At 39.1% G+C, this 72,089-nt stretch overlaps 1 protein-coding gene across 1 annotated transcript; it reads right to left on the reverse strand.

The window, feature by feature from the left end:
* Nucleotides 1–7,025: 7,025 nt before the first annotated feature.
* BPNT2 (3'(2'), 5'-bisphosphate nucleotidase 2) lies at nucleotides 7,026–44,102 on the reverse strand. Its single transcript, XM_025870614.2, has 5 exons — nucleotides 43,439–44,102; nucleotides 26,236–26,398; nucleotides 25,057–25,152; nucleotides 15,099–15,260; nucleotides 7,026–13,020 (listed from the first exon to the last, which is right to left on the reverse strand). Exons 1-5 carry the CDS (start codon nucleotides 43,826–43,828, stop codon nucleotides 12,752–12,754), a joined length of 1,080 nt encoding a protein of 359 aa, XP_025726399.1. The 5' UTR covers nucleotides 43,829–44,102; the 3' UTR covers nucleotides 7,026–12,751.
* Nucleotides 44,103–72,089: the final 27,987 nt, after the last annotated feature.

Genomic DNA, 72,089 nt, shown 5'->3' on the forward strand with positions numbered 1-72,089 from the left:
GTCCACCAAAATTCCTAATATCTCATGATGTTGACCTTATTTGGAAATAATGTCTTTGCAGATGTAATTAGTTATGATGAGGTGATATTAGAGCAGGGTGGGCCCTTAATCCAATATGGCTGGCGTCCTTATAAAAGGGAGAAATTCGGACACACACAAGGAGAATGCCATGTGAAGTTGAAGGTAGAGATCAGAGTGATGTTCTACAAGCCAAGGAATGCCAAAGATTGCTAGCAAACAGCAGAAACTAGGGGAGAGCTAGGGAACAGACTTCCGTTCACATCTCTCAGGAGGGACCAACTCTGCTGACACATTAGTTTTGGACTTTTGGCCTCCAGAACCACGAGACAGTACATTTCTGTGAAGACATCTAGTCTGTGGAACTTTGTCATGGCAACCCAAAGCAAACTAATGCAGGTGTAATTTTATTCCCTGGACCAGAAGAGTCAGGGCAAAGACTCCAGCTAATCAGGGCTGTGGGTTCAGGTTGGCATAGAACAACTGAGTTCAGAATTGAACGAAATATTTATTTCTAAGGATAAGGAGTACCTCCCTGGAATTTTTACGGTCTTAGAAATTGCTAACACAGAAGTCAAGAATATTAAATAAACAAATTTATAACCAAGTTTTTAAAAATGCCTTTTTATTTGCCCATTATAATAAAGAATTCTTAGGATGTAGGCCATTTTTAAAAAAATCACTTCTAAATGTTAGTGCTTTGAAAGCATAGAACCTTCAATGTCTTAACCCCTAAAGGACTGTTTTCTGGTTCCCTCTTAACTCTTGTGGTTGGCTCTTATCAGAAATATCATCTCTGTTCCCACAGTGCTTCACCCTGGACTCAAGTCTTCCCAAAGGAGGGCTGATGTTGACTCCAGGGCATTCCTGTCTTCGTCTGTTACCCATTTCACAGGGTTCTTTCATGCTTACTCTTTGTGTGTTAGATTAAGAATTATTAGATCTGACAAATCTGGAGTATTTCATTTTTTTACAACCTCAGTCTTTCCTAATACTTCATCTGAGTTCATCCGCCATATTGAAAGCCCACAAGAGGACTTGGGATTCACATTCTCCTCTTGCCAGAATGAGGCCAACCCTTCATGCCAACACTAGGGATAAAGCAGGAAAGATGGGGAATCCAGCCTCTGGGCACCCAGTACTCAGCACACTCAAACCTGCAGTGTTCATTGTTTTCCACTTGCATTCTGCCTGGTCCACTGATCTCCACACCGGTTTCTACATACCAGCAGGGGGCACAACTACTCAGACCAACATAGTAGTAACGACTTTTTGCCTCCACTCCAGGAAATCTACAGAAGAAGAAGGATCAGAGATCTTGAGAGGGATATAAATTCTGAGCATAAACAAAAGGGTGCAGGCCAATCTGTGTATCTTCTGTCTCTCCCCAGCCCAATCCCTCACATAAGAACGAGGTGCCAGGAAATTGGCCTGTAAGGCTTTAGGCAATAGAGGACACAGCCTGCTGCTGCAGAGATGGGGTGTTGTTAAGACCTGGGCCTCCAATCAGGAAAGAACAAGTGAGAGATCTGAGGGGACAACAGTGGTCAGCTGCTCTTCGCAGACGGGCACTGGCTGAGGATGAGTGGAGTTCCTTCACCTCATCCTCACAGATAAATCCTTGATGAGATTTTAGTAGCCACTGTTTCCTCTGTCAGATTTTCTTCCTTTTCTTAACAGACCCTGGCTTGTCCCTTGGACAGAGAGTTTAGGACGGGTGAGGGCATGTGTCCCAACCAAACCTACCACCGTCCCTTCCAGGACGTTCCTGTGAAGTTAGTATAGAAGACTTTTGCATGCACGTGGGGACTGCTGGAATAATGTAGGTCTGGGCTCCCTGACAGCCACGTTCCCCACTGTGTGGAGCAAGACAGTCTGTAGAAGTGGATGGGCACAACACACTAGCAGATAGAGAGAGCCAAGGGAGAGGGAGAGAAATGACCACATCATCTAAACGGTCCATCTTCTCATCCCTAACTTTGTCTTTCTCAGACACTTGAGCCAATAAATCACTTTCTGCTTGGGTTAATTTGAGTTAATTTTTGTTTCTAGAGAGCAAGAGAGTCTTGCCAAATAAATACAGCATGGAGCAGAAGCCTTCAGATCAGACAATCATAAAAAAAACTGAGGGGGCCAGGTGGGGGAAGTGTGTATCCTTTAGGGCTTGCATAATTATTCTCCGATTGTTCTGTATTTTACCTCATTTGCTGTTATGCCCCTTCATGTCTGACTGCCTTGCTCAAGACCCTATGAGAGCTAATGAGAGACAGAAGGGTGTTCAAATGCAGGCGCCACTGCACCAGGGTTCCGGCAGTGACCTTCCCTACTCAACGCTCTCGTCGCCGGGGGTTCCCAACTTCTGTCTCTCACGCTGCTCGATAACCCAACTGTTGCATGAAACATGGGCCACAAGTTTCGCAGATCTACCCCATCACTTTCCAGGGGTCCGGGGCTGAGGGTGACTTATCACTACCGGAAATTCAGCTCTTACTGTTAGTGCAGTGTCATTTTGTTGTCTGACATAGTTTACAATTTTAAATGTTTCCTTTTGTTGAGATATTTAATCTGCTGAGGTTTCCAGGACCTTTGGCTTGCAGTCCAAAACAACCATTTGACACACCAAAGAATGTTTTATCACTTCTCCAGAGAATAAAGTGTATTCGAGAAAGATCATTTTCCTCCTGCCCCATGACACTCCGCTGCTTACCTACTAACAGCTGTTTTGGACAAAATTACATCCACTTTTTAAAATATTTTCCATGACAATGTTCTCTTTGAAAAATTAGGTCTGGTCGGCTGCCAATTGGAGATTTGATGTAACCAAAGATCTTAATCCAGCTAGAGAACTAAATTCACTGAAAACAGAAAGAAAAACTTTCACAAATGTGCTGTTTGCATTCCTACTGTGAAATAAGATCTGACCCAGTACTTATCTGGGAAGAACTCCCACCAGAGCTGTGGAAATCTTGTTTTATGATCAGAAATCTTGTTTGGGAAAGAAACCACTCTGCTCTCTGTCCAACAAGATCGACTCCTTCGTTTCCCAATGTTCTCATGTTAATCCCCAAAGCACGATTGGCTGGTAAATAGCACTGGCTGGGAGGAAGGGATAGAAGTTCTAGAGAGTAAATGGAGACCATGTGAGGTGCTGGACTTCATCAGTGAATTCACTGTGAGTCACGTTTTTTTGTTGTTGTTTTTCCTCCATGGTCTGAGTTCCAAACTGAGCAAGACAAGTTAAAATTCTCAGAAATTGCAAAATATAAAAACCATATATAATCTCTGAAATATCAGGTGGTACTTGGCACTCATAGGGTCACTCCTCTTCTGGGAAAACTTGAATCCATGTTGAAGTGCTTTGGAAACTCTGAAATGATATTCCTAATAAGAGGCTTCCCAAAGGGGTACCTGGGTGGCTCAGTCAGTTAAGCACCTGCCTTCAGCTCAGGTCATGATCTCAGGGTCCTGGGATCTAGCCCCATTTTGGGCTCCCTGCTCAGCAGGGAGTCTGCTTTTCTCTCTCCCTCTACCCCTCCCCCACTTGTGTGCTCACTCTCTCTCAAATAAATAAATAAATAAAAAGTTAAAAAAAAAAATCCACCCAAAAGTTAAAAGGGGGAAGGAAAATAATCCTTGAAGTTATTAAAGAGCTGAGACATTTAAAAATGTTTCTGTACTAATCTCAGATTTCAAGATATACTACAAAGCTATAACAATCAAAACAGTATGGTGCTGGCACAAAAAAGAGACCCATAGATCAATGGAACAGAATAGAGAGTCCAGAAAGAAACCCACACTCTATGGTCAATTAATCTATGACAAAGGAGGCAAGAATATGCAATGGGGAAAAAACAGTCTCTTCAACAAAAGGTGCTGGGTAAAACTAGACAGCCAGATACAAAAGAATGAAACTGGACTACTTTCTTACACCATACACAAAAACAAACTCAGAATGGACAAAAGACCTAAATGTGAGACCTGAAACCATACAACTCCTAGGAGAAAACATAGGCAGTAATCTCTCAGACATTGTCTTTAATAACATTTTTCTACATATGTCTCCTCAGGCAAGGAAAACAAAAGCAAAAATAAACTATTGGGACAACATCAAACTAAAAAGCTTTTGCACAAAGAAAGAAACCAACAAAACAAAAAGGCAACCTGCTGAATGGAAGAAGATATTTGCAAATGGCATACCTAATAAGGGGTTAATATCCAAAATATATAAACAAATTATATAACTCAAAGTTGAAAAAAACAAATAATCTGATTAAAAATGGGCAGAAAACATGAGCAGACATTTCTCCAAAGAGGACATCCAGTTGGCCAACAGACACATGAAAAGATGCTCAACATCCCTTCTCATCAGGGAAATGCAAATCAAAACAATGATGCCATATCACCTCACACCTGTCAGAATGGCAAAAATAAAAAACCCAAGAAACAAGTGTTGGTGAAGATGTGGAGAAAAAGGAACCTTTTTAGCACTGGTAGTGGGAATAAAAACTAGGGTAGCCATTGTGGAAAACAGTATGGAGTGTCCTCAAAAAGTTAAAAATAGAACTATCCTAATAATAGTGCAATAATTGCACTATTGGGTATTTACCCCCAAAACACAAAAACACTAATTCAAGGGATACACACACCCCTATATTTATAGCAGCATTATTTACAATCCCCAAATTATGGAAGCAGCCCAAGTATCCATCAATAGATGAATGAATAAAGAAGTGGTATATATTTACAATGGAATATTACCCAGCCATAAAAAAAGAATGAAGTCTTGCCATTTGCAACAACATGGATGGAGCTAGAGAGTATGATGCTAAGCGAAACAAGTCAGTCAGAGAAAGACAAATGCCATGTGATTTCACTCATATGTGGAATTTAAGAAAAGACAAATAAACAACGAAAAGACACAAACCAAAAAATAGACTCTTAACTACAGAGAACAAACAGATGGTTACCAGAGGGGAGGTTGGTGGGGGGCGGGCGCTATAGGTGTTGGGGATTGAGGCGATCACTTGTGATGAGCACTGGGTGATGTATGGAAGTGTTGAATCACTATATTGTACACCTGACACTAATACAGCACTGTATGTTAACTATACAAGAATTTAAAATTAAAAAAAGGATCTTCCAGCTCTAATGTTCAGGGTTTCTTAAAAAAAAAAAATGGGCAGAGGAACTGAAAAAACATTATTACAAAGAAGACATACAGATGGCCAACAGACACATGAAAAGCTGCTCAACATCACTAATGATCAGGGAAATGCAAATCAAAACAATGAGAGACCACTTTATACCTGTCGGAATGGCTAATATCAAAAGGACAAGAAGTAACAGCTGTTTGTGAGGATATGGAGAAAAAGGAACCCTTATGCACTGTTGGTGGTAATGTAAATTGGTACAATTGTGGGAAAAGGTATGAAAATTCCCCAGAAATTTAAAAGTTGAAATACCACAAGGATGGCTGGGTGGTTCAGTCAGTTAAGTGTCTGCCTTCAGCTCAGGTCATGATCTCAGGGTTTGGGGATCGAGCCCCGCATGGGGCTCTCTGCTCAGCGGGGAGTCTGCTTCTCCCTCTCACTCTCTCTTTCTGTGCTCTTGTGCACGCTCTCTCTCTCTCAAATAAAAATCTTGAAAAAAAATTTTTTTAATTAGAAATACACATAAGCCAGTAATTCCACTACTTCGTATTTACCCAAAGAAAAAGAACACTCTAATTCAAAAAGATATATGAAGCCCTTTATTTATTGCAGGATTATTTACAATAGCCAAGATACAGAAGCAACCCGTGTCCATTGACAGATGAAGGGATAAAGAAGATGTGGTATTGTATACCATGGAATATTACTCAGCCTTAAAAATAAAGTTGCGATCTTGCCTTTTGTGACATGAATGGACCTAGAGTGTATTATCCTAACTGAAATAAGTCAGACAGCAAAAGAGAAATACCATATGATTTTACTTATATGTGGAATCTGAAAAACAAACGAACAAACAAAAAGCAGGAACAGACCCATCCCATAAATACAGAAGACAGATTGGTAATTGGGAGGGAAAGAGGTGGGAGAATGGGCAAAATAGGGAAGAGTGGGCGGCACAGGCTTCCAGTTAGGGTATGAATAAGTCACCAGGCTAAAAGGTACAGCATAGACGGTGTAGTCACTGGTATGATAGTAGCACATGGTGACGGTAGACAGTAGCTACCCTTGTGGAGAGCATAACACAATGTATAGGGTTGTAGAATCAGGGTTGCACACCTGAAACTAATGTAATATTGTGTCAACTGTACTTCAAGTTAAAGTTTCTGTGCTTTCAAAGTACTCAGACTTTAGAAACAGTTTTTAAAATAATGGTCTATATCCTAATTTCTATTAGGATGTAGAATAGAATTCTCTTTTATTTTTATGAACAAATAATATACGTCTGATGCAGAAGTCCAGGATATGAAATAATCAAATTCATAATATGGGGCTGATGACATCTTTTTATAAGACGAGGAAAACAAAAGCCTTGGAGATCTTTCTCATCATACTGTTTCTATTACTGCCTTTCTATAAATTTGTCCTTGTCTTCGCTTCTTTTGCTCTTTTTCTATCCTCCGTCTTAAACAAATCTAAAAAAGAATGCAAGATGTAATTCTGTTACAACTATTTTTGCCTTGTGCACGCCTTCTCAAACAGACGCCTTTTCTGTACATGGTGAGAGAATTTCAGAAAATTTGTTCAAAAGCAGATGCATTCATAAGAGAAAGCAGAAGAGTTCCAAGGGCTGAAGTGAAGGGGGAATGGGGAAAGACTCAATGGGTAGAGTTTGTGTTTGGGATGATGAACAGATTCTTCAAAAGCATTGTGGTGACAGTTGTCCAACATTGTGAATGTATTTAATGCCACTGAATTGTGCACTTGCAAATGGTTAAAATGGTAAATGTATGTATGTATATATTACCCTACTTAAAAAAAAAAAAAAGAGGGGAAAAAGCAGATGCAGCACACCATCTCTTTCAGACATGACGAATTTATTCAGAAAATTCAAATTTCAGTTTGGCAAAGTATATCCAGGGGCAGAGAGTTTGGGATAGTCATTTCATTGGAAGCAATCACATTTTCTAGAGCTAAATGTCCATGGGGTAGTTAAAAATAATTCAGTGTGCAGGGGGTGATAATCATAAATATTTGCAGAGTCAACAAAACAATCAGCTTACACAACCTGGGCATGAAAAACGCTTATGCTAGTAGTACTCCTTTATTCAATTTAGTGCAACATACATTAAGCCCCTAATTTATTCAAGACACTGGGCTAGCTGCTGGGGCTGAGGTGGAAATACAGAAATCACCAAGACACAATCCCTGTCCTTAAGAAGTTTACAACAGCACATATAAAAATGAGTGTGGTACAAAATAACTGCTCTAAAAACATGGAGAACTTACTTCTCAGTAGAGGTTAAAGTCAGGACCCCCTTAATTTTGTGCTGTGGGTGAGGGAAGCAGGATACAACATGCCAAGGGAAGAAAAGTCTGGTGTCCAAGTATGACTTGGCAACAGGAAGCGGACTAACTCCTCCACAGCTTTGTGTGTGTGAATAGGGCAGGAGTATTCAAAAGTATTTTTTTTATTGTAATTCCTCTCATCAATGTTAGCCCATTACAAGAAAGTGATCGACAGGAAGTGAGGTCTATTAAAAAAACAAAGTTTGAAGAGGCAGGGACATGAACAGGAAACACCATTTCATAGTTTCTTGTAAACTCAACCCCATGTGTATATACATCTAGTAGCTTAAGTAACATCATCAAATGGGGGGGAAAAATCCATCTGGAGCCACAGAGTTCATCATGGCAGAACAGTCTCTCGTTAGATTCTAAGACTAGCTTTTGCTCCTGCCAGTGGAGGACGTAATGTTATAGGGAAATTGGAAGTCCGTATTTTTACACATAAATTAAAGTCCTTAAACGTTACCTCCTCAACTCAGCATAGATGAAGAGAGCTTAGAAGAGATAATTTGGGGACAGAGATTTAAGTCTTTCTAGGCTAACTGATCTAATGATGCCTTGGCATGCTGTATTTCCTATTTAAAAAAATACAGGATGAGCAAGTCTTTCCTGAATAACAACTTACTATGTGTAGAACATACCTCAAGAGGAATTTTAACGGAACATACTACTAATCAAACATCAGTTTCTGCTTTTGTAATTTACACAAATTACCTTAATGATAATACTTTAGGGAACACTTACAAACACAATTATGTAACATTGCTTTAATATTCATCAGCCTTAACTTCTAGAAGTTTGGCTTCTATTATCTCAAAAAAAAAAAAACCCTACTTATAAATCTCGTTTTCCCACAGAATTAATTCACCATCCAATTTTAAAAATAACTTTTAAAAACAGAAACCAATCGTAAACTGGAATGCTAATACCTGCCAGGCTCTGATAAAATAAAAATAAACAACTTACATAAACAGCACCTCATAAAACCAAAACCTCCTTTTGAAATACAAAGTTCAATTCTTCTTGCCCTCTTGGTAACTGCTAATCAGAACCCCCAATTCTCCCCCTCCCCTCTTCAATCCAGGAACTGTTCTGGTTTGTTAAGTCACATAACATACAGTATTTTTTAGCATTAATAAATTATTGATATGGTACCATGAATAGTTGTTTTTAAAAACCAAAGTAACTCAGAAGACTAGTAGAACAGATATAATAGCACACTAAAATGATTTAAAAGAAAAAAAAATTTTTTAAATGTACCTTATCCTGGTCTTGTATTAATTCAAATTAAAAACCAAAGGATGAAGTATCATTTCAGACCTATATACATCAAGATGCCAGTTCTTATAAAAATGTACTTTAGTTGTAAATGCTAGGTTATGCAAAAATAAGTTTATATCAATTGTATTTTTTAATGAATTTTCCCCAACTCTAATATTAAAAATGTTAACTTAAATTTTAATGGCAAAAAGTTCCTATTTTCCCCATCTATCAAAAAAAGATTTTATTTTCCCTTATTAACATACAATGCCCTATTGTTAAGGCACAACTTTTAGGATAAAAATGAAACCATAGACTAGGTTGATTTTATACAACAGTTACAAGACAGACTTTTTGTAGGCATATACTGAAAATAATATACCTCAAATTCAACAAAGATCAAAAATGAAAAATCAGTTTCTATCCAGGACCAGTCAACACATAGCCAAGATAAATAGTTGCAGCTAGAATAACCCAAGTAGATTCTATTTTTAACCTGCCAAAGATTGTCTCCATAAGGCCATTTTCAAGGTGTTATCAAGGAGAGGCAAGCTGGATATTTTCTTTTGTGAAGAACTGCGGGTGGTGGCACCCCAGCTTTCTTTACTTATGCTTTGCTATCAGAGATCGTTGTCACCTTCAAAGGCTGGGTGAGATCCAATTTTTGAACATCTGAGACAAGGACAGAGTTCCTGATCCTAGGGCTCAAGGCAGATGTTTGCTCTGCATCCTCCCTCTGCTACCCTTCCCTGGAGCTTTCTTCCCTCCCACCCTCTTCTTAGCCACGGCCCTTCCCCTTATTTCCTCTGACCCAGTTAGCACAATATTCAAAGGGAGCACTCAGCAAACAGAATTTGCACAATTGTTACTTAAAACACATGAACCAAAACACTTGTTAGCTTAATCATACAGCCATAAACAATTCATTTGAATGTTGATTTAGATCAAGAAAAAACATTAGAGGAAAGAGGACAACTGACTACCAAACAAATACGATCCTTGTAGGCCCTTTGTAATCTCAACTGAGATAGGGACACAAGTATGAAAGCTAACAGAAAAAGCAAGTTTTCTTAAGCAGGCTTATATATCTAATTCTTGTATTTTCTGCATTTTCGTTCTATGAAGAAAGGATCTAAAGAAATGGTTTGTAAAGACAGAAACACTGGATTAGACTTGACCGTGTAAATCTTTGTGGTTTTGAAGGTGATTTTCCTTTACCTCTTGAGAACAGTCTTTTGAGAAATAACGGTCAACCAGAACTCTTGCCTGGCTTCATCTACCTGACCAGGAACTTAACTCAGTTCTACCATAAGATCTCGGCAGCCAATCTTGAGAGAAGTAGGTCTAAGAGAGAATTCAGGGGTTAAGTTTTGGGGGAAGAGTATGGTCCAGAAAGAGGGGCAGAGATAGAAGAACATCAATGGGCTGGGGAGCCAGGGAATGAGGTAGAGATGAAGGGCAGAGCAGGGGACAGCTAATAAATACTTAAGTTATCGATGCCACTACTTTTACTAAATGTGATGTGTAAAACTCAAAAGTTTAAGGGAGTATTGTGCTCTAAATGATAGCAAAGATAAAGGAAAGGGAAGACCAGGAGCTGGGGAGGTGAGGCTCGCTAAAAGTTCAACTTTATTTTGCTGCATTTTAGAAGTAATTCTGGGAGATACTACACACCTCACTTATTCATGGTGTTTTACTGGTTGTTCTGGCACAATAATGTCTCACATAAATAAATATAAATATTGTTCTTTGTACTTATATTAGTTCTGTAATGTATATTGACTTTTAGAAACAAAAAAATTAAAAATGAATTTTCTATAAAAGCACTTAAAAACCATTAGTAACTAGACTATACCCAACAGATTATAAAAATAACGCATTTAACTGTCAGCCAATATCTTAATTTTTGCACATAACACAAACCCTTCGCAAATTCATTATCTACACGCAGATTAATGGAATTAAAAATAAAACCAAAGCAATCATGCTTGCTAATATTATCTAGTTTCATCTCCATTAAATTAGAAAGTTTCCATGTAATCTTGAAAAAAAAAACACCTCCAATTAAATGTCATTTCTTAATATGCCAGTCTTCTTGCCCCATGTTTGACACATTACAATTAAAACAAACGCTTATACTACGGACTCTGGAAATAGTATATGCCTCCGCCATCTCTCCTGAGGAAAAAATATTCTCATTTCATTGAGAAGTAAAAAGATGAGGTCTCCAATATTCTGTTCTGAACCCCTAAGTCCTGTTTAAATATCAAGTGTTCCAACTACCAAAACTTTGTATGAATTTCACTGAACCTATCGAGGCCCACTACACTATCAGGTTTGTGAACAGTTGCTAGAGACTGGGAATAAACATGTGCTTTGTACTAAATTTAGTTCCCTAAGGAGGAATGAAAGGACCCTGGAGACCACGTAAAAGGCAGACCTAAAGTTGTATGCACATTCCACCAGGTGAGCATGTCCATTCTTTGGTCAACTTTACCTCCATGACAGGAAAAGAAATGGAAAGTTGTTTTGAAGAAAGAAAAGAAGAAAACAAACGAGCAATCCCCTCCCCCTCTAATCAGTATGTTATAAAATACAAGGACATCAAAGTCACATGAAATAACAGTATTGTTTACACGAAGTTTCCAGATAACACACTGAGAGAAATCTAACATCCCGATGAAAGTTCACAAAGGTTCTAATTACAGTGACACAGGGAATATGCCACTGCCTTTCTTCCAGATTTTGCCTATTGAATTAAAACAAAAATTACTCAAAAGGTAACATTAACCTTTGTTATTTTAATCTGAACGGAAACTTTAAAGTATCTTAAAAGCTACTACTTTGAGATTAGATTAGATCCATTTATTAATGGTAAAAAGCAACCATAAATCATTCTTGATAAGGAGAGAATCTCTACATACAAACCTGGCAAAGTTTTTTAAAAAGTACTAAAACAAAACCTTTGAAAACGAAAGCTAGCTCAATTTGTGTAATATCAAATGACTCAATTAACAGAATAATTTATATTCTTATAGTGCATAATTTATCCCTAAGGAGAAAATGTACCAAAATCTTAGTGCTAACCCTGAAACTTTAATCCAAACCTTACATGTTAAAGACTAAATGCTGGTTAGGAGGGAAAGGATGGGACCATGCAATGTCCACAGAACAAACAAAAATCAACAGTAAGATGGCAGAAATATTGAACCCATGGGTACAAATACACTTTTCTGTACAAAAACAAAAAGCAAAAAACAAAACAAAAACACATACACAGAAACTACTATTACAACGTAATCATCATATAGCTATATTCTCAACTAGCTGGTGAACCTGTTATTAAAATTTCAAAGAAAAAAAACAAGCTTTTTCTATTTTAATCCATTAAGAAATATTTAGTAACAACAGATAAATAGAGCATTTGTTGCATATTAATGAATGTGTGGCTTCTTGTGCTTTCCATCTGAATTAGGGGTAAAAATCCCCAATTACTTTATTTTCAATGAGATACAGTTGTAAAGTAGTATTAAATCTACACAAAATCAATCCTTTCTTCAGCCCAATTCTGTATGAAAGTACTAACAAATAGTGAAGATTCATGATGTTGTGTGAAAATGGTGACTCATAACAATGTAGACTCAGCTATAGATTTTAATTCACAAATATATATATATGTGTGTGTGTGTGTATGTATGTGTGTGTGTGTATATATATATATATATATATGCGGCCTTGTGTATGACAACTGTACGAAAATAGTCTCAAAAATAAAGACAATACTTGAGACACGAAGCAACCCACTTTCCCTGATCTTGCATCCTATTACAGGGAAAATAAGTCTCTGATGCTTCATAAATACTTTAAAAAGTTCGGGATGGCCTTAACCATGCAGTCTCCACCAATGCTTTGAAGCCCCCAGCGTTTCAGGCTGACTGTTCAACTCAGGAAGAGCTGTGACCTGTGATCACCTTTGCTTATTTATGTCCTTTCTCTAGATCTGGGAGTTTTCTGACTAGAGCCTGGTGGTTCATTCTGATGCTAGCAAGGAGGCCTCCTTCAATGCCGTCGGAACCAGTGTAACTGATTTCTTCACCACTCAGGGTAGTCATATGCCCCCCAAGGGCTTTTAAGATGGCATTGCCAGCACATATATCCCATTTTTTGATGTATGTCACATGGATATATAGATCAGCTTTTTCTTGACTCTTATCAGGCACATCCAAGAGTGCTAAAACTTTATAACCTAAAAGAGAAACACAGAATTTAGGTTACTATTCAAAAGATTTAAAGAAAGTAGCTTACTTTTTATTTCTTTTTTTTTATTAATTTTATTTTATTATGTTAGTCACCATACATCATTAGTTTTTGATGTGGTGATCCACGATCCATTGTTTTCGTATAACACCCAGTGCTCCATGCAATACGTGCCCTCCTTAATACCCATCACCGGGCTAATCCATCCCCCGACAAGTAGCTTACTTTTTATGAGTATATTGTGAAAAATAACAGCACAGGATAGGCAGGAGTTCTCTGTACTATCTTTGCAATTGCAAAATCTAAAATTATTTAAAAATAGTTTTGTTCTTTTTTCAAGGAAGTTAACAGTGCAGACATTGAACCCAAATGAGCAAAAAAATATACTGTAAAGGAACTTATGAAGCTATTCTCAAGTGTAACCAAATACACTTCTATAATCTTTTAAATTTAAATCTACTTTGTGGTTGTTTTCTATGGAATGATACAGTCACTGTGTATCCTTTCCTCTGGAATACTATACTGAAGCTATATACCCACGGGTTTCATCTGAATATCTGGGAACACTGGATTTGAAAGAAGACAAAATAACACAATCTTAAGACTTTTCTGTAATGAGGCAGAATTTTTAAAAATTAAAAAAATAATAAAACAGAAGAAACCAGGTCTAGAATCTGATTTATCCCATTCATACTGGATATTCTGAACATTACCTTCCTAACCAACATTAACAGAGGGCTTATAGGAAAATATCATATTAAGTAAGGTACATTGTTGTAATCATGTAAAGGTTTTCAAACACTTGTTTCTCACCATAATTTTTTATTTATTTGAATTAAAACACTTCTGTCATATTAAAAAGCGCTCAAAACAAGGGTGAGCAAAAGGTCTGTGAGCCAAATTCAGGCCATGCACTGTTTTTGTACAACCCTCAAGCTATGAATGGTTTTCTGTATTTTTAAAGGGTGGTGACAAACCAAAAATCCAAGAATAGTAAGCAGTAGAGTCTACACGTGGCTCATAAAGCCTAAAATGTTTACTATCTGGCCTTTTAGAAAAAGTAAGCTGACCCCTGATCAACAACAGGTAATAAAATAGTACAGAATATACAGTAAGCTGGGTGGCTACCAGACTCTGGCTCATCCCAGACATGCAAGCTGAAGAGCTCAGAGGTGTTAAAAGTGCCCAGGGATTAGCCATCCTAGTAACACTTATGAGGATTCCTGACATCTTTCTGCCATAGGAAGCATCATAATGTGCTTGATCTTCCCTTCTCTCCCTGCTATTCCTACAGTTAGGCTAAGAGCACAATTACTTTGAAAAGAGATCACATATAAAACCACTACTGATGGTACATCACTGACATGAAAATGCTTTTGTAATATTCAAAGAACAGCAGTCACTGTTGTGAGACTATTGTCCCTACTGTGAGGCTGTTTCTTTCTTTCCTTTTCTTTTCTTTTAAGATTTTATTTATTCATTTGACAGAGAGACACAGTGAGAGAGGGAACACAAGCAGGGGGAGTGGGAGACAGAGAAGCAGGCTTCCCGCTGAGCAGGGAGCCCGATGTGGGGCTGGATCCCAGGAGCCTGAGATCATGACCTGAGCTGAAGACAGATGCTCAACGACTGAGCCACCAGGTGCCCCTCTTTCTTTTCTTTCTTTTTTTTTTTTTAGAGTTTTATTTATCTATTCGAGAGAGAGAGAGAGAGCACAACCACGGGGAATGGTAGGCAGAGGGAGAGGGAGAAGCAGGTTCCCCATGGAGCAGGGAGCCCGATGCGGGGCTCGATCCCAGGACTCCAGGATCACGACCCCAGCCGAAGGCAGACGCTCACCCGACTGAGCCACCCAGGCGTCCCTGTGAAGTCATTTCTAACAAGAAGGCATGTGTGGCTGAAATCCCACCCTCGAGATAACCAAATAGGAGACCATACCTGTCTGCAAAGTACACTGTCTATTCTCACTTTTTTCCCAAGCACAGGACAACCAAATCTTTCTCCCGACATAAGCCTGACCATGCTGGGGACACTGTCCCCAGACACCACAGGGGAATAGGAACGTACCAGCACCACCAGCTGGGATAATTGTAGTCTGGTTTCCGAAAGTCTGAAGAGCAACCTGTTTGACCATTCCTGAATGCGAGCGTGACACAACGATCCTTGGGGTCTTCTCATTGTAGGAAATGCGGGCTTTCACGTTGGACCCACCGTCTACCATTGCCCAAGCTGAAAAGCAAATATGATACCCATTAACAGCACTGAAGCCTTTTGAAACGGGAACTCAAAGGACCAAGAGTTGATTGACAAAATACCTTTTTCCGCAGAATTACTTTTGTCCCCAAAACAAAAATGCTTTTTTTTCTGAGAATGAGAGTAATATTTAACATTTTTTTGCATTAAAATAGGCAAATATTAAGACAAAGCTTAAAAAGGCCACATAATCCTGCTCAACCAGAGATAATGACTTCTAAAAACTTGGTTTAAGAACTCCCAGGGCTCCAGAGCTCCCACTGAGGTGCTGAGTTCTCACTGGGATTATACTGCAACTCAACATCTCTCTATACCTAATCTGGCTTCCTTCCCTCTCTTACACAACTTTGATCCCAAGAGCACTCTTTCCTAAACACCCTACATGCTAATCTCCATCTCAAAAGTCTGGCTTCTGGGGAACTCAACCTGTGACAACCTAGGACATAAACACAACTAGCTACCCTGGATAATTCAAAATTTAAAATAGGTTTTCCTCCTACTATTTTTTCCTCCTCCTTACTATTTCTCCTCCTATCTATTTCTGATATATTCATGGTTTCAATGATAAACATAAAACAGTTAAAGAGGTGAGTTAGATTTACACATCTGCTTTATCAGAGGATATAAAAAGAAAATGCCCTAGATTTCAAAATAGAACAGAAATTTCTAAGAAGATGAGGAGACCCTAGAAATGGCTTGAAATGTTTTTCTTGGTTTGGAAGTTTTCTTCACTGACTACCAAGCTATACAAGAAAATAAACTTACTCAGAATTATCAAATTAGACTGTTGCTCTAGCAGTCACTCACTATGGGGTAAAACACAGTCCACCATGGCTAGCTAGCAACAAAAGCAGATGCATTATTACGTACTCCTGGCTGCAGGAAAAAATCAAAAAAATGAACAAAATGTCCAGGTTCTGAGCTAAGGATGGCAGTCTTTTGGACTCCTCTCACACTTCTTTCTAAAAACCACACATTGCAACAAGGAGAACAAATAACACCCTTAATCAATAGCTAAAGAATAAGAAGGAGACGAAGAATAGTCACAAACACAAATTTATGAGAAAGAAGGGAAGTAAATACTGAGACCAGTAGAAGAAGTGCCATAGCTGACCTCAGTATGGAGAATATGGCAGGAGCTTCACAGAAGTGCCAAGAGGCTGGAGGCCTCTTAGTGGTGGTAGAACTCAGGGAACAACAGCCAGGATTTCTCCCCAGAAGGAAAGGGTCCCATCTAAAATGGAAACGACTGCATGTAGGCCTGAGATGTGGCAACAGAGCAGCAACAAGAGGAGGCCTAGAGAAGACACAGAGCCAAAGTGAAGTCCTGACAACAGACCAGATGACACAGAACATCTTTCAGAAAGTCTCCCCATGAGAGACAACTGGAAGACAACAAACAGAACTGAAGAAAAAGAAGGGGTTGAAGATAGGGGCCTTACTGAAACAAGACAGGATCCAACAAGACAGAAGAAAAGTGAAAACAAAAAAGATGCCTGATAATAAAGATAATGCCTTCCTTGCCCTAACAGAAAAGAAATTTCCTGAACTGAGAACCACCCAAACTCCTCTTCTGCCACCACCTTCCCACCAACTGCATGGTGGCCGGCCCAAATGTGAGTAAGAAATATGTACAACTGCAATGTCCACTGAAAAGTATAAGAAGAAAATACAATGAATGAAGGTTAAAACATTTCAGGCTACTTGAAAATTTCTATAAAGCAGAGTAAAACTGTAACACAACATTCAAAGACGATTAATAATAAATAAGCAACAACAACAACAAAAGAACACTATGGAACAAAAAAGCAACTCAGGAAAGATAAATAGGAAGATATGAAATGGGAACTCATATAATACAGGAAAGAATGCAAACAACAAGACAAAATCACTTAAGACTTAGTTGTAGATCACAGGATACACAGAAAGACAACAGATTGGTCGAAAAGCACAGTAAGCAATGAGAAAAGCAAAAAATAAGTGAAACAAGCAAACACATAAAGGGGACCAGAGAAGAGGTAATAGATACAGAAGTCAGTAAGAGAAGAGTCAATATACATACATTAGGAGTCTCTGAAAAAGAAAAACAAAAACAATGAAATAGAACTAATCTTTAAAACTTTGATTCAAAAAAAAAGTTCCTGAAATAAAAGAGGACTTGAATATCCACACTGAGAGACATACTATGTAGGTATCTGCCCAGAATCCCAACTCTGAATCTGAGATATATCATAGTTCTATTATTAGACTTTCAAGATAAAGCTCTTTGGTGTTCCAGGCAAAAATACCGAGCTACTTACAAAGGAAAGAAAATCGGATTATCAGCTTTTCTGCCAACAAGATTCAACATGCACCCACACAGGTATTATACCAGTTCAACAGTTTCTACAAGTTAACCAAGAAAAAAAGAGTGTAGAGTGAGTGAAATAGTGTCCTACTAAAATTCCTGTCTCCTGGGAACCTTCAGAATATGACCTCATTTGGATATAGGGTCTTTGCAGATGTAGTTCAAGTTGAGGTCAAACTGGATTAGACTGGGCCCTAAATTCAATGATTGGTATCCTTATAAAAACAGGAGACAGAGAAAAACAGACCGAGAGAATGAGAATTGGAGGCACGAACTGGAATTATGTGTCTACAAACCAAGGCATGTCAATGAACGCCTGGAGCCACCAGAAGCTGGAAGAGGCAAGGAAAGATTCTTCCCTTGAGCTTTCAGAGGGAGCACGACATTGCCAACAACATGATGTTGGATTTCTGGCCCTCAGAACTGTGAGAAAATAAATTTCTGTTGTTTTAAGCCCTCTAGTTTCTGGTAATTTATTAGAGCAGCCCAAGGACAGAGGGCTAAACCAAAGAGTGTTAAGTAGCTGACAGTCTTTAAAGAATCAAGGCTACAGAAAAAGCTTTTAACATGTAAGAACTCAGGTCACATGACCTGGATGAGCTAGCTCTCCTGAGGTAATCTTTCAGAGGACAAGCTTTATCCAACCAAAGGATGACTGAAGAACTCTTAGCAAAAGCACTGTTGGTCAATACTGAATAAATTTAACTATGGATTTAAGATGAAACCAAGGATAGGAAAATAGGTGGAAGAATAAAGTGTGTAAATGTTATCTCACAGCTGACTGGTTGACAGTCAAAGGATACCATCTAATCTGAAGAGCTGAAGAGCAGAAAGACACATATCAAAAAAAGGTATGACTGACTAAAATGGGATGGTAGTCAGGGAGGCTAAAATAAGCTGATCTCACTGTTGCTCATAGGAGAGAACCAACAGACGAGACCTCCAGCACAGGACCATATAATGGCAATTAAACAAAAAGGCATATATAAAGGTGTTAGTAAAAGTGGGCAATGAAAAAAAGAGATTTAACTTGAAAAATAATACCTGTAGTTTGAATAGCACTGAATATACAAAAATCCATGAGACCTTAAGGATACCAAAAAAATAAAGGCAAAAGCCTGCTCTTCCCTGAAAAAATAACATTTCATTCCCCCTGGAGGTAGTTTTTACCCAAAGTCCGTACTTAGAAATTGGTGAAGAAAAAAAGTTAAACATGTATTTTGTCTTTCTAATAGTAACTACCTTTCAGGATAAACAAGTAACTCCAGTTGATGAAGAAACTTCTCAGTAGAAGAATTCTAGCTAATATATGTAGAAAATACAACAGAATTAGAAAATCCCATTTCACATCTTTAATAGATCTTAAAACTATTATGTGAAATGTTTATAATAGAATCCTGATCTCAAATGGTGGCAAAATATTTCTCCAGACTACTTGTTGGTAGCAAGAGAATCAAAATAATTTGTAACAGAGATCTGGTCATGACCATTTTAACCATCTTACAGCATCACTAATAATAAGACTAGATATTTATATGTCATATAAAATGATACAGCAGGAAGTACATAAAGAATATCTACAACGTGTTCTTGACAAAAATCCTTAACCTTAATCCAATCAAGGCTTCAGATCTAATTTGCACTTTATAAGAAAAAGAAGATGAAAAGTAAAGTTAAATGACACTCTGAGGAAATAATCAGAAGAGTCTCAAAAGCAGGACATTATGTAACAACTAACTTGATCTCAACAAGTCAATGGCATGGGGAAGAAGAGGGCTGGAGGGTGTTCTAGATTAAGAGAACTTAACAGAACAACCAAAAAAATGTATGTGACTTGACCGGATCTTGGTTTGAAGTAACCAGTTGTAAAATCCACTTTAGAAACAACTGGGGGAGGTGTGAATACAGGATCAATTAGGGAATAAATGTTAATTTTATTATTATATTCAAAATAATAGTATTACATTAATAGTATATTAAGAGATGCATAGTGAATTACACAGGGGTAAAATGTCATGATCCTTGCAATTGTCTTTAAAGTACGTGAAAAAAAAGAAGGAAGCAAATATACAGAAATGTTCAACTGTTAAATCCTGATGAAAGAGCACATGAAAATTCTGTACAATTTTATGTTTGCTTGAAATTATTCACAATAAAAGTTAAAAAATGACAAAAAGAAAAAAAACTCAATTCTTTTTAGAAATGATCAGAAAAAACATGGTTTCACAAAGAAGTGAATTTACAGTGCTACATCTCTAGAGGTCAGTATTGTGTAAGAGAATAAAGAGCGTATCTCGGTAGATAGTACCAGAATAATTTTAGGTAAGAATTAGTAATTTAGTATTTTAAAAATATATTTCATGTTACAGAATTTCAACAAATTCTGTCCTAACACGTACATGGACAAATTATTTCAAGCACTTTAAAAAAATTCGGTAGATGCTTAAATAAATGACTGATGATGATGAGGTAATCATGAAAAGGTAAAATAGCAGCTAAGAATGTGTTTATTCTGAGGATATGCTAAAAAAAGTCCAGTGGGTAAGAAAAAGTGGTACTTTGCTACACATTTCAGACATTATAACTTAGCTACAAATTTCCACTGCATGGATATATTACACTTACACATTTATACATTACTTTGTTAAAATACTATTTAAGTACCTGTTGCTTCTTAGAATTTCCAACTCAGTGAATTACTTCTAATTAAGTCTGATAAGAATTCTGATCAGTTTTGCTCTCCCTGATGCCAACAATACTATCTAGCTCCCATTATAGTCAAGTGTAGTTAAATTCTGGTAAGCATTTAATACCTGATGGTTGGTACTCTGCCAATATCAATATACAGTCTGGATCTGAAAATAACAGTCCAAAAAGAGAACACAAGCCAAACAAACCTTCGATCCAGGAACAGAAGGTCAACCCACACCTAATTAAGGACTTATTGATTCTTTTAGAATGTTTGCTGACTAGCAAGCACCTTCGTTCCAGCATACTGGGCAACTCAGCGGCATCACAGAAGAACAGGGCATTTTCTTACAACTTACAGAAACCATTTTGGAACACAAGCTGTTCCTAAGTTAGAAACTTTTGCCTTTTTTATTTTAGAGGAGGTAAGACTCTAAGGGGAGAGGAGGAGGGGACAGCAGTCTTATGGAATAAATTTTTTTTTTTAATGGGCGTTTTATGATCCTTATTCTCCCCACCCCTAAAAGGAACAGATGTGGAAATTAGGGCCCAAAGAATGTGAATCTCTGCCTATCCAGTATCAACTTCCTCTTCACTTCCTTTATTACGATTCTAATTCTCTCTGGAGTATCAGGCTGTTTCAAGCTAAGGGGGCCATGTGACATTTGGCCAATGAGATGGAGCAGAGGGCTTCAAGTTACTCTTTCCTAACACAAAGAATATCTGGGATAGATCTTTTGTCCCTCCTTCTTTCCCCTTTCTTCCAACCTGGAAGAGAGCCATGGAAACTGGAAGCACCCATCTATGTAAGCATGAAAACAAAAAACTACCTTCTAAGACAAAAAAGCAGAAAGAGGAGTTAGGTGCTTAAGAGTATCATAAACTGAAACCCCCTGCCCTTTGCCCATCTTATTAGGTGAGAAAAATAAAACCTATACTTGTTTAACTACTGTAATCAGATTTATTTTGTATATAGATAAATGTAACCCTAACTGATATAGACAGGCAATGAGGAACCATGTCGAAGAATGAGTCAACTATACTTCAATTAAAAAAAAAAAGAAAAGAAAGAAAAAAAAAGTGAGAGAGGACTTCAAAGACTTAAGCCCTATACTTAATCTTTATATGCCTGTTTTCTCTTTCTTTAATTGAAGGTCACTATAATTCCTCTTTTATAGTCTTTCCAGAGTTATTTTTTTTCGAAAGATTTTATTTATTTATTTGACAGAATGCGAGCAGAAGAGCACTAGCAGTGGAAGTGGCAGAGGGAAAGGGAGAAGCAGGTCCCCCCGCCAAGGAGGGAGCCCAAGGCGGGGCTTGATCCCAGGACCCTGGGATCATGGCCCGAGCCGAAGGCAGTCGCTTAACTGACTGAGCCACCCAGGCGCCCCTCCACAGTTATTTTGAAGCTGAAATGAATTTATGCCAATACATTTCATGAACTGTGAAAATACTAAACAAATGTGAGATATTAATAAGGAGTGGTTAGCTCTTGCTGTAACATTTTGAACTGTGTTGCTTTCCTAAGAACTTTGCTAAGCCCCTTTTCTCATCTTTATAAAAAACAAAAATAACAACACTTATCTTTGTCTCACAGTTATCACAAGGTTCAAATGAGATAACTTAGTTTACTGCAAATAGTTAACCACTATACAAATGTTGGGAACTGTGGAGTTATTATGAAAGTGGTGTGATGTACTGATTTGCATAAAATTCCTGAGGTTGCTTCCTCCTCTAATTTAGCTGGATGACCCTGAGGAATGTATCCAACTTCTGAGGCTCATTTTCTCATCTGTAAGTGGGAGTGCTAGTACGCGTACCCCTCCCTCATGTGTTATACTAAGTGTAGCAACACTGCTGGGTTAAGTTATGCTCCAATAACCACTTGCCCTCTTCTCCCTAAGTGACAGAACCCCTGAACTGGGTGCTTGGATGGCCACTGAAATAAAGACCACATTTCTTAGCCTCCCCTGTGGCTGGGTTCAAGCTACATTTTGGTCAATGGGATGTGAGCTGAAGTGATGCGTGCAACTTATAGGTCAAACCCTTAGTGGAAAATGTCCTCCATGTCTCCCCTTTGATCCTCTCTTCACTAGTTAAATGTGGTTGAAGCAGAGAGCCATCCTCAGTCATGCAGAAGGGGGCATCAAAATTTAGCACAGCGAAGCAACAAGACAGAATACGCTGCATGCCTGGTCTGTTTGTATACAGGCTGTTAGAGAAGAGAGAAATCAGCTATTTTGTTCAACTTCTGGTATTTTGGTGCAGTGTAGTACAGCAGCCTAAATTAGTAGCCTAACCTATATCCTCACTTATTCAGAAGGATTAAAGGAAACATGTGAAAGCAATCCACAAACCATAAATCAACTATATAATTAATTTTAAGGCACACTGTCTCAATAATGACTTAAATCTTTTACAGCTCATCAAATTGTCTACTGTAAAAACTACCTGAATTATGAAAAGACATAAGGTCAGATTAACACAAAACAGATTAGGTCTTGAAATGCAGAGCCAACACTCAAGTATATGTTCAGCCTATCTCAGAGGAGCCGGAATTTGGGATACAAAGTATTCTGCAAAGCAAATAAGTTTTAAGAGTAAGCAAAACTTAACCTTGTCTCCACTATGTCCACTTGACAGCCAGCCTTTTTATGCAGTCGGCCACACCACTGAGACACAGTGAGAAGGGTGGAGTAAACAACAGAGCTGTAGGGATGCTGGGTGTTATTCGTTTCCTAGGGCTGTCATGACAAATTACCATAAACATAGTGGGGCTTAGGAGGAGAGAAATTTATTTTCTCACAGTCTGGAGGCTCACACATTTCAGTTTATGAAATGTACTGGCAGTCCAAAATCCAGATACTAGTATTGGTAGGGTTTATTCCTTCTGGAAACTCTAAGGGAGAATTTATTCCATGCCTCTCTTCTAGCTTCCAACAGCTGCCAGCAATCTTTGGTGTTCCCTGGCTTATGCGCATCTCCAGTCTGTGCCTCTACCATCCCATCCTCTTACCCTCCGTGTGTCTCTGTAATCCCGGTTTCTTACAAGGATACTCTCACCGACTTAAGGACCTACCCTAATTCAGGATGATCTTACCCTGATAATTACCTTAATTACATCTGTAAAGACCTGACTTTCAAATAAGGTCACATTCTGAAGTTGATTGTTATGGGTTTATAGTCCCCCAAAAGATATGCTGAAGTCCTAATCCCCAGCAGAGTAGAGTCTGACCTTATTTGGAAATGGGTTTACTGTAGATGTATTTAGCTAAATGAGGCCATGGTGGAGTAGGGCGGGCTCTTTCTAATATGACTGGTGTCTTTATAAGAAGAGAAGTGACACAGAGACACAGATACATAAACAGAATGCCAGGAGGTGCTGAAGGCAGAGACTGGAGTGATGTGTTCACAAACCAAGGAATACAACAGACTGCTATCAAACTATTAGAAATTAAGAGAAAAACATGGAAGAATTCTCCCTTATAGGTTTCAGTGAGCACATGTCTCTGCCAACACTTTGACTCTGGACTTCTAGCCTCCAAAACTGTGTTAGACTACATATCTGTTGCTTAAAGACACACAGTTTGTGGGTTTTCTCTTTCTGTTTTTATGGCAACCCTAGGAAGCTAATACAGGGGTGAACAGGAATTTGAGGAGGGCATGATTTAACCCACAGCACCTTGTCATGAGGGCTGCTTTCAACGCTGGCACTGGCAAAATGGATCCTGTCACCATCAAGAACCTCATCGTCTTAGAAAACAGTGGAACCAAAAGGCCATAATCCTTGTACCGTGTTTCTGATGGGAATGACTAATTAAAAGTATGATGAGTCCCTTCAGACTGTCAGTGATACTTCTTACATCATTAACTCTTGCCCTCAACTTCTCCACCCTGATAACTCATGGCATCATTCTGGACTTGTAACCACAGGCCACACTATCATTGCTATTCAGAAGACCATGGCTAGCCTCTCCGGCAAACTACAGCCTAATGGTTGTGGTGATACCAAAATGTCATGCCAGTATCCACTAGCACTGGCAAGGCTTTGGGCGAGGTCATCCTGAGCTGCATGGGAAGCTCTTTGGCATGGTCTTCCACACTCCCAACTCCCAACGTGATGATCAAAGATCTGACTTGCCATCTGCACAAAGCTAATAAACATGACTACATCAAGAAGGTGGGTAGACAAGGGTCAAATGGAACTCTGAAGAGTGTCCAGGGCTACAGTAGAATTAGCCTGATTAGTAAGACTTTCACCATAACACCATCCCATTTTGACACTGAGGGTGCCAAGTTGCCATTGCCCTTAACCACAATATCAAGCTCATTTCCTGATGTGACAACAGATTTGGCTAAGGCCACTTGATGGTGGATCTCAGAACCCACATAGAATCCAATGTGTAAGACTCCTGGACCTTATCCTCAGCAACAGCACAAGAGAAACAAAGAGGAACTCAGCTGCTGGGAAGTCTGTGCCCAACTGTATCCCTCGACATTATCTCTCATTGTCAGTCAGTTTCTATCCCCTAAAGAAAGGTTAGAAAGCTCTACTTCATCATATAGCATCATATCCAACGACAAAATCCTCACTGTATCCAATGAAAGAGTGAGGTATGGTAGGGGATTGACTTTAATAATTAGTGAGCTACAGCTGAGATTCTGACAGAACAGTAAGTACTATAGATGAATGATTTTAATAACATTAACTCTTGAAAGTTCTAGAGCATTTCTTACCTGTATATTCAGAAAATGGCTTATGTATCACTCCTAGCACAGGTTTACCATTCACGGCCACACATACCATAGTAGTGACATACTTTCGAAGATCCTCTATGAAGAAAAAGAACAGAAAAAAGCAGTAACAGAAATTATTAAAATAATTTAAAATTTTAGTTTTAAATTTGAAAATCAAGTCAAATACTTAGAATAGTCCCTGCACAAGGGATGCACTCACTAAATATTATCACTATTATATGATCAGGCCAATTTTGGTTTAGGAAAAATTTTTACTAAAAAACCCTCAATATTCCCTATTTCTATTACCTACTTCTGCAAAGTATTTTCTAATTTCAGTTACTATTAGACACCTTGTATCTTCCTCCTGCTCTCCAAATAGTTACCTACTGTCTGTCTATTATGGTCAAGTTCAGTGCTTAAGGACTAGAATACAAAGATGAAAAAGCAGAAGGCCCCACATTCAGAGAATTTACTATCTAGAAGGAGGGCACATAGATAAGCAATTAACTACCATATACTCCAACAAAAGAGAGAAAAAGTAGGAATTGGTTATCTCTGAGTAAGAAACAAGGCATGAGAGGAGCTACGGAAATGAAATCTGAGCTAGGACTAGGTAAAAAAAAAAAAAAAAGAAAATGGAGATGAGGGCAGTAATTCTCTGTTTTGCTACTTAATTACCCCTGGGTGCCTAGGATTTACTATTCGGAACTCCAAAGATAGATGTATACGCAATAAAACCTAAATTCCCCAAATCACAAGTAAATATTGTATTCTGGCTATATAAATAAATACCTGAACTCACACCTCAATATACAACTCCATCTATAAACAAACACTTCAATAAATTCGTGTCTAATAGGAATGATTTCGTTGTGACTGTTAAAAATGTCCCTCCTCTGAAGGATCAGCGATACAGTGAATCGCTATCACCAATAGGAGTATGCCACAATATATACTGGTTTTGGGGTCGGGGGTAAAGGTTGAGAATAACTCATCCAGTTCAAAGGTTTCATATCGCATTGCGTTAATCCAGTTGTCTGTCTTAAAATCTAATTGGAAAAGTTGTGTAAGATTGGTAAACTATTTACCACCAAGTATATACTAACTGCCTTTGTTCTGGTTCTCCAATATATAATGGCACTCTGAAGTTTGAGATCAATTTTAATGTAAAGTCACCTGTATATTCCTGTGTAGCATCAAGTGGATCGATCCAGACAGTAACACTTTCTGCTGGTACCTCTTTAGGGGTGGCTATTTCCTTCAGGATGTCCTCAGGAATCTTACGATCCCATAAGATAACCTCCTGATCAGCTGCATCCACATGTTCCTCAGTATTTATCTGCACCAAAAATAGATGACAGTTAAAAAGTTTGGAAAGAAAAAAACGCCACCTGAAAAAACACAAAAGAGAAAAACATTTCAGACCAAATCACACAAACTGAAAGTAGGTAGATCAGCATTTTTATTTTGAAGCATTTCACTGTAAAATGGAAACATATAAAAGAAATTCCAGCAACACCTTGTCTTCAACTACTTTCCAATCCAATATTCAAGCTGTCTGTTGCCTAAGACAGAGAATCCAATTATAGAAAAATATAGAGAAACTAAGAAACAAACTATTTAAAGCTTAATGATATTTATAAAAAATAGTAGATCTAAAGTGTGAAAATAGACTGACAATATTATGGAACATTGAACTGAACACAATCAACTATAAGAGGAGGAGAAAAGGGACAATGGACTTAAAAGAAATATGCCTCAAAACAGAGAACTGATGAATGCTAAGAGACACAATATCCTAGAAAAGTAATCATCTAAAATATACCTTTGATCAATAGAAAAAAAACCCTGGAAATAATGAAATAGATCATAAGCTAGTATATTATAAAATGTAAACAAAACTGAGATGGGTAATCCAAAAGGACCAAAAAAAAAGATCAGTCTTCTCTTCATTATAAACCAAAGGTATGTCACAGGATAAAATGCTGAAGTCAAATTTTCTATTTTTACTTACTAAGAAACAAAATTAAAATATAAAATAAATCTGATTTACCATACAGATAATGTAAAGGTGTGGGTGAGTAGAAAACCACTGCTTTCAACAGTGAGCTTCTTAATGAATACTTAAAATACATTCTGGTTTATAAAACAATGATTTAAATTAATGTGTTAGAACTGTATTTACTTTTGTAAAAGGACATACCAATGAGGCAAATCTAAGAACTGATTGCGTTTTAAGAATGAGGTTAATAACAGACTGTCAACCTTATTTAAATACTACCTTATCAAAAGACTCCCTCTACCAAATCATAACATACACAAGAAAAAATGTCCCCAAGATGTGAATTTCCAGTAGGAAGACTGGAGCAAGACAGGCTTTTGGGTACTGTGCTTTCTTCTGACAAGCCCCCTTTCTTTTTTTTTTTTTTTCAAAGATTTTATTTATTTTTCAAGAGAGAGAGAGACAGTGAGAGAGGGAACACAAGCAGGCGGAGTTGGGAGAGGGAGAAGCAGGCTTCCTTTGAGCAGGGAGCCCGATGCAGGACTGGGTCCCAGGACCCTGGGATCATGACCGGGCTGAAGACAGACAGACAAGCTCCCTTTCCACAGCAGATCACTGTGTTTATACTGCATGTGATTCCATGCCCAGACCCCATACTAGAGTGTCAGAGTGATTGTAACACTGACACCTATGTAAGTGGAAAGTCACACATGGTGAAAACCCTACAAATACCAGCAATCTCTGGAAAGTGCCTTGACATATCCCAAATTGTCAGGGAGAAAGTTAAAAATAGTAATATTCCAGAAACACATCAAAAAATATTTTTAATACGGTGTACTGTAAACATCCAATCCATCCATTCACTTATTCCTTTACCAATTCCGTAAATGTTTACTGATTGCCAGTTCCAGGGCCTGATGTATAACAGTGATCAATTTGAGACAAAAATCTCCGCCCTTGTGGAGCTTAGCAGAAATTCTAGAGAAGGAGATAAACAATAAGCAAGATACATAAATAAAATGTGAACTGTGACAGTGACAAGGAAACATAGAATGTAGCAGGGAAGAAGTGTGCTGTAGGACAGTAGAAGAAGGGTTATTCTTTAAGATAGGATGCCTGGGATTATTCATACTAGCCAAAAATTATAAACTACCAAATGTCCATCAACAGATGAATGGATAGACAAAATGTGGTACATCATACAATGAAATGTTAGTCAGCCAAAAAAAAAAAAAAATGAAGTACTACTCATACTATAGCACTGATGAACCCCCAAAATATTATGCTAAGTGAAATAAACAAGAAACAAGAGGTCACATCCAAGATGATTCCATTTATGTGAAATGTCTCTAACAGGCAAATCTATGGAGTCAGAAGATTAGTGGTTGCCTGGGGTAAGGGCGGGAACAGAGATTGCAGCAAATGGGCACAGGTATATTATTAGGGCGATGAAAATGTTCTAAAACTGATTAATGATAAAAGTTGCACACCTTGGCAAATCTAAAAACTACTGAACTGGACATTTGCAATGGGCAAATTATATGATATGCAAAATATGCTGCAAAAAAGTTGCCATTTGTTTTCAAAGATAGGGCAGCTAAGGAAAAGGTGGCATTAGAATGACAATTTAAAGGAAGTGAGCCTAGCAGGCATCTATCTAAAGGAAGCACCTTCCAGCCCACCGAGTAAAATTGCAAAGGCCCTGAGGTGGGAGTGTGCCTGGTATATTCAGAGCAAGCAAGGAGGCCAGTAGGGCTAGAGCTGAGTAAGCAAGCCAAGAAGAAAGGAGCTGAGTAAACCAAGAAGAAAGGATGAGGTCTGACAATAATGGAAACCCAATGGTGAAAGACACTGCAGGCATGACACAGAGGAAGCTGCCCTCCATCATAACCTCTGTTAACAATGTGCAGAGTGTCCTAGCCATTGCAGAAAGCTAAAGGAGGGTGGCCTATGTAGGGAGGTACAGAGATAGAAAGGAAGAAGCGAAATCATTAACATGCAACTGGTGAAAATCCAAAAGAACTTGTAGATAAATTACAGAATAACAGCAAAGTCTCCAGATACATAAGATCAATACTTAACATCAATTGCACTTCTTATATACCAGAGACAAATACTAAAGTATTTAACATAAAAATGGAAGCCACTTAAACAAAAGAAGTAAATTATCCAGACATAAAACTACCCAAGATGTACAAAAGCACTATGGAGAAAATAAATCTGTATGAAAAACGTTAATGAGTTAAAAATGATAAAGATGTCAATTCTCCTATCAGTAAATCTACAGATTTAATGAAAACTCCCATCAAAACCCTACAGATGTTTTTTAACCCCCTCTTGGAAAAAGAGCAATCCATTTTGGTGAAGGAAAAAAAAATAGAAATATCATGGTGGGAGGACTTTCCTGACCAGATATCAAGACTTACTATTAACTTATTATGTTAGAATACTAAGACTGTGGCACTGGGGACATATTTGGCTTTTCCCCCCCAGCTTCACTGAGAAAACTATACATATATACATACATACAAATGTATATGTAAAGTGTACAGTGCGATGATTTGATATATGTATATACTATAAAATGATTACCATAATCAAGTTAATTAATACATCTATCACTTATTTACTTTTTTCTTTTGTGGTGAGAACGTTTAAAAATCTACTCTTGAAGCAAATTTCAAGTATACGATACAGTATTATTAACCATAACCATCTGTATATTTGATGCTCAGAACTTATTCATCTTAGTCATAACTAAAAGTTTACACCCTTAGACCAACATCTCTATTCCCTCATTCCCTAGACTCTGGCAGTCACCATTTTAATCACTGTTTCTATGAGCTCAACATTTTTTTTTTTTTTTTTTAAGATTCCACATATTAGTGATACCACACAATACTTTCTCTGTGTGGCTCACTTCACTTAGTATAATGCCTTCCAGGCTCAACCATGTTATCCCAAGTGGCAGGATTTCCTTCTTTTTAATGGCAGAATAACATTTCAGTGTGTGTGTGTGTACACATATGTGTGTATATATACACATACATACATATATACCCTTTTCTCTTTATCCATTCACCTACTGACAGACACTTAACTAATCATTTCCATATTTTGGCTATTGTGACTATTGCCACAATGAACATGTGAGTGCAAATATCTCCAGATACTAATTTCATTTAGATATATATCCAGAAGTAGGATTGCTGGATCATATGGTAGTTCTGTTTTTAATTTTTTGAGGAACCTCCACTCTGCTTTCCATAATGGCTATACTCATTTACATTCCCACCAATGGGGTAAAAGTTCTCTTTTCTCCACATGCTTGCCAACCTTTACCTCTTGTCTAATAATAGCCATCCTAACAGGTGAAGTAGTATCTCAGTTGTAGTTTTGATTTGTATTCCCCTGATGATTAGTGATGTGGAACACCTTTTCATATAAATGACAGTCATTTGTAGGTCTTCTTTGGAAAAATGTATATTCAGGTCCTTTGCCCATTTTTAATTGGATTACTTATTCTTTTGCTATTGAATTGAATGAATTCCTTATATAATTTAGATATTAGCCCCTCATCAGATACATTGTTTACAAATATCTTCTGTCATTCCATAGTTGCCTTTTCCTTTAGTTGTTTTCCTTTGCTGTGCAGAAGCTTTTTAACCTGACGTTGTTTCACTTATTTTTGCTTTTTTTTTTTTTTTAGAGGGTGGGGCAACAGAGAGGGAGAGAGAAAATCTTAAGCAGGTACCAGGCTAGGTAGGGCTCAGTCTCACAACCCTGAGATCATGACCTGAGCTGAAATCAAGAGTCAGATGCTTTGACCAACTGAGCGACCCAGGTGCCCCTATTTTTGCTTTTGATTTCTGTACTTTTAGTGTCTTTTCCAAAAAAATCATTGCTAAGACCAGTATCAAAGAGCTTTATGGTTTCAGGTGGTTATGTTTAAATTTTTTGTGCATTTTGAGTTAGTTTCTGTTGAGAGGTTTAAGATAGGGATCCAGTTTTATTCTTTTGCATATAGATAACCAATTTTCCCAGCACCTTTATTGAGGAACCTATCTTCTTCCTGTGGTATCTTCTTGATGCCTTGTCAAAGATTAGTTAAATGTGTATGTGTGGATTTATCTCTATACTCTATTCCTTTGGTCTATGTGTATGTTTTATGCCACTACCATACTGTTTTGATTACTATAGCTTTGTAATATAATTTTAAGTCACGAAATGTGATGCCTCCAGCTTTGTCCTTCTTGCTTAAAACTGCTTCAGCTACTTGGGTCTTTTGTGGTTCCATGTGAATTCTGGATTATTTATTCTATTTCACTGAAAACTGCCATTGGAATTTTGATAGGGATTGCACTAAATGTGTAGATTGCTTTGAGCAGCATGGACAATTTAACAACACTAATTCTTCTAATCCAAGACATGTAACACCTTTCCATTTATTTGTGTCTTCTTAAATTACTTTTACCAATGACTTAGTTTTCAGTATACAGATCTTTCACCTCCTTAAATTTATTCCTAAGTATTTTATTGTTTTTGATCCTATTGTAAATGGAATTTTCTTAATTCCTCTTTCAAATAGTTCATTGTTGTTAATACATAGAAATGATATAATGATTTTTGTTTGTTGATTTTGTATCCTACAACTTTACAGGGTTTTTATTATTAGTTCCAATAGTATTTTGTTAATTTTAGCTTTCTGTATGTAAAAATCATGTCATCTGCACACAATTTTATTTCTTCTTTTCTGATTTGGATGCATTTTATTTCTTTTACTTACCTAACTGCTCCGGCTAGGACTTCCAGTATTATGTTGAATGGAAGTACTAAGTGGGCATCCTTGCTTCCTGATGTTAGAAGAAAAGCTTTTAGATTTTCATGAATGGGAATCACGTTAGCTGTGGGCTTGTCATATATGGCCTTTATTACGTTGAGGTATATTTCTATACCTAATTTGTTGAGTTTTTATCATGAAAAATGTTGAATTTTGTCAAATGCTTTTTATGTTGTGATAATCATGTGATTTTTATCTTTCATTCTGTTAATGTGGTATATCACACTGATCAATTTGCATATATGGAAACCATCCTTCAACCCAGGGATAAATCCCACTTGATCATGGTGTTTGATCCTTTTAATGTCTGTTGAATTCAGTTTGCTTGTATTCTCTTGAGGATTTTTGCATGTTATGTTCATGAGGAATAATGGCCTGTGATTTTCTTTTCTTGTAGTGTCCCTGCATAGCTTTGATATTAGGGTAATGCTGGCTTCATAAAGTGAGTTTGGAAGTAGTCCATCCTCTTCAGTTTGGGGGAAGAATTTGAAAGGATTGGTATTAATTTTCCTTTAAATGTTCGGTAGACCAGTGAAGACATCTAGTTCTGGGATTTTCTTTACTGGGAAGTTGATTAATGATTCATTCTCCTTATAGGTTGGTTCAGGTATTCTATTTCTTCATGATTCAGTCTTAGTAGGTTGTATGTTTCCAGGAACTGATCCATTTCTTCTAGGTTATCGAATTTATTGGCCTATAATTATTCATAGTAGTCTCTCATGATCATTTGCATTTTGTATTATCAGGTGTAATGCTTATGCTTTCATTTCTGAATTTATATATTTGAATCCTTTTATCTCTGACTAGCTAAAGGTTTGTCAATCTAATCTTTAAAAAAACCAGCTCTTGGTTGGTATTTTCTATTGCTTTTCTAGTCTCTATTTCAGCTCTGACCTTTGTTACTTCCTTCCTTCTGCTAACTTTGAGCTTAGTTTGCTCTTCTTCTAGTTCCTTAAGGTATAAATTAGCTCATTAGGCATAATGAAATCTTTCGTTTTTCTTAATGTAAGCATTTATCATTATAAATTTCCCTTTTAGAACTGCTTTTGCTGCATCCCGTAAGTTTTGGTATGTTGTACTTCCATTTTTGTTAATTTTCAGAGGGAGAAAGAGGAAGAGGGAGACAGAGGGAGAGAATCTTAAGCAGGCTCTGAGCTGAGTGCAGGACTCGATCTCACAACCTTGAGATCATGACGTGAGCCAAAATCAAGAGTCGGACACTTAACCAACTGAGCCACCCAGGTGCCCCTTTTTTGTTAATTTCAAGATTTTTTTTTCATTTCCCTTTTGATTTCTTCTTGAACCCACTGGTTGTTCAAGGGTATATTGTTTAATTTTCATAGATTTATGCATCTTCCAGTTTTTGTCGTCATTGACTTCTAGTTTTACACCACTGTGGTCAAAAAAGGCTTATGATTATGATTTTTTTTTATGATTTTATTTCATTTATTTGAGGGAGTGAGAAAGAGACCACAAGAGACGGGGTAGGGTCAGAGGGAGAAGCAGACTCCCCGCCGAGCAGGGAGCCCGATGTGGGACTCGATCCTGGGACTCCAGGATCATGACCTGAGCCAAAGGCAGTTGCTTAACCAAGTAAGCCACCCAGGCGCCCTATGATTATGATTTTAATCTTCAATTTATTAGGGCCTGTTTTCTGGCCTTACATGCTATCTACCCTGGAGAGTATTCCATATGAGCTTGAGAAGAATGTGTATTCTGCTACTGTTGGATGAAATGGTCTGTATATATCTGACAGTGCCTTTATCAGTTTGAAGTGTAGTGCAAGTTCATTATTTCCTTATTGATGATCTATCTAGATGATCTATCCATTGGTGAAAGTGAGGTATTGAAGTCTTTACTATTATTGTATTGCTGTCTGTTTCTGTCCTCAGATCTATATTTGCTCAATATATTTAGTACTCTGATGTTGGGTACATATGTATTTACAACTGTTGTATCTTCTTGATAAACTGACCCTTTTATCATTACATAAATTCTTCTTTGTCAGTTTTTTACTCAAAGTCTATTTTGTCTAATAGCAGTGTAGCTATCCTGTTCTCTTTGGGTTTCCATTTGCATGGAATATTTTTTTTCCATCCCTTCACTCTGATCCTATGTGTGTCTCTAATGTGTTTCTCTTGTAGGCAGCATGCAGTTGGGTCTTTTTTTTTTTTTTTAAATCCATTTACCTGCTGTTTTTTGATTGGAGAATTTAGTTCATCTACATTTCAAATAATTATTAGTAAGTGTGGACTTACTAATGCCATCTTGTTAATTGCTTCCTGGTTTTTTGTGGTTTCTTTGTTCCTTTCTTACTCTCTGTCTTCCTTTGGGATTTGATGATTTTCCATGGTGGTATCCTTTGTCTATCAGAGGTTTTTGCCTTGTGGTTATCATGAGACTTACATAAAATATCTTATAGTTGTAACAGTGTATTTTAAGTTGATAACAACTTAACTTTGATTGCATATGAACTCTTCCCTCTTTCACTCCCTCCACATGTTTTTGATATAACATATTTTTATATTCTATATCCCTTAACAAATTTTTGTAGCTATAGTTTTAAAAAATACTCACCTTTTAACTTTTGTATTAGAGTTAAATGATTTACACACCACTATTACATTAGAATATTCTGAATTTCACTATATACTTACCAGTGAATTTTATACTTTGCTTTCACATTACTATTTAGCATCCTTTCATTTCAGCTTGAAAAACTCCTTTTAACGTTTCTTGTTAAGGCAGGTCTAGTGGTGATGCATTTATTTGTCTGGGAAAGTCTTTATCTAGTCTGCATTTCTGAAGGACAGTGCTACAAGGTAAAGTAAGTGTTCCTGGTTGGCAGGTGTTTTTTTTTCTTTCAGCACTCTGAATGTATCATCCTACTCTCTCCTGGCCTATAGAGCTTCTGTGAGATATTTGCTGGTAGCTTTATGGGGGTTCCCTTGTATCAGATGAGTTTCTTTTCTATTGCTTTCAAAATTCTGTCTTTGATTTTTGACATTTTATTATAATGTATCTCAATAAAGTCCTCTGAGTTGAATTTGTGGACCTATGAGCTTCACATTGCGAGATGTTCCTATCTCTCCCCTGATTTTCAGCCACTATTCCTTTAAATAAACTTTCTGCCCTTTTTTCTCTCTCTCCTTGTCTGGGACTCCCAAAATGTAAATAGTTACACTTGATGGTGCCCCATAATGCACACAGGCTTTCTTCACTTGTTTTATGTATCTTCTTTTTTCTCTGTTGACTGGATGATTTCAAATGATCTGTTTCTGAGTTCGTGCATTCCTTCTTCTGCTTGATCAAGTCTTCTGTCGATTCTCTCTACTGAATTTTCATTTCTTGTATTCTTCAGTTCTAAAATTTCTAGTGGCTTTTTTAACTTCTCTTTGTTGTTATCTCTCCTTTTGTTCATGCATTGTTTTCCTGATTTGAGTTGTCTGTGTTCTCTTAAGCTCACTGAACTTCCTTAAAACACTAATTTTGAATTGACAATTTGTAGATCTCTATTTGGTTCTAGTTACTAGAAAATTACGATCCTTTGGCAATGTTGTATCTCCTTACTTTTTTTGGTATTCCTTGAAGTCTTGCATTGCTGCCTTCACATGTGAAGCAGGAGTTGTCTCCTCCAGTCTTTACTGACTGGCTTTGGGAGAGAGCAATCTTACCTTGAGTCTGATGTAGAATTCTGACGCTTTCTCTGACCTCTTCTACGGATGTGCCTTCTACACACTTTCTGTTCCCTCCTGGAGGGCAATAACATTATATGCTTTGTCTCAATCCCACAAAGCCAGGCCAGGCTTGTTTTCTCTAGTGTGGTACCCTGAAATACTCAAGTTTGTGAGCCTTTTCCCAATTCCGCAGTTATGCTGGCTTTCTGCACTTGTTTGCCAGCCATTTGCAAAGGCTCAGTCTCATCATCTACAGGAGCACACGCTAAAATCAGGCCAACGTGGGTGAGTGGGGTGGGTTTGGGCAAGGCGTAGAGAGTGTTGAGGGTGACCATGAGCCAGTTGAGGGGATCTGAGGGTAAGGAATCCTCAGTGGCTCATGGGCAGCCTTCCTGATGGGTATCTACGAAGAGATTCATAGCATCCCTCTGGAGTTCTGAGCCCTGGTTTACATGCCCACAGCCTCTCCCAACCCCTTAGCCTTACAGATCACTTTAGTAAAATAGGTGACAAGAGACAAAAGTGGGGTCCTTGGGCAGTGTTCTGCTTGGCTGGGAAAGCCAGGTACTCACTCACACACTCCTGTGGGTGAAACTGCAGGCTGCATGGGTCTCTCCTGGCATTGACCTTGACGGAGGGGTGATGCAAGCAAAGTGAAAATGTCCCTCTTACTCTCATCAATGCATCTATTCTTAAGATTTTTTTTTTAAATTTCTTTTTTATTTTTTTGGCCCCAATGGTGTGCTGGAACTTCTCTGCTGGTCTCCCAGACTCCTACAAAGGAACTCTTGTCTGTGAATGACTACCCAAATCAATGTCCTGTGAGGGAATGACAGTAGAGAACTCCTATTCTACCATCTTGCAGACATCAATTTAAATACTTTGGATTTAGGGCCCATGCACTTAATAATAAACAGTGCTAAGCTACATCAGATGAATGAATGTAAGAATAACAGCATACAAACACCACAGAATAAACTTAACAAATGTGACTACCAGAAACTACAAAGTAGTTTACAGACTACAAACCCCTGCAGTTTACAAAAATGGCAGTGCCACGTCTAGGAAGCAACTACTGTGCCTTATGATTAAGATTTTTTCCTAAAGTTCAAGTCAGCTTCTCCATATTCTTTCAATGTAGTATGACCCAACAAATTATAGAACTGTATTTGAAAACACCTTTCCTGAGAGTCAGGTTAGTAAGAAACAAATGGAGCAAGAGAACAAAAACATCAGCACAATGTCCTCATCTACTTTTGCACAACTGCTATTTGTAACCTGCCACTAACATTACACACCTACAAATGGATTAAATCCTGTAAACAGCCTTGCAAACACTGGTAAGATCAAGATCAGTAAGCCTATCTCAATTCTTTTCCACATTTCACCAGCCAGTAAGTCCTGGAAATTCTACCTCCCAATTCTAAATACATGAAATTCTGTATACCAAGCAAATCTTGATTTAAACCACTATCTATCTCTCACTTAGATTTCTAAAATAGCCTTCGATCTCTCCAGTCTCCTATAATGGATTCACTGATTCATTCATTCATTCATTCATTCATTCAACAACTATTAATGACCACATACTCTAAACTGTTTTGGGCACTAGGATAAAATAATGAACAAAATGGACAAAATCATTGCCTTTATGGACCTTCCCTTTGCAACCCAGCAACCTGCCATCTTCCTAAATCAGAGTATTGTGACTCCCTGCTTAAAACCTGCCAATGGTTTCTCATTACACAGAAATAAAATCCAGACACCTTACCATCATCTACAAAGTAAGGCCTGGATGATTTGGCCCCAGTACCCTTTCTCTATTTGCATCCTTATTTCCTACACTCCAGACCTGTTTTTTTTGGTCCCTTGGCCTCAGGGCCTTTGTACTTGTACTCTTCTGCTGTATACACTTTTCCCAAATCTCTTCATGATAGTGTGCTTCTTATTCAGATCTCAGCTCAAATGACAGACTTACAACGGCCTGCCCTGACTACCATGGCCAAAGCAGAAGCCCCCATTCACTCTCCTGACATGGTTTTATTTTTCTTCTTCAAAACCCTTATCAGTATCTGAAATCAGTTTATTTGTTCACATGTGTACCATCTATTCTGACCCACCAGAACTTAGGTTTTATGAGTTCTAGGACACAATTTCCTTCACACTGTAGCCGCATCCCACTGCCTAAGCCAGTGTCTGGCACAGTAGGTGTTGAATAAATACTTCTGCATTGACAACTTTATTCTTTGCCAATGTACTTTCATTTCTTCCCCATCACCATTTCCGTTCAATCTACTCTCCCTCCCTCATTGCTACTGCCTATCTGTCTCAGTCCTCAACAGGGAACTGAAGAATAGGAAATCAAGACTTCAGAACACAATTAATGCTATTCACATCAAAGTCCAGGTACTTTGGGGTTGAAGAGGCTTTTGGTTAATGCTTTAAGAAGGCACCAACTACTGCATTTCTCCATAAATCATAGTATCATAAAGATTTTAGATACAGTGCCTCGCACTGTGTCTATCACATAGCAAACATGCAGTAACTATTTTCTAAATGGATATCTTCTTCTACCTTTTCAGAAGTGTTTCACTATCAATACCATCTTTCAAACATATACCTATAATTAATTAAACATGTTCTAATGTCTCACATCTTAAAAACACCAAAAAAAAAAAAAATCCATAGAAACTTGTCTTAGTCCCATATAAGACCAGCCAAGCTCCTTAGAAGTCCAATTTCTTAAAAGCTTTGTCTTTACTATCTCCATTTTCCCCTGTCCCATCTTTTTCAATTTTGCTCCTTTTCCATCAAGCCACCAAGCAAGCTCTCACAAAGTTCACCCAGGACCGTTCACCATACAGGACCATCATTAAGAGTATGTTCTGTCATGCCAGCTCCTCAATTTATTGGGAATGTGACTCACCTAGGCTAGCCACCTAATCTTTCTGAGCTGCTAAAAGTGGATGATAAATATAACTTCCTACTGGGTTCTCTGGATGAATTAATGAAATAGAATCGGTAAAACAAACAAGCTTAGCATAGTGCTTAACACAGAGTAAGCATTTAATAAAAGCTGGCTGCTATTATTATTAAATGATTATTTTCTATCTTTGTTACCCTTGGCCTTAGGCCCTTGATCTTCCCCTTTCACACTATATTCTTTCCATAAGCAAACCTGTCCACATGGGTTTCAATTAATATCACAACAATAATGACTCACAAATTCATATTTCAAGTTCAGATGCCTCATCAGAGCTTCAGACCCATATATTCAAATACCTCCTTAACATGTCCCCTTGGCCACATCAAAGACAACTCTAACTTCGTAAGTCCAATAAGATGGCACTCATGATCTGCCCCCTTGGACATGTCATCCCTCACTCTTCTTTATCTCCAGCCAACACACCAATCACGAAAGCCAGATATAGATATGCTCTGTAACATCCTTAGAAATTCTCTCATCTCTTTCCAATTCTCTCTTCTCTACAACCATACCCCCGATTTAAAATGTATCATCTCTCTTGAAAAAACCTCCTAACTAGTTTACTCCCTCCAAACTATTCTCCAAGCATCAACCCTGAGGCCTTCTAATCATTCAAAATACTGTAGGTTAGTTAAAAGTACACTGTAGTTATACCTCCTATACTGCCTTAATATATAGAATTAAACAGACCTGAGATGATACTAAGACCATGAAGTGAATCTCTCTGCAGGCCTAAAATTATTTTCTAGCTGTCTAAAGTTTGGTAAATTATTTAGCCTCTCCAAGTCTCAATTTCTGTATCTGCAGAATGGAGGCAATAGCACTTGACTTCCTATACTGTTGTCAAGAGTACATTAATAATGGGAATAAAAAGCTTAAAAGCTTAATTCAGTGCTTGCTACTTACTGAGAACTAAATAAATGTTAGCTAGTAAACCAAGCTGAGTATAACTTTCCCATTGCCTGAGTTCTGGTCCTCATCTCTTGCACAGCCTATTTTAATATACCCCTAACTGGTCTCACTCACCTCCAAATGCCCACAGCCCAAACAAAGCATATTGCAGGCTTCAAGAAAAGTCAGGTAAATCTGGTCTTCTTTAGTACTTTAGGATTAAACTAAAGATCAGGTCCAAACCTCTTTGAGTTTGGCATACCATCCAGCCCCTGCTTACCTTCCTCATTTCCTCCAATCATTTCCCCCAATGTGCATCAGATTCAGACCCATCAGGATACTCGAATTTACTATACTACCACTTCTATTGGGCCAGCTCCTTTCAACTTGGTTTTCTTCTGTCTGCGATGCTTATGTCTGCACTAATTATCAAATTACCAGTTATCTAGATTTTAAAGAAGAGGAAACTGCAGCTCAAAGAAGTGAAATGACTGGCCAGGATCACACAGGTGGGTGACTGGCCAAGGCAAGGGTTCTTTTTTTATAGATTTTATTTATTTGAGAGAGAACGAAAGAGAGAGAGACAGAGAGAGAGGTAGAGCACGAGCACACACAGGCAGGGGGAGCAGCAGGCAGAGGGAGAGGGAGAAGCAAGCTCCCCGCTGAGCAGGGAGCCCGACAAGGGGCTCGATCCCAGGACCCTGGGATCATGACCTGAGCCGAAAGCAGACCTTTAACCGACTGAGCCACCCAGGCGCCCCTCAAGGTATGTGTTCTTAGCACTATATTAGCACTTCTCAGACTTTTCCAATGAGCAGTCCTGTTGAGAGAAGAATGTAAACTCCCATCCTAGAGGTCAAGGAAAGCATAGACCCAAGACTCTGACCAGCTTGGAATACCATGCTTTAATTTCAAGTAAAATGAATCATTTTCAAAGTCAAAAACTCTGAACAAGTAAAGTTGAGGACATACAGCCTCTCACATTGAGAGCTCCCTGTGCGTTAAACTGAAACTATAAATCCAAGTTTGTATGTTCTGTGGCTATAAATCACTCCAAAAACCTATGGTCAGCCTTCATTTTCATCACTATTCAGAAGGATATAATTAAAGACAGTATCATACAAATGGCTGCAGATACTATTACTTTCTTACAATAAAATCAATCATAGAGTGTTTAAGAAGAGGAGAAAGACTGCCCTAAGGACTCTCCCTAGATCCCTAACATAAGAAAGGCTGAAGACAAAAGGAAATTCAGGGACAAACTTGAGTTTTCTTAGGATAACACTCACTTCTGCAGAGTAAGGCTTCTCAACCAGGGCACCAACTGAAAACTTAGGCTAGATCATTCTTTGTTATGGAGAGCTGTCCTGTGCATTGTGGGCTCTTTACGGTCTACCTACTAGATACCAACAGCATTCCACCCCCAGTTGTGACAAGCAAAAATCTCCAGACTTTGCCAAATGTCCCCCAAGGGTAAAACCACTCCCACTTGAGTACTCCAGAGTGTACAGAGATATACATTTGGTATATCCTTGTACTGAGAAGTAAACATCAGGAGAGCTCAAGCCTCTGATTCTAGACAGGAAAATCGTGGGAGAAAATAAGAGACCTCTCCCTATTTGCACAGGGCACCAGGATAAAAGAAGAAAGTATCTGTGGTTTCTCAATGTTAATTTTCCATAAGGAAGTCAACTGAGTGGGATCTGACTTAAATTCCTTAATAAAAAATCCAGGTAAGGCTTCAAAAACAACCAGACATTTAAGACTGTATTCTGGGTGCTGCAGGACAAGAGGGAAGAAAAGAATCCAGGGCTGGTTTCTACTTAGATGACAATATTTGGCCTCTAGTCTAACAACATAGTGATAGAAGGAGGCAGCTCAACATCACACCACGTTACTTTGACACTGTATAAATGAACATAACCTCCTCTACTCCAGCAGAAGTCCAACACTAAACATATACATGGTGAACATTCAAACAATTACAAGAAAACAAAAAGTTATTTTACATAAAGGCAAAGCCTTCAACATCTGCAATTCTGAAAGCCTAGCTTTTATGTTTAATAAGATGCAGCTCACCACCCTTGGCAGCTATTCCCTCAGCATTTGCTAATAAGTGAGAAAACAAATGCAGAATCCTGTGGAGGTTACCCAAAGCAAAGGGTTTGGTAGGATGGGCTGGAGTTCACATGTGAACACACATACACACACTTCCATGTTTTTGGTACTTAAGAATATTTTTGTTTTTACCCTTAAAAAAAAAATCAACTCTGCTTGATATATTTCATTATTATTGCTTTTTAATCTTCTACAATTTTATGTTTTCCCCCAGGAAATTATACTATAAATTTGAAGTAGCCTCCTAAAGATCCAGCTAAAATGAAGAATTAGATAGTTTATGTAAACTATGGAGTGTCATGAGCCTCAGATTTCCCATCTGTAAATTGGCATAAATAAAATTTACTTCTTAAAGTTGCTGTGGTGATCAAATGAAGTCCTGTGTGGCCATTGTCTGGGTGCCTAAAATACACTCAAGAAATGGTTACCATTTCTACTGTTTTAACTACTCTCCATCAGCTTCTCTGAAACTCCTGTTCCTTCCACGCACTGAAAAGAACACGTGTTTTGGAGAAAGAAAATATTTTAGAAGCACATCTTAACATCTATGCAAACACAAGGTTAAGTATTATTTGTGATGATAAAGTAGGGTAGGGCAAAAGAAAAATAAATGTTTGGTGTTTCGTTTGAGAATTCTCCTGTCAATTACAGGTGATTGCCAGCACCTCATGATATGAAGCCAATGTTCCTTCCCCTGCAAGAAAAAAATTTTTAAGGAAATAAAAAAAAAAGTAATAAAAAAATGACAGAAAGAGGACAAAAAAAGAACCAAAGCAATAATATGACAGACCAGAGGGAGGGTTACACAAAATTAGTAAATTCTATAATGACAATATTCTCCCAACTCTTCCAATAACAACAGTAAAAGGTCAGATACCTTCCAAGAAGCTGGGATTCAGATTTCACTGTTTATCTAATTAATAGAATTCCACTGGAAACAATTTTTCTTCCCAGTAGCCAAAATCTACTGTCAGGTGAGTTAACGCTATAACTCATAAAGTGTTGCTACACTATGCTAAGCCCTTCCTCTGGAATTATAACTTTTTTTTTTTTAAGTTTTATTCATTCAACAGCAGCTCCCCTAAAATGAATTTTAAAAGTATTAATAACAAATTCAAAATTCTGGATTTATCTAAGAAAATGTCAATTCCTTCCCCACGAAACCTACCCAAATAAAAGGCAAAGGTTCTTCAATTCTCATTCTCTGGAGAAAATACCAGGTAGACGGCTGAAATGAAGTTGCTGGGAAATATACTTCCAAACACTTCTTTAAAGAGCCCCCAAAATACATGCCATTAAGAGATCATTCTACAGCTAAAGTAAATCATGAGCATATCCCCCACAAATGCTCTGCACATTAACAGCTCCCCAACAAGACTTCCACAGTTCTTGGCCCTCAATTAGCTCCTGGTAGGTCCGGCAGAAAACGTGTATTCCATAGTCACAACCCTTCCAGCAATTACATCAAGGAGGGTTAGAAGGCCATGGGGTAGGTTCTAGTCCAACCCCTTCGTTTTAGAAAAGGCCCTGCGGTAAGGAATGAAGTTAACTTTCACAGCCTTTCGGTATCGAGGCCCACCCAGAACCGAGAGCTCCAGCTCCCAGGTACAAGCACGAACACATAGCCCGGGAGGGGCCAGAAGGGCAAAGGCTCTGAGTCAGACTACCGGCAACCTCACTCATCTCCCCCGCCAGCTGTTTGTACGACCTTGAGCACCTAACTTCGCCTCTCAATTTCCACATCTGCAAAATGGGAGTCAGGACCCCACGACCTGGGGCTGTCGGAGGTGTCAAGGCGCTGGGAACTCGCTCCGAGGCTCCCCCGCTCATCCGCTCCCAGCGCGCCCGGCGCTCGTGGCACCCACCTGCACGTTAGGGAAGGCGGTCTTGAGCAGGTAGAACATCTTGCGGTTGGACAGCACGTCCCCGCTGGTCATCTTGTCCTCGGCTCCCTCACGCGTCTTCCCCTTGGACTTCTCGTGGAGGACATTGCTCTCGCGGACGCGCCTCACTTCGTCGCCGCCGCGAACAGCGGCCAACACGGACACGGCCAGCATCTCGCGGAGGTCCACCGTGCCCCCATCGGCCGCGGCTGCGGGCCCCGCCGCCCCGTCGCCGCCTGGCTCGCCGCCGAGGCCGAAGAGGCTGAAGCGGCCGGCCAGAAAGCCCGAGTACAGGTGGTAGAGCACGCCGAGCCCCAGCAGGCAGAACACGGCCACCCCCAGCGGGGACAGGCGGATGCCCATAGGGGCCATGGCGCGGGAGGCCGGGGCTCGGGGCGGCGGCCCTCACAGGCCTCCCCGCGCCCGCCGCCGCCGCCGCCTCGCTCCCGGGCCGGGCGCCGCGCGTCCTACACCGGCGTCCGCTCGCCGGAGCCCGCGCGCCCCATTGCTCCCTCCAGGGAAAGGCCGAGCCGCGCCGAGAAGCCCACCGTCGTCGTGCCGCGCGCCCAACTGCCCCCGGCAGCGCGGTCCCGGCTTCTTAGCTGGCCAGCGGGTCCCACTTCCACGTTAGCCAACGGCTACGAGGTGAAAGGGGAGGGTGGGTGTGTATCCGGGTTACGCGGGGGGCGGGGCGGGGTGGGGCGATAGAGGCTCCGCCCTCGGGGCTGGGTGACCGTGGGGGCGGGGCGGCGGGCTGCGGGCCCGGGGAGCCGCCGGATTGCTGCTCCTCTTTTAGTCAGGATGGACCTGTGTTTGGGTTTTTGAATCATTCTTGATTGTGACGGGGCAATTTTCCATGCAGGGAAGGTGCTGAGTGACTCGTGCAATTTTAAATTAAAACTCTCTTCGAACGAAGGTGTATGGCTGACATAAGGTCTAGCCTTTATTTTCGTCTAGACGTCCCATCACTCTCAAGTTATTGACGAACGGAGGAAATTACAAGCCTTTTTCAGAGAGATCGGTATGCTTTTTTCTCCGGCGCTTGTGTAGGTGGACAGAGCCGGTAGCTTTAAATCGCTTCTCTGCCCTGGGAGAGGTGGGCAGTGAACGGTACTGGAGAATTTCACCTGGCTCTTTGGTATATTGGTCTCTCTGTGGTTATCTAAATGTGCATGCATCTACATCTGTATGTTTATATAGATTTTTCCCTATACTTCCATCTGCCAGAATATAAACCACCCTTTATGCGACTGAAAAACATGGCTTGATTCTGGACTTTCATAATGAAAGAAAACTCTCGGAGCTTCTCTCATTTCTTTTCTTTTTTAGGATACTTTACACGTACTTCACACGAAGATGAAAGGTTTGCGAAAGCACATTTGATATAAAGATTATCACAGGATGGTCAGTCAATCTAGAATACGTAACCTTTGAGTCAATATAGGCCCTCTAAATGTACTTGCAGAAGCCTGTAACGGATATAACTGCCTTCTATGCCACTTAAATTAGCAGTCATAGTGAATACTTACTAAATTTTAGTAAGTATTATAATAAGCATTAAATTTATTTTCCATCTCACAGTGAATATTAAGATGTGCAGTATCATTCTCAAGTGTTAGAATATTTATATAAAATCAACTTAAAATGCAGCCTACCTTACAGTTCATAGCCAAAAGTCAGTGGTTTTAAGTGGGCTTTAATAAACATTAATGACCTTAAAAACTGCAAGTATACAGAATAGATTCTGAACATCCTTTGCTAAGCAAGTCCTTAGAGACAGGCTGACCTTCACCACTTCCTTAGAGTTCAGAACATCTGTAGAATTTGCGTATGGTTATATAGATGCAATAAACAAAGGCTATTGATTGCTTGGTTTCCCTGGCAGCAATCTGTAACTTAAAAATAATCACAGTACAAAATCCAGTACAAATACAGATTAATGAAAGAACAATCTCTGGAGTGTTGACAGAACCAGATCTTAAGCAACTGGCACTGTTCTTGTCAGCTTTTGAGAACAAATTCACAATTAAGCAAAGCTGCTTTCAAAAGAAATCTGAAAGTGAAGGTCACAGGATAATTATGGCTACCAAATCCAGAGATGAATATAAAGATCAGGGTTGAAGTAGAAAGGCTTAAGTTCAACAGAACCACCTCAAACTATACTGAGATCAGCAAAAGATACGGGTTGGGGAGTAGTTGTGAAAATATTAAAAGCATCATTAGAAAGTATGGATGAGGTTTGTAAAAATAAACAATAATATTTTCCAAGGATTTTGAAAAGGACTATCGGGCCCCATTCATTGTGGCATTATACAAAGCACCAGTGAGACACCCAGAGAGATACTGAAAGCTCTAGCATTTATACTGCAGGAAAGGGATTAAAGAATCAAAGGAGAAGATGCCCTGAAACAAATGAGTGAGGTTAAAGATCATAGTTCCAATAAATAAATAAATAAATAAATAAATAAATAATAAATATCATAGTTCCAAAGCTCTAGTACCCAGGTGACCACAAGGAATAAGTAATAGATATTGATAAAATATAACATGTAATCATTCAGAGAAACTGTGATGAAGAGAAAATGTAAATACATGTAGGACAGTGATGTTGTCTTAGAACCTTCACAGGAATTTGATTGCAAGAAACTTGCTTTTTCAGTAACAAGTTGTTAGAGGCTCTAAAGAATGCATACATACTGGGGGGCCTGGGTGCATTTGGTGAAGCCTCTGACTTTAGGTTTCTGCTCAGGTCATGATCTCAGGGTCCTGAGATCAAGCCCAGCCCCGTGTCGGAGTCCCCGCTCAGTACAGTCTGCTTGAAGTCTGCTTGAGATTCTCTCTCCCTCTGCCCCTCCTGCTCACTCTCTTTCTCTCTCTCCAAAACAACAACAACAAAAAGAATGCTACATACCAATGAAAATTACATGAAAGTAAATGTAAACTAATAGGTTTGTGAACTGAGGCAAACGACTTTCAAAAATAACCTTTTTTTCTAGGTGTTGAAGAAGATGAGGGCCACCTATATTCTGTATATATACGAATAGCAGCAAGAATTGACACACAGTAGAAACTTCTTTAACTACTTTCCATTTCACTGGCTTGGCAGACTCCCTGCTTGCTGCCATCTGCGTGTTTACACCTAGTAAATGCCACCTTTTGGAGCACTGTCCCCTTTCACTACCACTACTAGAACTTTAAATACTTCTTAATAGTTAGTTTTGTTTATTTAAACGTCATTTTGCCATTGTGGTTATTATTATAAATACATATAAGTTAAATGTTATGTAAAACAGTCAAATATGAGTATAAGTATAAAGCTGAGACCTTTGAATGACTTGATAGGGGTGAGTCATTAAAAACAAAAATTACTATCAAATTAAGTGTTGGAGCAAAAATTGTATCTGATTGTGAAGAAAAGGGATCATAGAAGCTCAAACAAATGCTGAAGTCAGATTGCTTGACTTTAAGGAAACCAAACTGGTCATCTCAGATAATGCATTACTCATGTGTTTGAAAGTGCAACTAATGAGTATACTCAAAGGAAACCCTTTGCCTTATATTAAAAGATAGACAAATGATTATATATTTAGATATTTACATCTACAACCCACTCCTATCTTGATTATATCAGACAAAGGACCTCTCCTTAAAGTCCGGATGTTGCTACCTTCCTACAAATACCATCTTTCTTTATGCTCTCCATTATGTGTGAAATAAATAATACCCATTTATAGAACATTATTAAGATCTTAAATGATGAGAATATTTTGATTTGTCCGAATGACTCCTGACCCCAGAGTTTATCTTGGAGAAACCGTGTGTGTGTGTGTGTGTGTGTGTGTGTGTGTGTGTGTGCGTGCGTGCACGTGTGCGTGTGTGTGTGCGTGCGTGTGCATGTGTGTGTGTGAAATCTCTGCCAGCTAGTTTTCTTGTATGATTTTTCTTTTGAAAGAGCATTTAAGGGGGACAATGAAATTAATTAAGTGTTCAGGCTAGTCAAACCCTAGGGAAAAGTGGTTTAATACTTTTCTGAGAAAGCAAGAAAAAACGATGAACTGATGGCATTTCTTCATGTTTAAAATATTCCAAGAAGAATATTATTTGTATATTCTTACTTCAAATGATTTGAGCCTATAAAAACAATAATTCTATTTTGTAATAGACCCAGTGATATGGTGCTTGGTTCTGCCATTAAAGTTCTCTCTTTAGCAGATCCTATGATTCTTGGGACAATGGCTTTCATATGTTAAGATTACATATGCCTGTTTCTAAAACATGATCTATATACATTCTTGAAATTGATTTTCCCAAAGATTTAGAAATACTCAATTTAAATGGGTAAATTTTTCAATTAATATAAAATAATGTGTTAGCACCGTAACCTTCTACTGTGGCTCTGATCTTAGCAATAATAACAGCAAATACTTATTTTAAATAGAGGCAACATGGTAGGTATATAAAATAGAAAATTACATATAATTTCTACCCTCTGAAATTGTAATCACTCTAATCCATATGATCCACGTGAAGTCAGGTAGGTATTTTACATATCTTTCTATCCTCTTGACATTTGCATATATGAATTCAGTAGGTATTTATGAAAGTGGACTTTTAAAGACTGGTGGTTGATTTTTTAAGATTTTATTTATTTATTTGACAGAGAGAGACACAGCGAGAGAGGGAACACAAGCAGGGGGCGTGGGAGAGGGAGAAGCAGGCTTCCCGCGGAGCAGGACCCTGGGATCATGACCTGAGCCAAAGGCAGATGCTCAACGACTGAGCACCCAGGCGCCCCTAAAAACTAGTTTTAATGAAATTTTGTCTATTGTGTAAAGTGTTTTTAAAAATCTTGAATTTAACAAATACATTAAGGAACATTCATTTTGTCTGTCCAGAACTTTCATTTCATAGGCATACAAGTCAGAGGAAATAAATATTTGCTTTGGAGCTGTTAAGATGTCAAACATTTGTTAATTTATGTGTGTGCTCCTTATTAAATCCAATGCTTGGCAATCATCAATTCAGTTAGTAATGTAAATTTTCCCATACTATACTTTATTCCCTGAGTGGTCCAAACTCATACTACACATTTTGCCCACTATCTGCAATTGGAGGTAAAATTTATCTTCTTAAAACTTCATTTAGTTAAAAAAAAAAAAGCCCACAATATAGTATCTAAAATTTCCTAGTCTCCAAAAATAGCAATTGTGTTTATCAATCACGATTAAAATATGTAGTTTATGGCATTGTGTTTATGATTTATATTACAGAAGAACCCGAACATAATACATGTTGCTATTGCACAATTCTGGGTAAAATGCAAGCCAAGTCATGTCACCCAGAATGTAAGAACTCAGTATATTTAATAATATCTTAGCCGATGTGTCTCAAACTTATTGTCAATGAAAAAAAGGTGAAAAAAATGTTTTTTTAAAAAAAGTTTCCCTAAACAATGCTTATCCTACTACATGAAATATTCTTCTGTGTGTTTGAATCCCCTAAATTGATTTCATGATTCTATTAGTGAGTCACTGTTTAGAGACAGTTGTCTGTGAGTCTCTGTTTCTCTTTGTCTTTCCAGCAGAGGCACTGACTCCCTTTTCAAGAATGCTATCCTTTCAAGGATGTTTGTACAGCACAGACAGACATGGTGTCTTCCTCCAGAGAAAAGGACAAGTTTGTTTCCCACACATTAAAATAAAGATAATGGCAGGCAGGCTTACTGCCAATTATAAAAGTTTCAAGGTCCCTAAGCTCAAAGTTCTGCTCCTCAGGACCCTCTTAGTGTCACTCTGTGGGAAGTGAGTCCTGAGAAACAGGGGCCAGCGCTGACTCTGAATGCCACAATTGTCTTGTCCCTGAGCTGGGAGTCTCGCGTCTTCTACCAACAGCATCCATGAAACTGGTAGGCTAACTGGTTAGCTGCAGGTAGGGTGAAATCTCAGACAATATTCCCACATTATCAATTTAGCCATAAAGCCAATTTTGCCGATTTATTTCTTCACCTTAGTCTCAAAGCAAATAGAAAATTTATTTTTCTGCAGCTTCCTCTAACTAATACTGCATTATGCTGCAAAGTGTCTTCCAGAAGCACCTCTTCTTTTAAAGCAGAATGAAATCTCTTACTCTTCTGTCTTCACCCAGGAGCCTCACTTAGAGCTTTCTGCCTGTCCTTGGGACTTCCGTAGTTAACAGAGATTACACACACCCAGATTGCTCTAGATGAGAAGGGTTTCTGTAAGACTATCTGCAGTAATGGGGAACCCCTGGAACATTCTGAGCAACTTAGATTCATCCTGTGTCTCAGTGCTTCTACGACTATAATATTCTTCAGATTATGAGGTGCTTCAAGATTGACTCATAGTCCTGTAGAATGCAAAAGCAGTTCCAGAGACCCATGTTTCTTCCATGCATCCTGTTTACACCAGCAAGAAAAGCTCCGATTAAGTCACTCATACTGGCAGTGTTTCATGCCAAGTTACTTGTCATGTGGTACTTCTCACATATATCTTCCTGGGTGCCTTTGGCTCTGGTCTAGTCATTCCAGCCAGGATAAACAGGGTTACTTTCATTAGACATCCACACACATGGCAAAAGCCATAGCCACTTGAAGAATAACCTGATGTTGCTTTCCTTTGCAGAGGGCTATGGGCAGATATAGCCATCATTGACCATCTATTAGTGCCTCAAGTAACATCTTAACATCCTTATGCCTCATTACAAAGTTACAAACACTTGCCAGGTAAACATCGAATCAGAAAAGTCTAGAGGTTAAAACACTAGTGAGATCATTTTGCTCCATCTCTTGATTTTGTAGGCGAGTAAGCTGAGTTCCCCCAGAGCTAAGCCAAATCAAAACCCTGGTTTTCCACTTCCTGTTCAACACGATTTCCACACAATGCCCACGTATGGGCAACATATCCTTTCTTCGGAAGGCAGCAAGAGTATTAGCCCCTCAAATGCAAAGCCCTCGTCTTCAGACCCTGCCACAGTGACCGCTCCATGGCGTGGCATGTACTCTCTCTCTGTCTTTCTCTGTCTCTCTTTTTCTCTCTCTCTTTCCTTCTCCGTCCCTCCCTCCTTTTCTCTCTTTTCGAATTCAATTGAATCACCTTAGATTTGCATATAATCTGATTCGGGTTGCATTTTTAATTTTTCTCGCTTCTTGCATGCTTCTGCATGATACCACTTAATTTTAAATAGTCTCCAGTTTCTACTTTATGAATTGCTTATTACCATGAACAGCCCCGAGAAACAAGTTCTCAGGTTTTATACTCTTCATGATTTTGAAGCCTGGATACCACAGTTTCCAGGAGGCTTCCCTGATGGAAGAATGTGCTCCAGTAGCCAACGGCATTGCCTGTCATTGCCTGATCCCACCATCTCATCACTGCCTGATTACCTGCCTGCCCCCACTACTGAACCATGAGCTCCTGGTAGACAAGACCCACAGCTCATTCTAGGTTGGTATCCCAGCCCTTGGAATACTTGATGCATGCCCAACAAGTGGTTTATAATGCATTTTGTTCACCCCACCACATTTACACCACCATTATCCCTTCTGGTATTCCTGGATTAAGGATAATAATCTCTCAGACACAAAATCTTACTAAAATCTAACCAAAAGATAATAAGAAGAGTGGTAAGAGGGAGAGTTTACTACATTTAATTTCAATGTGCATTTCTTTGTCTTTAAGCTCAGCCAGCTCTCTGTCAGCCCCAGACAGATGTCAATTACAGTGCCATCTCTTTGGAAACATGGACCAAATTTATCTATGATATTCATGGAGCAAGTCAACACACACAATGAGTCTAGCTTCTAATAAGTGGCAAAAGATGGACAGATTTTAATGATACCTGATTCTTCGGGATGCCAGTTAGGAAACGACCAGCAAAATGCAATTTCTGTAGATTAAGAACAAGGAGCCTCAGGGGATATTTATGTGACCATGCTCTTTTTAGGCTGCTCACATCCCTCTTCATATAGAAAGGGACCAAGTGTGTCAGGGGCAGGGTTAGGAGGAGGGGGTTGACAGCAAGAAGACCTGAGGGAACATCTGGGGTGACAGAAATATTCTATATTATTACTGTAAGGGTGGTTTCCTGACTCTATATGTTGTCAAAATTCAGCAAATCGACAAATACTTAAAATTGGCAAATGCTATTGTATATAAATTATACCTCAAAACACTGATTTTTTAGAAGGAGGGAAAGAAGGACAAACAAATCAAGTCAAGAAATAGATCCTGTATGTGATAGTAATGTACCTCTTTGGAGACAAAATAGGGCAGGGGGAGGGGAGCTGACATCTAATCACACTATAACCGCATGTTCCAACAAAATTGTCTTGATGTAATGTCTTAAGAGAATAAGAAATCTCTTCTATTCTTGTCTAGCATGATCTGCAAGCTCATTCTTCCCACTGACTTGTGCAGGTAGAAATAAACACAGAATAATCGAAGGAGAAAAGCTAGCCCTTTGGCTAGTCAAACTGGAACTCAGATGACTGGGGAGGGGGCAAACTGATATTTCTCTCCAAGGGGCATGCAGCACATGAATGTAAATTATGAGGGTGAATAAAGTTCCCTGTCTGGCTGGATTTGTGACCTAAGGTCCTTCAAAGATTGACCTGGATAAGAAAAACTAGGGCAACATTTGAAAGTGAAGTCACATGTCTACATCAATCACAGCAAGGCTCCAGCCAAATAGAAGGAGGAGACAAATGCATGCTGAAGAATCTGGAAGGGTGCTCTGCTTGCATCCTAACTAGAGCACTTGGGGCAGACTTCAGCCAAAGCTTTGATAACCAGGACAGGGCTCCTGAGGCTGAGACTACAAAGGGAACAAAGATGCAAACCCCTTTGCTTTCCCTTAATGACCGTGTGCGCTTTGTAAGGGCTGATGTTTCTGTCTTGGAAGCTGTTTCCCCTTCTTTGGTGCATCCTCCTGCCCTTCTGGGCTTTGCCCAATCTCCACCACCCTCTGAGCCCCATGCAGTTGTCCCTCCTCCCTCCCCAGTGTCCTCCCAGCAGCTCAGTCTCTGAATTTCTTCTGTGCTCCTACCCTTTCCTGTTCAGCTTAGCACTGCACGACCTTCCTCATTATTTCTGCATAATATTCCTCATGCGCTATCAACATGGTCTAGTCTCTTGTGCTTGAAGAAACACAGCCCAGCAACCAAAGGATCATTTCTCTCAAATTCTCGTTCTTGACTTGCACTTCTCATACACTGCAAAGTACATGCTTTGCTCGCTTTCCTCAGTTGCTGGGCACATATTGGCTCTCCTAGGCTATCTCTGTCTGAGGAAGGCCCTTAGCCTGAGGACGAGGAACTCTGTGGCCTGTGGGCCCCTGGAGTGGCTGAGACAGGGAGGCATCCTGTATCTGCACTCTCCAGATTATCCTGCAGGTACAGGCTACCCCCTGCTTTCCCTCCTTGTGCCCTCTCCCTTCCCATGACTCTTGCCTCTCGCCTCCGGGCCACTCTTCTGTGGTTGTTGAGGAAAACTCAATGACCATGGAGGGCATCACCTCCCTCCATACCCCTCCAAGGTCTGGGCCCTCAGAGGCATCTCCCCTATCCCTGGTCTGACCAGCCTAAGTGGGCTGTGCCAGGTGGCACAGGTCTGCTCTTGACTCAATGTGTTGTGTTTTAAATGGACACCCTTTCTTTTATTTACTGGGATGATTAGTTCTCAAAGGCTTGTAATCTAGTTTTTCTTTATAACTTCCTGGGTCCCTGGCATAGACCTGGCCAGGTATGGTGGTTGATTGATTATATGATGCCTTGTGCCTGGAGGGAAAAAGAGAGGGAAGGGTGGTTCCCAATTGCATCAACCCTATGCAACGGGAAGCTAGACATAAGTTTTCTCATTGTCTTGCAGTTTTCACTGAGATTCAAAAGCTGAGAACAATGAAGAAATGATACATTCTCAAGAGAGGTGCTTACCAGCTCATCTCCCCAGAACTGTTGTCAGGACCCCCGAGGAACAGGGCCAATCCCTCCCTTCTACCACCACATAGACCAGGAGCATGATCAGAAAGGAAAGATGAGCGAGGATCCATTTAAAGCTAGTTGCTGAATGCAGTTCTTACCTTGACCATGCCCCATCCTCTGCCTCAGACAGAATGAGAAGGGTTTGGGTGGAACTGTTTGGAGAAAACACCTGTGTGCCCTTGACTGTGAGGGCATAGGGGGTAGAAAAGTCTAAAGATAAGAGGTTTTCCTGCATGGAGTGGCTTGGGCTCGAAATCAGGCAAGACAAACAGCTGGGTTTTCTGTCCTAGACAAAGTAGTCGTCCAGCTAGTAGCCAGGCTGGGGCTCTCTTGAGGCGATGCTGTCCACGAGGACTGCCTGCTGGCCACACCAAGGTGACTGTGATGTAGGCCTCTGGCAGATGAAGCTTCCAAGGCAGACTGGAGAGCGTGTCACTCACCCCAAGGAATCCCCCCGAAATTGAGCTTGAAGGTACCTAGCAGGGAATTGGTGATAGAAGGCTTCACAGAAACCCCAAAAGTACCCCTGGAGAGAAAAAGCCAGAATGTGGACTTCCACCATCCCGAGGACAGCAGTGCCAGATTATGACACCAGCATATAAATGTTTCTGTATGCCACCGCTTTTCCCTCCCTGAGCCTCGAGAGAGTGGGCAGAGAATGAAGACCACCTGAGCCTCCCTCTTCTCCCTGTAGGTGTCTGGGTCTGAGGCCAGCCTCAAAGGTCTGGGGGTAGAAAAGTTAACCTAGGGGCACGTGGGTGGCTCAGTTGGTTAAGCGTCTGCCTTCAGCTCAGGTCAGGATCTACGTGTCCCGCATCCGGACTCCCTGCTCAGCAGGGAGTCTGCTTCTCATTCTCCCTCTGCTCCTCCCCTGCTTGCGTGCAGGCTCTCTCTGTCTCTCTCCCTCTCAAATAAATAAATAAATAAAATCTTAAAAAGAAAAAAAAAAGTTAACCTAACTCCTAGAAGTGCTTCCTTGGACGTGCATCTTCTTTTTTGTGCACATAACAAGTAAACAGCAGGGATGTCTTTCAAACACATAGATTTACATGCATTACATTTATATACACTATATGGAGAAAAGAATGAAAAGCAAAACTGAGGGAGAGAAAGAATGGGAAATTGAAATGGGCAAGAAGGCAAGAGTTTGTCTCAGGGTTGTGGGTTCAACTAATGGCTTGAGTATCACTGTGTATTACGGTGATGCAGGGTATCCCCCACCTTTCAAAGGTTCATGTGAGGCCACTTGACTTTTACGACAGACCTACTCCATTTGTACCTGTTTCTGCTAACCAAGGAAATCTGAAGAGGACTTTTGCTTTTACAAGAAAAGGCGAGAAGCGATACTAGCCTCCAGCATTTGTTTTGACTTTCTGGGGGCCGCGTGCACCTGAAGCAGGGAGGCTGACCCCGCCAAACTCTTTCCCCGGGAACCACACTCAGCATCTTAGCATCCACCCGCCAAAGCTCTGAGTTGTGTCTGTGAGCATCCGTGCTTCACCTCCATTTATTTTGTTCATCTGTTAGCAAGGTGGGTCCTAAGGTATCAGCAAAGCCTAAGAGAGGTTAAGTTTTTGAGTCTGGGAGCGCTCACAAGAATTTTCCATATACATTCATGGCAATTCCTTCTCTTCACGGCTGTTTCGGCTTATGAAAGGTTTTGTAGGAACGCTAGGCTTTTGGATAGTGGGGCAGGGGGGAGGGGGAATCTGTGCTGCCCAGCAAGTTGATTTGACATGGTTATCACTGAGGGGGGCAGGATCTAATTGTCATCTTTACCAAAGTCAGTGATGACTTTGCACGTGGTTTTGTAGTTTTTAAACATAACTACTTTTGTTAGGTAGGAAGCTAGGCATGAGCAACAGGAAGATGGATGTCCTGCTGTCCTGAGATGTCCTGCTGGAGAGCTCCCATCCAGGACTGCAGAGGGACCACCCCATTCTACCCATCTAGCGTTCAGTTTGAGGTTAACAACATCCCCACAGAGGAAGAGTTAAGTTTGTTGGGTGCTTGGGTGGCTCAGTCGATAAGCGTCTGCCTTTGGCTCAGGTCATGATCCCAGGGTCCTGGGATCGAGCCCTGCATCGGGCTCCCTGCTCAGTGGGAAGCCTGCTTCTCCTTCTCCCACTCCCCCTGCTTGTGTTCTCTCTCTTGCTGTGTGTCTCTCTGTCAAATAAATAAGTAAAATCTTAAAAAAAAAAGTTTGTTGTGTGCTTGTTCTTATTATATGACCTATGTCCCCAGAATAGAAATAATGTTGCGATTTCCTACCCCACGCAGGTATTTTAAATACATTTTAGGAAAAGACATGCAGAGTTGGCTAATTATTATATAATCTAGACATGTCACTCAAATGTTGGGACTTTAGGGCCCACCCAAAAGAAAAAATAAGCCCACACCCCAAAGTTTCTGGGATTTTTCTCTCTCTCGACTGGCTGTTCCTCCCTTGGAGTGTACTTTATTTTTACTTATTTATTTTTTAAACATTTTATTTATTTGAAAGAGAGTGAGAGAGAGCATGAACAGGGGCAGAGGAGGAGGGAGAATCAGACTCCCTGCTGAGCAGGGAGCCTGAGGTGGGGTTCAATCCCGGGACTCTGGGGTCATGACCTGAGCCGAAGGCGCCCCATTGAAGTGTACTTTAATAAAACTTTCCTCTGTTTCATTTTCATTTCCCCTTCCCATAATTTTTTACTATGGCAGTGAAAAGAACTGAGGTTTCTTTCCTTTTCCATCTCACTCTCTGTAACACTTTGATGAATCTAAATATTTCATTCACCTCAATATTGGAAGATATTTTGAGAGGCATACTAAGTCTTAATCTACAAACCCAGAACTCCATGAAAGAAACATGATATCCCACAGCTGTGAGATGCAGTGGCAAAGCAAGAAAAAGGGCAGGTGAGGATGACAGGTCCAGGTCATCAGGGAAAAGTAAAGATATTTTGAATTTTTAAATAATGCAAAATGTTCAGGGCCTTTATCTTTTTCTTCTGGATGGTCCAGTACTAATCATAAGATTAATAAACACATAAGAAAAATGGTGAGAGGATAATAATGCCTAAAGTAAAACACCATCCTTTTACTTGTTAACCTTAAAAATAAAACAGCCAGTTATTTTACCAGCAAAGTGGGTTTGTTCAGGACTAGCAGGGAATTGCAATTCAGAACATGTAAACTACAACAAAACCACAGGCAAGTCCAACAAACAAAGGAAAAAAATGTTAGTGGTATGGAGAAGAAGGAGGAAGTTGGGAGGGGTTGTTTTGAATAAAAGTGAGGGTTCAGGGTAAAGATTATTCCCTATTGACTGAGTTGCAGGGGTAGTCCATTTCCTGTAAATGATGCAGTGTACATCTCTTCCTGTTGAGGATTCTTCTGTTGGAGTCTGTAATTGACAATTCTTCCTATAATTGACATTGAGTGGTAGGGCTCCCCCTGCCAGCCCGGACTCTGGCTTAGTGAGGTTTCCCTTTATTAATTTTTTTTAAGAATTTATTTACCTATTTGACAGAGAGAGACACAGCGAGAGAAGGAACACAAGCAGGGGGAGTGGGAGAAGGAGAAACAGGCTTCTGGGGGAGCAGGGAGCCCAATGTGGGGCTTGATCCCAGGACCCTGGGATCATGACCTGAGCTGAAGGCAGACGCTTAATGACTGAGCCACCCAGGCGCCCCTCCCTTTATTAATTTTCACGTACTTATTGGGGGTGTTTATGGATTTCTCATAAATAAACTTTTATTTTAGGAGGCTTTGCCTATTTTTAAAATGTATTTATTCCTAATATAAGGACATTGTCTTGATGCCATATTTGTTCTGGTACATTGGCTTCTGGTAACGTTAGTGGCTGTCTGGCTTTATGTGGGAAGGACAGTCCTCAGACGATGACACTAATGAAAAGGAGCCCAGAGATCAGAAGCTCCTGAAGCCAGAGAATTACAGGTGACCCTTGGACAATGAGGGGGTCAGAGGCACCAACCCCTGCATAGTCAAAAACCTGAGTGTACCTTTCGACTCCCCAAAAACTTAACTAATAGCCTACTGCTGACCAGAAGCCTTACCAATAACATAAACAATTGATTAACACATACTGTATATATTATATACTGTATTCTTAAAGTAAGCTAAAGAAAATGTTATTAAGAAAATCATAAGGGAGAGAAAATATATTTACAATACTCTACTGTAAAAAATCTGGGCATAAGTGGACCCACAGAGTTCCAGCTTGTTTTGTTTAAGAGTCAACTGTATTTCTTTAGAGTCACTGATGCAGAAAGCAAAGTTGGTTCAAGTCCAGACAGTGTGGTTTAAAACGGAACACATTGTCTGACAGCATGTGACTCAGTCTAGGTGACCAAAGTTGCTTCATGCAGAAGTCTTCGTGTTATCTGTGGGGGAAGCTACTTGTATGTATCTTTTTGCCTACTACGAGAGCTGGCCTTGGAAAGGTCTATGGTCTCACACTTGGGACTCTCAGATCCTAACATGCTCTGTCAACTTCTTGGCCTTCAACTTGGCCCCTGTCCTGGAGATAGTGTATGCCTTCACCTCTGTGCCAACAGTAGGTTTCTCACTTGAAATACAGCTTCTTGACTTTTGCTTAAGGACATTGTGATCTAGACCACCAATTGTGGGATTCAGAATTCTTTTTTGTTGTTGTTATATAAATTAACCCATGTATTATAGGCTAGCAGTCTTTCAAATGGCGGAGCTTCTATTGGTCTTTCAACTCCTTCAGTGTTCTGATGGCAGATTTCACTGACAGCAGAAGTGGTAGTGTAGGTCCAGACACCACCAGCTACTGTTTTCTTGCAGGAACCATGATGCCAGATCCCCACAGCTCGTTTTTCCAACTTGGTTCTGCCACAGAAGGAGCAAGTGTACTTAGCGTGCTGGCTTATTTCAATCTTCTTCAGCATTTTCCTGAGGGAGGCGCCATAACTGGTCCCATATTCACCAACGATTCTGACCTTCCTGGTGCGTGTAGCCATGTCGCCAAAAACTAGGTCTGAACCCAGAGAGTGGGATTCAGAATTCTTTACTCTCAATATTCATTCATATTTCTTTCAGAAAGTGTCCTCTAACTTACATATTATCCACTGAAGGAAATTTATATTCTAAAATATTTTTATTAAATCCTTTGTCCACTTAATGAGACCCCAAGACCCCCACAATCACACAATGTAAATTTAAGAGCTGAAAAGAATGTCCCAGAAATAAAAAGCTTTTTTAAAAAACTTTTTTTCCAGGAAGAGACAGTTTCCCAAGGCAGGCAAGAGGAGAGACACTGGAGGCAGAGAGAATTAGGCACACATTCCAGCTCTGCAACTTAGAAGAGCTAAGAACTTGGACAAATTACTCAGGCTATGGGAATCTCAGTGTTCCTGTCTGGAACCACAAGGTAATAGTTGAGTTTTCTCTAGGATTAAGAGAGATCATCTGTATAAAGCACTTAGCACAGTGCTTGCCTTTTAGATGTTAGCTGCCGTTGCAAAATGAATCCCAGGTATTATGGCCCTTATCTTAGATTCAGTAAAACCAGTCTCTAGAGGAGTTCTTAAGAGCCTAGTTCTGTTGCCGCTGTGTTGAGTGGGAATCCAGGTTCGTCCACATACGGGCTGTATGCTCTTAGGCAAGATACTAGACCTCTCTTGTCAGTTGGCCACACACGCGCGCGCGCGCTCGCGCGCACACACACACACACACACACACACAGGACACTCAATCTTCAGAGAATGCTTCAGAGAGATAAACATAATCCAACTCATAAGAGTGGTAGGGATTAGAAGTCAAATCTGTTGTTTGGTTAACTTGCCCCATGAATGCTTTACAAGTGTGTTTTCCCCTTCCAGTGCCCTCCCAGAAAGCATTCATCTGAGGTCTTCCCCTCACCCCTACCCTCTGTGGCCAGTGCTTTAAATTACTTCTCTCCAGTACATTCTCTCCTTCTTCCTTGCTAACAGATGCTACTTTTTGTGGGAGAGAACAGATAAATGCCTAGCCCCAAGGAATGGTTCATGATTCATCCAAATAATTGGGATAATGTTGCTCTTTATTGCCTCCAGCTTCCTTAAAGCTAGAGTGTGGCCATATAACCCAGCTCTAGCCAAAGATACTGAAGAAGAGATGGCTACAGGACAAAATAAAAGCCAACACCTTAAACCTGGCAGAAAGAAAGAGCCCGGGTGCTTTATTACTACTAACACTGGGAATAATGAACAGTTTCTGATTTCTTTGTAGTTTTTTTATTTGCTGTTGTTGTTCTTAGAATATTTTCCACTAGGACCGTATTTGTCCAATACTGTGTTTGAAAGTCAGATTATATGATTTTTCCCTGTGTCATTAAACCACCAACTGGATATACAGTTAGGGTCATTTGTTTATTTTTGTTTTCAATTTTTAGGGATCCCCCCATTTTTATTTCATTTTCTATTTCCATTTACACTGTTCCAAAGTAAAAAACACAAAATGAGGGGCGGTGTAAACAGCCTAAATTCTACCTCTGATTCAATCACTCTGTTCTATCCTTCCAAACAAGGAACAATTTTTATTAGCTTTTAAGAATTACTTTTTAGGGGCACCTGGGTGGCTCAATCGTTAAGCATCTGTCTTCGGTTCAGGTCATAATCCCAGGGTCCTGGGATAGAGCCCTGCATCAGGCTCCCTGCTGAGCAGGGAGCCTGCTTCTCCCTCTCCCACTCCCCCTGCTTGTGTTCCCTCTTTCCCTGTGTCTCTCTCTGTCAAATAAATAAATAAAATCTTAAAAAAAAAAAAAGAATCACTTTTGAAAAGAAACACAAGCCTGAACGTACTCCATTTCTTAGCTATAAAGAAACATACTACCCACATTGCGGTGCGACTTGCCTTTTCATTTTGGGGTGCATATTGGAGATTACTACATATCACAGTCTTCCTTATTCCCTTGAGGAATAATATTTTATTCAGTGACTGTTCGATAACGCTCTATCACGTGGATATACCATATTGTCTTCACCCAGTTCTCTGAGGATGCATATTAGGATTGTTTCCAGTGCTTTACAAATAATCTAACAAGAACAACAAAAAAAAAACCACACAGGACATACATCATTTCATATTTTTGTTCAAGTATCTTTTGTTTGTTTCTTTCAAGTTTTTATTTAAATTCCATTTAGTTAAAATATAGTGCAATAGTTTTGGGAGTAGAATTTAGTGATTCATCACTTATATATAACACCCAGGGCTCATCACAACAAGTGTGCTCCTTAATACACATCACCCATTTAATCCCACCTCCTGTCCAGAACCCTCAGTTTGTTCTCTAGAGTTAATAGTCTGTTTTAGGGTTTGTCTCTCTTTTTCTCCCCCTATGTTCATCTGTTTTCTTTTTAAATTCCACATATGAGTGAAATCATATGGTATTTGTCTTTCTCTGACTGACGTATTTTGCTTAGCATAATACACTCTATGTACATATAATGACATTCCATCCATGTCATTGCAAATGGCAAGATTTCATTCTTTTTGATGGCTGAGTAATATTCCATTGTATATATATATACCACATCTTCTTTATCCATTCATCTATTGGTGGGCATTTGGGCTCTTTCCATAGTTTGGCTATTGTTGACAATGTTGCTTATAAACATCGGGGTGCATGTACCCCTTTAAATCTGTGTTTTTGTATCCTTTGGGTAAATACCTAGTAGTGCAATATCTAGGTTGTAGGGTAGTTCTATTTTTAACTTGTTGAGGAAACTCCATACTGTTTTCCAGAGTGGCTGCCCCAGTTTGCATTCCTATCAACAGTGTAAGAGGGTTCCCCTTTCTCAGCATCCTTGCCAACATCTGTCGTTTCCTAACTTGTTAATTTTAGCCATTCTGACTGGTGTGAGGTGGTATCTCATTGTGGTTTTGATTTGTATTTCCCTGATGATGAGTGATATTGAACATTTTTTTCATGCGTCCATTAGCCATCTGGATGTCTTCTTTGGAAAATTATCTCTTTATGTCTTCTGACCATTTCTTAACCATATTATTTATTTTTGGGGTGTTGAGTTTGATAAGTTCTTTATAGATTTTGGATACTAACCCTTTATCAGATATGTCATTTGCAAATATCTTCCCCATTCCACAGTTTGCCTTTTAGTTTTGTTCACTGTTTCCTTTGCTGTGCAGAAGTTTCTTATCTTGATGAAGTCCCAAAAGTTCATTTTTGCTTTTGTTTCCCTTGCCTCTGGAGACATATCTAGGAAGAAGTTGCTATGGCTGATGTCAAAGAGGTTACTGCCTGTGTTCTCTTCTAGGATTTTGATGGTTTCCTGTCTCACATTTAGGTCTTTAATCCATTTTGAGTTTATTTTCGTGTATGGTGTAAGAAAGTGGTCCAGTTCCATTCTTTTGCATGTTGCTGTCTGGTTTTCCCAAAACTATTTGTTGATGAGACTGTCCTTTTTCCATTGATAGTCTTTCCTGCTTTGTTGAAGATTAGTTGACCATAGAGTTGTGGGTCCATTTCTGGGTTTTCTATTCTGTTCCATTGATCTATGTGTCTGTTTTTGTGACAGCACGATACTGTCTTGATCACTACAGCTTTGTAATAGAACTTCAAGTCCAGAATTGTGATGCCTTCAGCTTTGGTTTTCTTTTTCAAGATTGTTTTGGCTGTTCAGGGTCTTTTGTGTTTCCATACAAATTTTAGGATTGTTTGTTCTAGCTCTGTGAAAAATGCTGGTAGTATTTTGAGAGAGATTGCTTTAAATATGTAGATTGCTTTGGGTAGTATAGACATTTTAACAATATTTGTTCTTCCAATCCATGAACATGGAATATTTTTCCATTTCTTTGTGTCTTCCTCAATTTCTTTCATGGGTGTTCTGAAGATTTCTGAGTACAAATCCTTTGCCTCTTTGGTTTGGTTTATTCCTAGGTATATTTTGGTTTTTGCAATTGTAAATGGGATCGACTCCTTAATTTCTCTTCTCTTCTGTCTCATTGTTAGTGTATAGAAATGCAACTGATTTCTGTGCATAGATTTTATATCCTGCCACGTTGCTGAATTGCTGTATGAGTTCTAGCAATTTTGGGGTGGAGTCTTTCGGGTTTTCTTTTTTTTTTCTTTTCTTTTTTTAAGATTTTATTTATTTATTTGAGAGAGAGAGAATGAGAGATAGAGAGCACAAGAGGGAAGAGGGTCAGAGGGAGAAGCAGACTCCCCGCTGAGCAGGGAGCCCGATGCGGGACTCGATCCTGGGACTTCAGGATCATGACCTGCGCCGAAGGCAGTCGCTTAACCAACTGAACCACCCAGGCGCCCCTCGGGTTTTCCAAAATAGAGTATCATGTCATCTGCAAAGAGTGAAAGTTTGACTTCTTTGCTGAGTTGGATGCTTTTATTTCTTTTTATTGTCTGATTGCCGAGGCTAGGACTTCTAGTACTATGTTGAACAACAAGTGGGGAGAGTGGACATCCCTGCCGTGTTCCTGACCTTAGGGGAAAATCTCTCATGTTTTCTCCTTGAGAATTATCACATGATTTAATGCAATATGTTTTAGTATTAGATTGTATCTTTCATGCTATGGAGCAATTTCTAGACATATATATGACTTACTTCCTGATCACCTCTCATTCTCTTCTTTTCAAGATTTCTTTTCTGGCTTTTATTGCTTGTTATAATCAACTTATCCTGCTTTAGAAAATATAAGGATATTTTTGTGGTGAGTGCATTACATTTTTAAATTAATTTGTAAAGAATTGACATATTTATAACATTGAGCTTTCCTATCTCACACAAGGTTTGCTCAAGTGTATTTTTGTGTATTTCAGGATTCTTTTAGAATTTTCCTCATATAGGTATTAGACATGTCCTGTTAAGTTATGCCTAGGTATTCTGTTATTATTACTATTATTATTTTTACTACTGTAAATGAGGTCTCTGCTTCCATTTCGTTGTTAGAAAATTATATGTATGCATAAAGACTAATATTTTTCTATGTTCATTGAATTCTATTATTTTTGTAGTTTTTTACATGATTTTTAAGCTTTTCCATATATTTAATAACATCAGTTGTATCTCTTCCTTTCCAATTCTTATGCCTATAACTACTTCATATTGACTAATTATGTTGATAAGTACCTTCAAAACAATTACAGAGAATAGTGGAGATCCTTTGCTTGTTTTTTATTTCAGAGGGAAATCTTTTTAAAATTCCCCATTAAGAAAGGTGGAACACAGCTATTGTTAGTCTTAACTACACCAGAAGAGCATCTACCCTTCCCAGCTTGAAATGATTAACAAGCCCCTTTTCTTATCTTAGCCCCGAGGGTGACTCATCTCCAGGCTTTAGGAAGATGGGTGTGGAGAGAAGTGTCCACCTCACTATCTATATTGCTAGAGTTTGTAGCTGAGAACTGCAAACCCAGCTGTATGCCACCACCACCCGCTGGGGAGAAATAACACTGCCCCCTTCATTCTTTAGCAGAGGCACATTCACTTAATTGTCCTTTATTACCCACCCTTCCCTCACTGCTATTCCGAAGCCAAACTTTTCAAAAGAACAGATTAGATTGCTCTATTCTAGCACTCTTCTGCTTTGCTTTTCTTAAATTGTATTAGGCCTGGTGACACAGAAGATTGATGTCTTAAATTCTTAACATTCCTCTCTCAGTTCATTCTGTCTATCCTTTCAGTCTGATTAGAAAGCAGGGGACACAGGAAACACACAAGTTAAAACAATGAAAATAAGCCTCTGACCTCAGTTTTCCCAAGAACAGAAATACCTCAGTGGGAAGAAGCCTCAAGTTTCAATGATGAGTAATACATAATTGTATTTCAATAGTAGCATGAAATATAGAAGTAAATAAATAGGCTTTAGATGACTTGTTATTGCAGCTTATTGCAGAGTTTTTAATTATGCAGCAGAAAGTTATTTTCTTCTTTGTTAAAAAGAGATTAGATCAGGAAGACGGTTCAGTGACCTAAATCAGAATGAATACCTAACATTTATTTCAGTGATACATAGTTGACACTCTACAGATTATTTGTTGATTGAGTAAATGCATGAGTAGCATATATGCGCATATTTCTAAGTGAGGGGTTTAAATTCAATTACAGTATTTCAAATAGCACTTTCACTTGTATGCCAGTTTTCAAACAATCCCCATAAGGTCTCTCAGCTATTAATTCCCTGATTTCCAATAGAGGGCTTTTTCTACTATGTCAGTTTCCACCAAAGTATGTTTTGTGGTTTAATTAATTTGCTCTACCCTGTGAACTAACCTGAGTTGCTTTGGTGGGAATGTTTTATTCTGTTACTGTTTATTGTACTATGATTACTATTTTTAATGAAGGGAGAGTACAGTTTAAGTCAGTGCTATTATAGAATTTATCCAGATAAGATTTTTTTAATTGCATAAAATAAAGCATTAATAATGGTATAGAAATAGGTTTGTCAGAAATGAAAAAGAAATGTTATAGGATCTATGTGTAGAAGTTTGGACCAAAAAGAGAAATTAGTCCATTAGGTTGGAGGAATCTCTTTTTGCATGAAGAAGCAGCTTCCATCAAAGAAACAATTTTAGATTGAAGTTCAAAGAAAAGGACTCTGGTTTCTTAATGGTGGGGAAGTCATTAAACTGGTCCATATTCCTTCTATGACCTTAAGTTCCAAAAATTAGGACATCTTTCCTGACTTTTCAGAATCTTTGTTCATAAGCTGCTGGACATGAGGGGAGATTTTAAAGTACTTGTGAAGGGCATATTGAGATTTAACTACGGAAGCATTTGCCCTGCCATTAGCTTTAGTTGGACCTGCTTATGCATTACGGGAGCTCAGGCATGACCTGTCTGTGGCCATTACATTTCACCTACAGCAGCGATGACCTGGTTGGTGCAAAAAGTGTAGGAGCTAGTGACCTAGCAGGTTAGAAGCTGAGCTCAGATGGACATGGGATGTGGATAATGTAGCTTGAGGACATGTCCGAGGCAGTTATGAAGGAGGTGAAGGAACTTGGGTGCTCATGTAGTCAACGCATTCGCATTCCACGGACTTTCACTTCCACTCTGGACTTTACTGGCCTTGAATGTATAGCTTCAGTCTGCCTGATGAGTATTCCTAACTCCAAGAAGGGTTGTGAGGACTATGACTACAACCTTGAACTCACAGAGTGAGGTACAGGGAGTCTGCAATTCCATGGAAATAAAGGTAATGAAAACACAATGACTAGAAATGGTCCATCTGTGTCGCTAGGAATTTAAGACAGAATCATTTAAACCCCTCATGCCAAATAATTTACTGTCTATTATCCTATTGCACAAGAGCACCTTGTATTTATCTACACAATTATATGGTAACATACCACTTGAGAGGCATGGAAACTTGGCAAAGTACTTAACCTCCCTATGTTTACATTTTTGCTTTGTAAAGTAAGAGTACTATCCACATAGCAATTCTTGTGGGAATTAAACGATGAAATACACTTTGAAAGAGCCAGCACTACACCAGAGTAGAGATGTGTGTGTGTGTGTGTGTGTGTGTGTGGGTGGGTGGGTGTGGGTGTGACTTCAGGAAATATGTGGCATGTGTTTGAGAGCAGAGTGGGAGAGGCACTAAGTAGCAGAATGAGAAGGTACAGATCAAAAGTCAGGGACACTTATATTTTTACTATTAATAAGAAACCCTGAGTATTTATTTACAGGTTTGTAAAGCCTGAGAAAACCCTAGTGATAGCTGTATTATTACAGGTAGGAAATGAATAATATGAGAAATAATAGCTCTATTATATTTTGTAATGCTCAAACCATGTCTGGAGTTCTGTATTAAAATCTCTATATCATATTAGACTAGCCTCTTAGCAAGTTTCAATGTACATTTTAAGTAAATCTTTTCCCACAAATCCATCAATTATGGAGATGCTCTCAGCAGTCATTCCCAGACTGGAGAAAGGGCATTTTTCCTCAGGAAGCATCAGAAGAATCGCCCCCAACCGGAAGAATCTTGGGGAGAGGGGACCATGTGGGGGAAAAACCCTATTCTCTCTCAGGTAAACCCCAGGTTCCCAAAGAAGAATCATTAATTCAGAGGATAACCAATTTAGCAGGGAGTCTCCAGACCATCTCGCCACTAATGGTTGGAGTATTTAATTTGTATTTGGGTTCAGATGAGATGAAGATTAAAGGCAGACATCATAGCTGTCTGGGGAGAAAGAAATTACACTACTAAATAACATTATGTATTAATATTATGTATAATATATATTATTATATTATAGAGGAATTAAGATCAATTGGAAAGAAGTTATGTAAAGGTAAGTTTTTGTTCAAAAGAAGGTGAGCTTCCATCCAGCAACTAACTTTAACAGTGTAAAGCTTGGAGACACTGGGGACACCACCCCTCTTCCCCCCCCCCCCCCGCCCTGGTCTATTAAAAGCATCCCAGTGGAAGCCAATATTACCATCAGGTAATATATAATATGGTGAGTTGGAGAGTCAACTAAATGATTTTTAATGACCCCATGATTTGTAACTGGCCTAAATATATGAAGTCTTACTTTTCTCATAGATACCAAAATATAATGTAGTACTTCACAACTATCTTCAGATGAGTAACTCAAACTGTTCTTAATCTTGAAGAATTTAAATCCTGTCTTAAATTTGAGTGAACAAAAAGCTGTGCAAGTACAGATGAGAAAAATTTCTTTAAGAAGGCAAGTAATAGTTAATTTTTTTCATTTACTTGATATCATATTAATTTATCATTATGTCATCTTGGTCCTGTTTAAGGGTCATTGCCTTATATTCATAATTTGACCTGAAAGTGATGCAAATAACCTTTACTGAAAGCTCATCATTCTACTTTATGAACCACATACACTCTTCTAAAATTATAAATATATGATTAAATATGAATTGATTAATGAGCTCCATGAATCATCTCTCTAAACTCTTAAGTACTAAGGAATAAAAAAGCATCATGTTATGATGGGACAATGATGCCATCTAGAGAGATGCATGCCTTGCTCATATAGTGTAGAGCTTTTGAAATATTATATCAGTAAGGCTATGGCTATGGTTCAAATGGATTTTTAATTAAACCTAACAGGGAAAACAAGGATGTTGGATGGAAGAAACAATAAATTAATAATGAGATTTGTTATAGAAATATCATAAGCCCTCACTTCATGCTTGAATTGGATCAAAAACATTAACAAGTACATTTATAATCAGTCTCAATGCCTCTTAAATCTCTCTACATAGAATAAAGGAGATTAGGGAAACCAGTAACATTTATCATTTATAATAAGAAATATAAATGGATGTAACTGAGTTTAGAAAGCAGTTGTAAAAAGGCTAGAATTCTAGCTACTGATATGTGAACTGCTCCATCTTCTTTTTTCCTGTATCTCTGATTAATCAGGTATTACACAGAATATGGATATTATATACCCAAATCTAATATTGCTAAATGTGACTGTCATAAGAGAGTTTTTCTTCCAGCTTTCTCTAACTTATAAAAGTTTTACAGCAGAGACAAATTAATGCTATCACACACCCAAGAGCAGCCCTCCATTTCCCAGTCTCCTTTGCAGTTGGTTGGTACCACACGACTGGTTATGGCCAATGGGATATGGGAGGAAGTGAGCTATGCCACATCCCAGTCATAAAAGTGCCATAAACCCTCTGTGCAACCCTCAGCTCCCACTTCCCTTCCATGTTAATTGCGTGGCCACATTGAGAAAATAAAGCTTTGGTCCCTTTGTGATTTCGTGAAAAGGCAGCTAGCCTAAAGAGCTCATGGGCTCCCAGTGGACTTTGAATGAGCAAAAACTTCATGTGTTAAACCCCTGAGATTTCTGTCGATTTATTATTATGGATTCTTTGAGAAAGATCCTCTGATTGAGAATGTGAACCTGATTCCCTAAAACCCTTAATAAAAAAGTGGGGCATATTTTATTGGTCAGTCTAGAAAATTCTTTCTGCAACTGAGGGTCCTGCACTCACCACCTCCTATTGCCTAATATGGAGTCTTATTCAACTTCATTAATGTAAATACTTCATCATTCAAATGAACTCTTATTAGTTCCTCTAGCCATAGGATATAATATAGGATATAATACACCCGGAGGAGTGAAATTGTCTTTGTGTATCGTCACATTTTTACCCATACTTGTTTTCACCCCAAAAGGTTCTTGAGTGTTATGCTGCATAATGGAAGGCTTCTGGTCTAAGTGGTTGGGCTGCTCCAACTACTCCAAAGTTTGCCTAGGGATGATTTGGGAATTCTTTTTTCTCTTCCTTTTTAATATTTTTTAAAGTTTTTTTTAAATTTATTTATTCATGAGAGACAGAGAGAGAGAGAGAGAGAGAAGCAGAGGGAGAAGCAGGCTCCCAAGGAGCAGGGAGCCTGATGAGGGACTTGATCCCAGGACCCTGGCATGACCTGAGCCAAAGGCAGACGCTTAACCATCTGAGCCACTCAGGTGCCCTTTTCTCTTCCTTTTTATCTTTAGGGCTCAGAAGGATTTACAGCCTCTGAAGTAGAGTCCAGGGATAGAATTTCAGGGAACTTTGTGTCCTTTATTAGGGCTTCCATAGTCTATGGGCATAAACTATGTAAATCTCATGGTTGTCAACAGTTCAACCCCAACCAGATGATTTTCTCCATCTTCAGTGGGGATGTCTCCCACCTCCTCAACTTTTTGTTGGGGTGGAGAGTGCTCTACAACCAAGACAAATTGTGCTTGCCTCATATTAGGCCCTAGTTAGGGGGTGTGAATGGAAGAAAACAGCACAATATCACATTCCAAGGGGACTCTACTGGGGAAATGTATAAGCGTATACATAAGCCCCCAAGTGCTCATCAAGCTGTGGAGAGGATACTGCGACTTGGGCACAGCTAGATGCACCCCGGGCCAGAAGAACCTGACAACAGGACTTGGGAAACCACTAACACAATCCCTTAAGGGCAGAATTCCTTTTTCCACACCTTCCAAATTAGTCACCCCACTTTAGCTGAATACCTTCATTGAGAGAGTGTTGCCTTAATCAAAGCTACATAAATTGGAAGAGTGTAAAGGTAGGGAAATAAAGACATTACAAATAATCATACCTGGACAACAGTCATAAATCAAGACGGTCGTGGGCTAACTGATGCATATGATCATTGCACCTTTAACCTCAAGGCGATCCATTTCATATTCAGGTAGTTTTAAGTTTGGTTGATGTTCATCCTGTCATACCTAAAGGGCCTTGTCAGTTTTGTTTTGTTTTGTTTTGTTTTTTATGGCTGGGCATCCACTTGGATGTTTGGAGAACATGCCATAGCATTTGTTAAATATTTCAACATCATCACCATTTAGAATGTGCTTTCTTTTATGAAATCAAAATCTATAACTTAACCCATTGATTCTAATGTTCTCTCTTGGAGCCATGCAATACCAATTTAATTCTCCAACCCACATTCTGCACATAGAGCATCCATTTAAATATTTGAAGATAGCTATTTGAGAAATCAATGTCAAACTTGAAGTAAAGCTTCAGACAATCTGAGACTTCCAAAATACTGTTATAGTTTCATTAAGGAATTAAATGTTAAAAAAAAGCAACTCTAAAAAAGGTAGAAGAAAATATTAATGTATATTTATTTATTCACCCTCTAAATTAGAAAGAAATTTCTTACATTAAATAACATTAGAGAAAAATAGAAGAGGTTAAAGTTTTTGAATACATTAAGGTTTACAACTGCTATAGACAAACTGATGAATAATAACAAAGTTAAGGAAACTAAAAAAATAAACGTGACAGATATGCTAAAAGATCAGCATGATGATATCATACAAGTCAATAAGGAAAACACTAATTAGTTGGCCAAATTAGGTAAAAAAAGAAGAATTCACAAATGCAGAAATATAAGTAATTAATAAGCTTGGAAAACTGTTTAATCTCACTAATAACCAAAGAAATGCAGATAAAAAAACAAGTTATGAATTTTCTCTAGTAGAAGATATTTTTAAGTAATTCCAAACACTAGAGAAGAATTGATGAAACATGGATTCTTAGCCATTTACCAATGGGAGAAAAATATTGAAAATTTAGCATATGTATGAAGAGATTTTATGCAAGTAGACAGTACTTTGATGAATAGGAAAAAGGCTTCTGCACACAAACGTGCATCCCAATGATATTTATAACAGTGAAAATTTAGAAGCAATCTAAATCTTGAGCAGTGAGTGGCTGTGATATATCTTCCCAGTGAAATAGTATGTGTTTTTAGGAAATGGTGTTTTTGAAGACTTTAAAAACATAAAGCAAATGGTTACTCTCCTAAATGACAAAGACAAGCAAAAATGCAAAAAAAAAATACATAAAATGCAAGAGTATTTTAAAAGATTATGCATGGAAAATAGTCTGGCAGGAACTATATAAAAGTTACATTAACAGGGTTTGTCTCTGGGTGGTGGGAATATGGATAACATCTCTCCCTTCTCCACCCTCCCCCCCCCCCCGCCGGTGATTTTCTTGTCAGAAAAAGCTTAGTTTTTTAAAAAAATATTCATGTAAAGACAATTATAGCCTCTTCATTGGTCCTTCTTTGCTCTTTTATCTAAATAACTCCACTTCTTTCAGCTTCTCTTCCTATGACTTGGTTCTGTGACCCACCTTATCCTTTTGCACATGTGATAGAAACTGAATGAAATACCTCATGTTTGAGATAAGCATTGAAGAACAATGAAGAGCGTCTCTCTCATTCTGGACACTGTTGATATCAGTGAACGTTATTGCTTCTTTGCAGTCATTTCCAGTATTGGTTTGTACTGAATAAAACTAAGTAATGGATCTGAACAATTCTTTTTTTCTCTGCACCTCACCTGAGTAACGTAACCTCACGTATGTTAATGGCAGTGGGTCACTCAAGGAGAAAGGTCGGGGCAGGGAAAGGAGTGGGTCCATCAGAAGATGAGAATGAGAATGAATGGTGAGCAGGTGTGCATACAATTGAGTTGCTGGAGTGAAAAGCCTGAGCCCTTGCCATACTCTTGTGTTCCTTTCTTCCTAACACATAGAGTTCCCAGCCTTCCTTAAAGTTAGATGGTCCTGCAATTGAGTTCTAACCCATGGAATAAGAGAAAGGGAGTGATACCTGCCATTTCAAAACTACACAAATATCTCCTATACAGAATCCTTCATGGTCCTTCTCCTTCTGACCTGCTGAAATAGAGAAGGGATATTGGATTGAACTGGATTTTGGAAGCCAGGGATATTGGAGGACACATACTGAAGATGGCAGGGCTCTGTTAGCCTGGATACCTGAAGGATTGTACGGCCGAGGGCCACTCTGCCACATCGGCTCACCTTCCCAGCATTGTTACATAAGTAATAAAGTCTCTTCTTGTGTGTTGACAATTCCATAATTTGGGATCTACTTATTAGAGCATGTAGCCAACATTAACTAATATCACATTCAATGAGGTCTTCCAGGTGACCTTGGTATTTCCTTGTGTTTTTTTTTTTTCTCATCTTCTCTGCACCAAAGGAGAGAATTTACCCAAAATGTTTATCCTCAAAGGCTTCAGACAAGATACAACAAAAGCCATGCTATATGTATGCTGTAGATATTATGGACCATGATGTAAGACTCCATACTTAATATATTAATGAA

The sequence above is a fragment of the Callorhinus ursinus genome, unplaced genomic scaffold, assembly GCF_003265705.2.
Source record: "Callorhinus ursinus isolate GAN/ISIS: 27379988/994484 unplaced genomic scaffold, GSC_fseal_2.0 scaffold5, whole genome shotgun sequence".
In the NCBI taxonomy this organism is placed as follows: Eukaryota; Metazoa; Chordata; class Mammalia; order Carnivora; family Otariidae; genus Callorhinus; species Callorhinus ursinus.

Excerpts from the sequence above, each read along its gene's own strand:
- BPNT2 (XM_025870614.2), bottom strand. The coding sequence starts at position 43,828 with ATGGCCCCTATGGGCATCCGCCTGTCCCCGCTGGGGGTGGCCGTGTTC. Across the intron at positions 15,261-25,056 it reads GCCATTTTCTGAATATACAG|CTTGGGCAATGGTAGACGGT; the intron begins GTAAGAAATGCT and ends TTTGCTTTTCAG. Across the intron at positions 13,021-15,098 it reads TATCCCAGCTGGTGGTGCTG|GTTATAAAGTTTTAGCACTC; the intron begins GTACGTTCCTAT and ends TTTCTCTTTTAG.